Source organism: Melitaea cinxia, chromosome 14 (genome assembly GCF_905220565.1).
Source record: "Melitaea cinxia chromosome 14, ilMelCinx1.1, whole genome shotgun sequence".
NCBI classification, from domain to species: domain Eukaryota; kingdom Metazoa; phylum Arthropoda; class Insecta; order Lepidoptera; family Nymphalidae; genus Melitaea; species Melitaea cinxia.
The window spans coordinates 4,488,242-4,550,809 of record NC_059407.1 but is presented as its reverse complement, the minus strand read 5'-3'; the positions used below and the strand labels follow the sequence as shown (position 1 = coordinate 4,550,809).

The following is a 62,568-nucleotide window of genomic DNA, read 5'->3' as shown; positions in this document are numbered from 1 at the left end:
CCTTAAAAGCATTTTAATTAAATAGTCGTGAATACGTAATAGGCGGTTAAAGTTGATTCTGTTTTAAAAAAATGGTATAACGTAAAAATTAAAGGATAAACAAACTATTTCGCATCTTTTCCCAACATTTTGCGAAAAATTCGTTTCGGCAATAATTATAAACGCTCAGAAGAACAGTTACGCATGGCGAATACTGAATTATTCCCGTATCGCATTCGGAATTAAAGCGCACATTTAAATTTTCGATGAAATTACCTTTAATATGATTTCGCCATGCATCGACTAGCTGTTACAATGGTGCTCGTTGAATGCAATCATATTAATATTTTTTAATCGTAAAATTTAAGTATCTATTTTAAAGTATTGTTATATACTAAAAAAAAATTTATTACGCTATTATCAAAATATTTATGTCTTTTATAAACATTGCTTTTTATGTTCCAGATTTTACCTAAATTAAATAGAAAGGAAATGTCACTTAAGATGAATCAGTTGGCACGTATGAATAACATCTGTCTAGATGTTATTATATGACTAGCGACCCGGCCCGGCTTCGCACTGTAACAAAACTATCAGTATTCCTCTACTATATTATGCATGTAATATACAAATAAACCTTCCTCTGGAATCACTCTATTTAGTAAAGAAAACCGCATCAAAACCCGTTGCGTAGTTTTAAGGATCTAAGCATACAGACAGCGGGAAGCGACTTTGTTTTATACGGTGTAATGATTAGTTTGTTATTACGTCTTCATCATCGTATCAACTCTATACATAACAATTGTAACATTGTATAATAAGCGAGTTTACAAAAGTATGAATATCTTCGGATTAACGAACAAAGACATTTGATAAAAATACTTAAAATATTAATATTTCCAAGTTAATTGTTTTTATGTTGTGTATTTGTGTTTGGTATGCCACTTAATTGCCTATTACGACTATGCTACGATTCATAGAAATGTAGTAGTAGAAAAAGAAGTAAAAAAATTTCTGTTGAAAAAAGTCAAGCTATGATGTAAAAATAGTTTTATAACAATAGCCATTGCTACTTCTAATTATATTTTTTAAATGAAATGTAATGAATCACACACGTAATTATGCACGAAAGCACGACACTAAAACCATTATACAAACATTATTATTTTGATTCATATACCATTGTCGTCATGTACTTAAGGTTCATATTAAAGTTATCATCGCCATTTCATCTCGTTGTTAATTAAACTTTTGTAACACAACTTTTATCATATTAGTTTTGCGATGACGTTATAAAACCCTACTCTTGGGACACGTCGATAGGCTGACCTAACGATACTCAAAATCGATAGAAGCGCTTAAACTAGGTAGTAACATGCAAACACGTTAAAAGCCTCTCTCAGCTTACCCTAGTGGGTAATAAAATTTCAATTGTCAGTTTCTCCATCGATAAGTTTTGAAAAGTTTGACACGTCAGGGTACATATTTTGTGAGCCATCAAACTCAATACAGATGCAATATAATATAATATATTATAATACGGGGAGTAAGCTCATGAATGCGTGATGTGAGCGTTACGAAAAGTGTGATCGGACGAGGTAAAAGGAAGGTGAGAGGGAGACATAAGTTCGTGGGGACAGAAAGAGAAAGACTTCAGTCGTGTGGTCTAAAGCACATTCGTTTTTTTTTTTTCAAAAATGTTTGTAATCTTCTTTATTTAACGTCTTTTTACATTAAGTAGAAATATAGAAGTGGTTACGTCATATGAGAATTTCATTACAATATAAACATCCATATGCATCCTTATCCTCTTATATTTTTGAATATTAATTACAGCATAGCTTCGGTCCAATATTCATTCATTCAATATAAAAAATCATTATACAAAATGTTGCAAACAAAAGTTTTCTAACAGTTATGTAAATGAAGAGTCGTTGTTCGAAACCGATCAGAATTTAAGAGGTATGTAGGTTGTTAAAAAGGTTTAGAGCCCCACATGATGTGAAATGTTAAATGCCCGCGATCACGTGACGAAATGGGGTTTCAGTTATTTGCATACGTTATTTGATTGCTTTGTTTTTCGTGAAACATTGAATTTATAATTTATGCTATGGAAAAATGTAGTAGGTAATCAATCCTTTGGCCAACACATTTTAACAAATATAAATAGTAAGCATAATATTTCCAAGTATGTTTTAAATGCGTGTGTCTTAACTTACAATAGATTCAATAATTACCAAAATATTAGAAAGTTAATTCTGTGTACAAAAATTAAAAACAATTACAAAAGTGCCAAAAGATGCTACTAAGACTTCAAAGTGATAAACGATGCTTAAAGTGTTAATAAATCGAAAATGTTAAACGGCACCACGGAAAAGGGGGGACTGTCCCTCCAGTCATCCCCAGTCAAAGTATCTCCATCACCTGTAAGAGCCTCTCCGAGTCCAGTGAGGGCCTCCTCATCACCCTTGAAGTCATCCTTGTCTCCATTGGGAAAGCAGAGGTCGCCGAGGCGTTGCCAGTTCGCAGCACCAGCCGAAGATGGGAGGGATAAGTGTGGAGCTTCGTGGTTATGTCGAAGGGGGGCCGGGGCCGAGATAGGAGATGATTCCGGGGCTGAATCTCCTGGTCCCAGTGCCCCCATCACTCAGGCGTGCGAGGAATCAGCACCACCCCCTAAGAACTGCTTCAGACTGGTTATGTTAGGGTAAGTTAATTATTTACTTTCATGTTATAAATTAACTTAATGAATGATTTATAGGAGAGAAAAGGTAAATACTAAATAATACATATAAATTACATCAAAAATAATTGTGTAGATGTAGTTAAATCACAAATTTTTCATGCCACCTCAGCTTAAAATCTGAATTGGATTTATCATGGGCTACCGCACACCTTAATAATAAAAAAAAAACTCATTTAGCGGTATCAATTTAACATTAGTATTTTATTTATAACTCTTAATGGAATCGTTTTAACGTTAAAATGTAATTATTGCGTTTTTAGATCTTTTAGCCATCTGTTTTACGAAGAGAAGTGATCAATATGGTTCAATTTAAACGTAATAGTGTAGTAATGGGTAACAAATTAGAGTAGTCTCATCCTAGAATGCGAGACACATGAAAACTGGCATTTCATACGTCTAAAGCATTCGATTGGTAATAGGTCTAAACCAGTAATAAATCAGTGCTGATAATCCCCGACGAACCAAATTGCAAATTCCGCGTTGAACCGTTCACTCTGATTACCATCTCCATAGTCGAATATATCACCAACCCCTATCAACGATACATCTCGATCGTATATCACACGTTTTCGGATAGCGTGAAAAATTAGTAAAATTAATTTAGTATTTACCTAAAATTATGATTATTATTTGTTATTATTAATTTATTATTATTATTTTTTTATTTCTTCTTTATTATTTATATATAATATTATTTATCTACTCATACTTTTTAATACTGTGAGTATTGCGCATGTGCAGATATATGTATGTATTTATATGGATTGTATATATTACATAATTATAGATTATATTATATTCCTAAGCTGCACAAGCTCTTAAATTTAACAAGCTCCTTTCTGTGGGTAGTCTGGAAGAGATCACTATCTAGTGATAAGACCGCCCGTTGCATGCTACGTAATTTTTTCCCCTTAAGCTTTATTCTTATGTAATTGTTATATATTACTGTGTGCAATAAAGTTATTTATTATTATTATTATTAAAATGAAAGGATTTAATAATCTAATTGTACTATTTTCGTATATCTGTGATGAGTTGCTAAAAAGTTCTTACAGAAGTATTGTAAAATTTTGAACAACCGTTTAAACCTTTCGTAATAGTTATAAAATTATATAACAAATTTATTTACAATATTACAAGTTCGAATCAGTTGATATTTCGAGTTTTCACAGTAACGTTTTTACAGTTAAACAATGTAAGCGTTTGTGAAGCGAATGTTTACGCATCATTCGACAGGTCATAGCCGCAAGCAAAATATAAACCTATTTTCTTTACAGAAACAGTTACTCGAACTGAAAGTTTTAATCTAAATTAAAATGTAACAGTTTGTAAATTCCTTCCAAATAAGAAGGTACTAATATTAATAACAGCTTTTTTGTGTGTAACTTATAAACTGGATAGTGGTAATTATTATAAAGAACCTTAATTTAAACATTTTTTTAACAAAAAATGTTTAGAATTTCCTGATGTGTGGGTAACACAAAAATAAAATCGTACATACCTTAGTTTATTTACATCATCACCATTTCACAATTGAAACACAATACCTACTATTACTACGACCTTCAATAGTCTATTGATGCCGTATTCTCAACCGCGCCGATTAATCTCCTTCGTGTCTTTTCCATTCTACGTGACATTGTCGAAATCATTTGTGCTAGTTGGGCAATGTTGGAAACCATTAAGCTGAATGATTGAATGAATGATAGACTGACAGACATTTGATTATAATTTTAAGACAAAATAAGTCAAACCAAAGTAAACTGAAACAGTCTGTATATATCTCTACTTGTATGATGAAACCAAACAATTATAATAAGTAATTATAATTTTTGGTTAAATAATTTTAACTGAGGCAGGGCACAGCAGGAATTTCCTGCTCAAAATATGGAGTAGCCCGAATGGGGTAGTACCTCGACCTTACAGAAGATCACAGCAAATTAATACTGTTTTCAAGCAGTATTGTGTTCCTGTTGGTGAGTAAGGTGACCAGAGCTCCTGGGGGGACTGGGGATTGGGTCGGCAACGCGCTTGCGATGCTTCTGGTGTTGCAGGTGTCAATAAGCTACGGTAATCGCTTACCATCAGGTGAGCCGTACGCTTGTTTGCTGACCTAGTGACATAAAAATAATAATAATAATGATTGGTATTCAAAGCTTGAAAACATGTTTGTATTGCCGTTAACATTAACAATTTGTAGTCAGTGAGTCATAACCTTTTCAGAACTAGGTTTGCGAGCTCTGTTGTGTTGTATATTAGACTGAATTATTTATTTTAAAATTTAATCAACTATTAATTTTAACACAGCTAAATTGATAACGACCTTATTTTAAGAGTCATTATGGCATTTAAAAGTTATTATAATTAGGTATGATGACATCTTTTTTTTACTAATTTATACTAATTGTCAAAATTGAATAGCAACTGGTCAGCCTTTATTCAGCCAATTATGTAAATTATGTGAGGTCATATCAGGTTTTCTTTAGTTCTTCCACCTTTGATCATTCAGTCGAGAAATCAATGGATTACTGATGTTCTGCTTCAGTATAGTATTTGTGAATTTCGTTTTGAATGACCGACGCCGTGTACTATTTATAACACGATATCGTTGTTTAAAATCTGGTGAAGTAAAGTCTGCCGACGAATACAAATTTATTGAAATTTTTCTTCGATTGGAAACTTCCAATTTTAGATTGAGCAGAACACTTGAATACATTTTGAATATATTAATATACCTATTAATGTTTCATGATGGCATTGAATTAAGTTATCTTTATTGAGTGTGTGGTTAAAAAAAAATTGCTACTAATCTCTAAAACCCCACTAAATGAGTAGAATTTTGAAGCATACATTTTAAAAAGAAAAAGTAACTACTTTGAAATATAGGCTTTCTTAAAATTTCAAGAGAAATTATGGTATTGTAGAATGGCTTTCAAAATGTGTGCTACTGATGATGATGTATCGAATATTCAAATAAAATGAATGAAAACGTCTACTAAAATAATATAAACTCAGCTGTTTCCGTCGAGGCCCTTTATCCGTTGAAATATTTATTTAGTGTAGACGATATCCAAAACCGTTCAGCGCTGAGGTAAATATTCATATTTCGTACGTGAATCAGGACGCACGATCATGAGAAAAGAGTTATGACGTGTAAACACTGTTTGGGAACCTGAGACCAGACAATGTTATCTATAATGATTTTTTCAAAATATTGTCTATCTAGTTTACGGTTATGTTAGATATTCAGAAAAAATAACAATCTAGTTCAACTTTGTGATCAGTAAGGGTTTCAAAATCACCGAATTGTTCGATCGGTCGGTCACGATTTTATACGGTTCTGGGCTCAAAAAAAGAAGATATGTTCTATGGAATTATTTTTTATCAACCCAACCAGATTTGTATTGAGAAGGTCAGAAACCTCTTTTGACTATTCTAATCAGAATTTTATATATATATTCATTATTAAATTAAAATGTAAAAAAGACAATAATATTATTTCGTTATGAAATTAATAGATTTATATGAGAAATAGGAAATATCTATGTCAAAAGAAGACTAAAAAAAGTTTCGTATAAAAAGTTAAGACACAAAAATAAAAAAATATTTAAATCGGAAACTGTAAATTTAGTTAAATTATTATCATTTTAATGTTACCATTTAATGAGACAGTTGGCTACTTTAAATATAAAGACTCAAAAACACCACAACATAATTATGTAATTTGCATTTTACAGATATAAAATAAAAGATACAATCTGGGAAAATATTGATGAGATGTCGCGAGATTAAGATTAGATTATTCTAAACATTTTCATTACAGCCTATACAGTCCACTGCAGGACATAGGCCTCCACAAGTTTACGCCAAAAATTACGTGAAATCATGTGTTTTGCCCATAGTCACCACGCTGGGCAGGCGGGTTGGTGACCGCAGTACTGGCTTTGTCGTACCGAAGACGCTGCTGCCCGTCTTCGGCCTGTGTATTTCAAAGCCAAAAGTTGGATGGTTTTCCCGCCTCCAGTCGGCTTTTTAAGTTCCAAGCTGGTAGCGGAACTGTGTTATCCCTTAGTCGCCTCTTACGGCACCCACGGGAAGAGAGGGAGTGGTTATATTCTTTAGTACCGTAGCCACACACTAAACATTTAGAGTATTATAAATCCGTATTGACAAATTTCTTTTTGTCGAGATACCTTTATATTTCTTTTATAATAAAACATCATAATATAGTGTAGATTTACAGGGGTAAGTTATATTGTAATTCATGCTATTTTGTGATACGTGCTCAGAGATAGAACGTCGACAAAACAAAAAAAAAAGGCTTCTATATGCCCAACCATTAATCATTCCGAATAACATTTCATTTGCAGGTACGATATCGTTATTTTTATTACAAATAGGAAATTATTTTCTGATGTTTTTTATTTCTATTGAATCAAATATGTGTCTCATTTTTAGGGTATCTAAGATTAATACGTAGGTAGATAACAACTTATATTTAAAACTTGACGTTTCAACAATGCTTTAGATATTTTTGCTTAAGAGGATTCATTATTATGTTAATTGTACCTACAGCTTTTTACTATTGTTTTCAAGAAGCATTGTGTTTCTATGGTCAGTAGGGTAGCTAGAGCTACGGAAAATAATTTTATATTCGGGTTTAAGCGACCGTGGCGCCGTCTATTATGAGCAGTATTTTAATGTATGTTCGGGGATAACTCCGTCGTTTATGAACCGATTTTGATAATTCTTTTTTTGTTGGAAAGGAGATATCCCAAGTGTGGTACTATGATAAGAAAATCAGTATCTGATGATGGAATCCCAGAGAAATCGACGGAAACCCTCGAAAATTGTACTAGCGACCAGTGCATTTGTTAATTTTTTTCGTCTACTTACGTTGTATTACTTGTCGATTTAATTGAAGTCATTTTTTTTCGTTTGCGAGCTCATACAATTGTAATTTGAAATCACGACAGACAATTTATATCCTCAATACATTGGTTTATCTCGGTTTTTATAGTCTCTGAAATAACTATGATATACGACTGCGTAGACGGACGTAGCAATACTAAAAGCGTCACTGAGGGACTATAAAAGTCCAAGTCCTTAAACCTTCACAAATTGAACATAAGCACCCTTGATTGTATAACATCAACGTCTATAATAATCCTTCGTATTAAAAGCATTAATCCTTAATGGTTTTCCGTTATAATTATTTTCGTCACGGGCCTCTAACGACATTGATTAATTGTAATCGGTGATATTACCAAAGTTCCGTAATACCGAGCTGTTCACTCGTCCATCGAAAATATTTACAAATTACAGGCCATCGTAAAACTTGAAACATTAACGTTTCATCTTACGAGAAAATTTGCGCTTAGACCGTAAAACTTTGCTCATAGACGTTTTAATATTTAATATTCTCGGAGAAAAATGGGAATGGTATGATATCGGAACTTTTAGAATATTAGTGATGTGAAACTAGGGCTGGCGCGACGTTGAACCGAGATGGGGCGCATCTTAATTTTTTAATGCTAAACTTTTTTATCAGAAAGACTTAGTGAAGGTAAGTTTCTCTAGACATTATTCAAATTATTTTGTTTATGACTGTTCGAGTACTGTTTACGAGTGTTTCATTTATTTTGATTCTTTCTGTTGTTAAATATGTATTTTATTGGTATAAAATATTTTACAGAACATTTTAATTATTCACTGCTCGTCAAATATAAATATCAAGGGGTAAATATTATTATAAACTTTATATTATTATATATTTAATATACTTAATATTTATAACCTCTAAAATCACATCTCAGAAGTGCAGTTTTGTTAAAAAAAAATAATTGTATAATTATTATAAATTATACGTAATTTGCGTATTTCGTTGCTTTTACTAGTTGCGTCTGCCAATTTTATTTGTAATTATTATTATGAGACAAATTGTACCTTATATTGACTCGTGTATTTTCTCATAAAAGCGTATTTGATATTCATAGTCAGCCCTAATGTCGCCGACTCTTCAGCCGTTTTTAATGGAGACGGAGCTCGTACGAGGCGTCGATCCACTAATGAGAACATGTAAACATTATGTAGTACATACATAACATATGAATTTAAATGAGGGCTATCGCTAAGTGTTTAATAATTATGAAACATTTTGAGTAACGTTAAAATAATTTTATTTGTATAGAATGCTTTATACGTGTTCGGATTTTTTTTAAATATTATTGATGTGAACTAAACTAAAAAAAATTGTAAGCAGCTCACTGTTATACTTCATGAAAATTAATTGGATTCTAATTATTGTCCCTATTAGAAATCCTTATTACGATTTCTCTACCATAAGTACGATCCTAGTGAGATGTCTATAATAATTGATGTCTAAAAATTATTGTAGGCATTAATAAACTGTAGACAGACCAGTAAGACCCATACATAATCAAACACCCAAACCTGAAATAAATTTTGGTATAAATACGATAATATATCTGTCCCAAATTTTTGAATAACCTAAATCCATCGATGTTGACGCAACTTCTCCTACTAATACACTGAAAGGGTACATACAGAAAGGAAAAGGAAAGGTACTACATAAGAATGGTTGTCAAATTATATGAACGTTTTCTCATTACGTACTAACTAGGTATATGGTAGAAGATCCAAACCTAAGTCGATCTTCACCGCGCTGATAATAGAATGAAACATACTTTATAATGAATTTAGTATATTAGGTAATGTATAATGGCTGCCAAAACAATCCGAGACTGACTATTTTTAATTACTAAAAAAATATAATTGATACTTGCAACATCAATAACATCATTGCAATAACATATTTTAATATTTAAGTCAAATTAATTATAGTTTATTGCATATAAACGATTAATTGTTAACACGCTTCGCTTCAGCCAGTAATATCCCACTGCTGGGCATAGGCTTCTTTCCCCATGTAGGAGAAGGATCAGAGCTTAATCCACCAAGTTGCTCCATGCGGGCGCATAAATAAAATTGTTAACATGTTTTCGTTTATTTGAAAGAAATAATATAAATTAATTAAAGCCATTCGTTGGAAAATTGAATAAATAATTAAATTGAATTGTTTTCAAATTAAACGATAATAGAAAGTTTAAAATATTCCAATCAATTTTTCAATCGACCAGTAAATATTCAATACGTATTTTAACAGTGAAATATATATTCATGTTATGAAGAAAAAAAGGGTTTGTATTTTTAACCGACTTCGAAAAAGGAGGTGTTAACTCAATTCGACCGTGTATATATATATGCAATGTATATTCGGGGATAACTTCGTCGTTTATGAACCAAAGGAAGGAAAGGAGATATCCAAGGGGTGGTAGCATGATAAGGAAACCAGGACCTGATGATGGAATCTCAGAGAAATCGAGGGGAACCCTAGAGAATCGTAGTGACTAGCGCGTTTGTTATTTTTTTTTTCGTCTACTTACGTTGTATCACTTGTCGATGTAAGTGAAGTCGGTTTTTTCGTTTGCTAGCAAACACAATTATTGAATTAAAAGTTTAAAGTGTTTATTAAAAATAATAGATAAAGCTTATTATTCTGTGCAGGATTACATAGATGATAAAGATGTGTGGGCTTAGTGAATCTGTATTTCATGCAAGATATTACTAATTTTGTACTAAAACACAGTTTATATATCATTTTTGAAAGAGTAACTGCGGAAATTCTTGTCGATTCTTCTCTGCAGAATCTACATTCGGAATCAGTGGTAAAATAAAATAATATTTTATTTCATAAAATAACGATTTGAAAGTGCGTTTGAAGCCTATTTGAAAAAAGTTATTTTGATATGATTTGAACTGATCTGAATGTTTGTAATGGTTGATAAACTCAAAAAGCCAGTGGGATTGGTTTGCGATTTTTTAGAAATTCTGTCACGGGGAGGATGCTACGATATTACTGAGTGACATAGACTATAATTATTGTCGCATCATCATCATCACTTCAGCCTATCACAGTCCACTACTGGACATAGGCCTTCACAAGTTCTTGCCAAAAATGGCGTGAACTCATGTGAGTTGCCGATAGTCACCACGCTGGGCAGGCGCTCTAGGGCTGCGCGGCAGGGCTGGCTTTGTCGCACCGAAGGCGCTGCTGCCCGTCTTCGACCTGTGTATTTCAAAGCCAGCAGTTCGATGGTTATCTCGCCATCGGTCGGATTTATAAGTTTCGATGTAGTAGTGGAACTGTGTTATACCTTAGTCACCTCTTACGACACCCACGGGAAGAGAGGGGGTGGTTATATTCTTTACTGCTAACCTACCTACCTAAGTTCAAATAAAACAATTGGTCTCGAATACAATTTGTATTGTATGCTTCGATACGATTCAGTAAAATATATATTACGAGTACTGGCGTATATTCCTTTTTTAATTATCGAGAAAGAGAGACCTCATTAAAATCCGTACACCGATTCTTTCAACATGCACTTCAATTATAAGGACTGTTACTGAATAATAACGAGTCATACATTTTATCCATTATAAAAAAAATACGGCACTTGAAACTTTGTACGTTAACTTTGTATTAAAAAGCGTACAATATACTCTGGTCAACAAGTGTCATTAGTGTGCTAATGCTTGTTTTTGAACTCAAAACTGAGTGGTACTTTTCAAGCCACTCAACTTTATTACTGGTAGTGATTACGAAAAACGATAATTGTGTGAATGTTATATGTCTACTTTTAACTTTATCTTGCATTTAATAAAACTGCTTCCGTTTAACAAATACATACACACGGTCGTCTGATTTCTAAGTTGTATTAGGTAAGGTTTAAGGTAACAGTCAACTGATAAACTACACGTATTGTTTGATAAGTATTCACATAAATAATATATATCTAATTATCTATATATTAATACGTGACGCAAAAACTTTTTACCCCTTTTTACGAAAATTGTGAGGACGGAGGAGTCTGAAATTTCGCACACTTATGTAGAGTTTCGAACACTTTCGCACACTTATGTTCATTTTATATAGAGAAGGAGTGCAGATTGCTAATACTTTTTTTTTAATAATGCATAAAAATACATTAAATCAATAAAAAAAAAAAAAAAAACTATAAAGCCGCAGCACGCGGAACCAAGAGAAGTGTCATGTACGTATGCATGTGTTTGTATGTGTGTAAATACGTTGCCCGTTTCAAAATTCAAGCACCTCGCTATATTGTTATGGCTCACTTTCTTGCCATTGACGAGGGTCTGTAGATATATCAGAATTGCTATTGAACCTCCTTTAAGTAATACGTAATACTATCACGTCAAATTTGAAATCTAAATATCTATTGTAAAGCTTTTTGGTGTTATTTTCATTACTTTAAACGATTATTGAAAGAGTTTCTTATTTTTTTAGCATTGTTTGCGATAAATATCCAATCCTTCTCCTTAAAAGATATAGAGGTCTTCCTTTTACAATAAGTACATTAGTACTTTATCCACAAATATTTAAGTAGTAGAACAATACTTCTAGTATAGTTTTATGAAAGAAAATACAAATAGATATTTGAATCTTTTATATATAAATAACAATGAATGTTGCTAAGCGCATAACTCGAGAATGGCTCGACCTATTCGGCTAATTTATTTTTTTGTATGTTCCTTAAGGCCCACAGATTTTAATACTAAAAAAAATTAAAATTTTTTACTATTAACTTTTGACAGAACGAAGTCTGTCCGGGCAGCTAGTTGTTTTAATAAAAAATAGAATAAAGTTTATAAATTAAATTACAGTCGTTCAACTGTGAAATTCAACAGCAACTTAAAAGTTGACGATGTGGAAGAATAATTTACGTTTCAGAAATTTTCTAAGTAGTTTGATTCAAAAGTTTTCATATGAAATATTATTAACGCTTAGATACATTTCAAAGCTGAATGCGATAATTTAATAAAACTGAGAATTTATCTTTTATAATGTTTCTAATTTTTTTATTTTTTGGAGAAATCTAAAAATTGTTCTAAATACTATTTTACTTATTAGTGTTCATTTTTTCTAAGTTTATGAACCTATTTAATGGACGCGTTTTTTAAGGAGAATTTTTTTAACGACTACGTTAAAAGAAGTTTTTTTTCTTTAACGTTTTCCTAAAATTACACCCGCAACGTCTTTCTGCTCTACTTCTGAGTTACACTAACATTGTTAGTAGCTTTTTTAAGAAAAATATTAATGACTCCGGAGATATGTAAGAAAACTGAATTAAATAGTTTAAGCGAATTATGGTTCATTCTTTTCGCAATGCTTGAAGACAAAGTCTTTGAGCAATGCGTCCCGCTTGTTTATTGACATAATATGGTGCCAAGATGTGGAAACTGATGATAGGACAAGTGACAGAAAGTCCTATAATGCTACAAGTAGAAAGAACACGATGTGTCCTGGAGTGGAGATAGGTAGTGGTGTAGCGACGGGGGGCAAGGGGACATCATGCTTCGGGCGCTACTCATAAGGGGGTGTCAAATGATCCGCAAAACAAAAAATTGCTGGAAATATTATATGGTTTTCGAATGGGGGGTGGGGCACTAAAAAAGGTATTGTGCCCCAGGCGCGTGTGGACCGCTATCCGGGTCGCTGTACCGACGATCTACGCAAGATCGCCAGGAACCGGAAAGTTTCATGGGAACTTGGGAAGGTCTATGTCCAGCAGTGGACTGCAATAGGCTGAAGCGAGCGAGTGAGCGATGGTTTATTTATACACTCATAATAACACAGATATTGATAATTATGTAAAATTATTACGAGGTGTCTTAATTAAAAACTTTATTTACAATGTCAAAGGGACTTTATTAATTTTGATTTTGTATTAGTGTCGTTGTTTCCTGTTATTTTGGTTTTTAAACAATTTAAAGCTGATTTTAAATTTGTTTACTTATTTCGTACATTAACATTTATTCAATTTGACCTTTTCTTATCTCGAAGGAGATAAGTACTTGTACCTTCATTTATTTTTATTACATATAAAAGTTTTAAAAGTCTCCGAATATTACCGTTCCGTCAATCAGACCTACGCTGCTTCACCTTACTTTATATTATTGCACGTTATTAAATGTTTTAAATATTTTAGTGAAATATTAAGTTACTACCTCACACCTTATTATATATGCTGCATTTATTTTATAACACATATATAAAAACTATACAGACAAAATTATGTTTTGTCATTTCCCTTTTAAATCACGTAGTGTTTAGTTGCGCTTCTTGGCTAAATAGTCTAGAATTACTATTAGTGCTAAGAAAGCCCCTTTTGTTTATATGACATAGTGTTGGTTTGTTCCCCCTTCTCGTAAAGATATGTATAATTTATTATTATTAAAATAAGTACAGCACTGAGTATAGGTATGTATATTGAAAAGTACATGATATCTGCGTTACTAGATCAAATGAATTATAAATTTAAAAGGAATCTGAACACATGAAACTGGATATTAAAATTTATCTCTTCAATATAATTTTATACCCTTTTCTTTGATTATTATTAGTATTAGTATTGAACATAAATATTATAGAGTTTATATTTTAACGAAATATGTACAAGACATTTAAGTTCAGAAGAATGAGTTAGAGTTCAATTAAACACCTCGTAAAACAAGCAACATAAATATCAAATTGCATGATTCTTTTTTACGTGTCGGTAAAAATCAGATACGTTATTAAAATTATAATCACGTTCGTGATACAGACGAAGGTAAATTAAGTTCGATGATTTATTTAGTAAAGGCCTCAAGCGGCGGTTGGAGCCTAAATAAACAGGGGGATTTCTTAGACATTTCAAGGCTACAATAGGGTTACCAATTTCAAGAAGAACATGCAACAAGAACGATACCCATCCTTGATTTGTTATTACTTATCCCTGTTTAAATATTGGATGTAATAGAAGAAATCTGATTGATGTAAATCTGCCCAAAAATAATTCTATTCATTTTGAGATTTTTAATAAAAGCCAAAGTGACAGTGAAATCAAGTTAGTATTTTTGGTTGATTGCAACAGTCAGACAGTTAATGAAAAATTGTTAGTTTAAATCTGAATTTACTCATTACCGCTACATTTTGAACATAAATTGTTTGAAGCTAATGTCAACATTTTATCACTAATACGCAAAATCAGAGTAAAATTTTCATTTAGATCGAAATGTCTATAAATCATATGGTTGCGGCCATCGTGTTATGTTGCGTTTTAATATCGATTAGTAATTATATTTACTCTTAAGAAAAGTGAAGCTGCTCATTTAATAAACCAAAACTTTTCGCGTGATTTTCGACCCTTTCTAAATTTCTCAAATCTCTCAAACTCAATTCTCTGTACCAAATAAATATACATATTATATAATAATAAATATTACGTAATAAGAAAATGAAATGGAATAAAGGAAACGAAATTTTTTATCTTCCACGATGTACTAAATCGAGGTGTGATCTGACGAGAGGTACTTATGACAGCTCTAAATTCTACGGCCTTGTATAGTATTTCTTTTCACGATTATGAGTACCTACTTGGACTTGGATTATAATAAAAGCTTTTCTTAATTTATTTAATATGGTTTTCCATTGCTAACGTATAATATTTCATTTCAGCCGTCTATTATTATAATAATTATACCATAATATAGTAATATCTTAATTAATTAACATGTCAAAACGTATATAAGATTTATTTAAACATTTTTGAATATCATATCAAAAATTGACCGCTCCAGCCGGGTTCGAACCCGCGTCTCCGACTGACTATGTCGACGGTCTAGCCAATTAAGCTATGGAACAATGTACCCGCTAGAGCGAAATTTTTGATATGATGATTTTTATTTTCGGTTTAAGCGAACCGTGGCACCGTCTATAGTGAGTTCTTTACAGAGACCCGTAACTATTAAAAGTTTCATATTACAATGAAAATCTTTGACGGGAGACGACCCCATGCGGTCAATTTTAGATATGATATTCAAAAATGTTTAGAATTACTAATGTGTGGGTGACACAAAAATAAAATCGTATATATTAAGATTTATTTTTTACTTTTCGACGAAACATTTCACGCTTTTTAAGTAAAAAAGGTTTTAAACCATATATGGATAAATTGAAATCCTAATGAAACTAAATTCTTTATTCTAGATTTATTTAGCTGTTTTCCATTTGTTTCAATTTATGGAATCCAGCGAAACGTTCCGGGGATTTCCATTTCAAATTTGTATGCATAGAGAGCAGAAATTCTAGACTATTAGTACTTATATTCAGTTGAGTAACTACATTCCCTGTATAGCGTATTGGATACTTAATTTGGATAATAGGGGAATTCAGCATGTCAAAATTGTAAAATGCTAAAGTTAATATTAATGATACAAATAATAATGTATTAAATGTGATTGCTATTAAGAGCGTTTTAAAAAGGTAATTAATAATATTTTTATATTATTAATATACTATTAGTATACAGTATTAGATTTCAAATTCTATAATTTTCACATAAATCCATCATTTCATGTAAATATCCTTTCATTAATGTTTAATTTTATTGTGTGTTGTATAATATGTGTATTATGCGTGTATTTTTATATAAATATAAACGTAATATTTATGTGTATATTCTTATATAGGCAGTGGTGTGTATATGTATATAGTATGTATATGTATAATTGTATATGTATATTGTAGGATGCTACGAATATAATTTAATGAGTTTTTTTTTCAAGAATTTGTATATTTTCTACATTACTGCACTTTCTTAGGCTGCTATATACCATTAGTTCTCACTATCACAGGTTGGCTGAAAGAGATAAGTTCACCGTTCCTAACTAAATTTGTACATGAATAACTGTACAAAAATATTAAGTGCAATAAAGAATATATCTATAAATAAGTCCATGTTATTTTCAGAATTTCGAATTGTCGGTTTCTAATACTATACATATATCAATACCCAGCTATCTTGTGATTTTATTTACATAATTGGTAGCCATTTTGCAATGAGTAATAGTCTATGTACTTCAAAAATTATCAGCTCAAAACTTATAACGATAGCGAGATTCATCAATTAATGTAAACGAAAAACAACTGACAGATTTCCGATTGATAAATATCAGTTGGATTATTTGGTAAAATTGTCGAGAAAAAGAAGAAAACTAATAAGAGGCATTTTAGGGTGATGATTCGAAATTTAGGAGACAGTAATCACAATAAAAGAGATAAAGTTTAAAAAATGTTACGAAGAATAGAAAAAATAGATGGTTTCTTGTTTTTTGAGGACTATGTCACATAGTGGTCACGACTACTGACTATTACGGTTTAATGAAGGTTTCGATACCCGCTCACGACTCGTTAATAATAGCCTGGACACTTGAATTTGTGTTGTGTTAGGACTTCATACTACTGAGGATCATTTACTAAGGCTTTAATTATAAATAATTTCCACTTGGGTGTCACTTGTTACTAATATTCCATTATTTACGGTATACTTAGGCATTAATGATAACTAATTAACATGGCTTTATTATATCTTCTCCAATAACATCGATATTGTAATGAATGTCTTGGTAAAATTTTGACAAAAACATAATCTAGATGGAACATATATCTTTCACCAATAATAATAAATATAAGAGAAGCATTTTCTAGATCGTTGTGGTTCTGCGTGATAGGTTAAAGCGGAATCCTAATTAAGAAGAGGTTAAGAAGAAATAAAGCAGAAATAGTAAGATGATAAAAAAAATCAAAAAGACTTGAAAAAACTAGTAGGAGTAGCATTTATGGACTGTTACAGTAGTAAAGACTAAGGTGTACTAATAGTACTAATTAGTCAATCAGTTAGTATAATTTACTGTTATTGTAATCATTTGTTAGAATATCACTGCATTTTTGCAAGGCTTTTAAATTACGCGTATAACGCTTACATCGGATTATTTAATTTAAGTAAAGATGTCAACGTAATTATATTCATGAATGTTGTCATATTAGGGGTTTCATCTCAGAATGAGAGATAATAAGCTGTGAACTATAATTCCTATGATGTTAACACTTATTATATAAATTGTAGAGCATAAAATTCGTGACAAATTTTGTTTGAATTTTTTTTTTCATACGACTAACCGTTTTTGAGATGAAGGGCGGAGAGCCCGCAGCGCTCAGCCCTACTCACTGTAATGCAAGGTCCACCGTGAATCTCAGTGAATAATACCTTCGAACGAGTTGTTAAATTTATGAAACATTATTATATTAAAAATAAATATTTTTAACAAGTTTCAATTGTTGTTGCAATCCTTAACTATGTTTCTACTTTAAATCTACTTTACATAAATTTTAAGTATGTTTAAAATTTCAATTTTTCAACCTCTCCTCTTTGTTATCATCGTCATCACCAGTGTGGTTATTTTAAATATTGTCAACGTAATCATGTTCAAAATCGATTTTTATAAATATATCCTTTTATTAAGAAACGTAAAAAATATTATAAGCGTTTAAAACAGTTTCGAATAGAAGACGTTACGTAATAACAAGTAGATATAACGTTTGCCACAACCAGAAAATTATCCGAGCTAAACAATGCTTTATGTCCCACCTGATTTTCAGCCAGAGCCCTGCTTCAACGACATAGAATAATAACTACTTTAGTATTCATGAATTTTATATATGCAAATGCGTTAAATGACTCTTAAACATTGTTTAAAATCTGTTTAATATACTAATTAAATACATTACTGGATGATTATTAAGTCGAGTTTAGTCAAAAATGTACAAGCCATTTCAAATAATATTATTAGACAAACAGTTAAATAAGTTAAGGCATGTTACAAAAACTAAATTTTAACTGAATAGTTTAAGCGCGTAAATCACTTCTTGCTGATGGAAAGGCTTTCCTTAGGGATAAATAAAGTTTAGGGGCGAATAGTTAATTTATAGCTCTATAATAAACCTAAAGTTAGTATTTGCAAAATTCTAGAATAAGCTAAGTAGCGATAGGATGGAAAATATATATTTGGGATAGATAGCTCGTAAAATTAATTATAAACTTACAATGATCTGACTACCACGACTCTAAATGCCATGCCACATTATGAATGCCACATTATGAATAAATGCTTATACCAATTTAAGTATAAAAAACAGACTTATAACATTTCCATACCGCTCCATATTACTGGTTATCTGCTTGTAACTGTGTGTGTGTGTGTGTTAAGTATATATATATATATATATGTGTATTTTATATTACTAATTTTTAAATGTATATATTACAAAATAAGTTTATAGCTTTATTATTGTTTTTAACCATTTTTTCGTGTTTTTTTTTTACTTTATCACCTCTGCGCTACTTTGTTCCGCGGTAACTTCATTTCTCACCATCAAACTTGAAAAGTAATATCAGTAAACTTAAATAAAATATAAATAAATACATTTTATAGCATTACCTCAAAAATTATAGTATAAAAATAGCTGTAGCGATAAAGGAAAAATATTTTAAAACGAATATAATAATGTCTTAGATACTCGTGATTATATTATTATCTTGAAGAATAAAAGATTAGGGCTTAACCGTAGGCGTAAAATATAGCCCGCGATGATAAAACTGCTATAAAAGTAAGGGAACAAAGTTTTTTATGTAACTCTTTTATCGTTTTGTTCTCTCTTATTTATGATCACGTTATGATGAATATTGCAAGTTAAGGTTTTGATTTTAGATAACTTTTTATAGTAATAGATTAAGGAGGATTTTATTAAGCTTTTAAATTTTTTAATAAAAGTATTAATTAGATTTTATTATTATGACTTTTTACGTAATTATGTTTATATGATGAACTAATTATCGTTAAAGCCAAGCCAATACATTTATTACTGGTTCAACCTGGATAAAAATATTATATTATTAAACTAACTGTGCCTTCCACTTCGTCCGCGTTTTGGGTATTTACATATTCAAAATTATTCTTTAAATTGGCATAACTTTTTTTATTTATGAACCAATTGACATGATAGAGACACTAAATATTAAGTGAAGCTTACCACAATATGTTAGTGAAAACCACATCTAAATCGCACAAGCCGTTTTTGATATTACGTGCATGAACGCACAGACAAATAGATTTTTTTTAACAATTATTGTTTTGGGTACTACTTGCGTTGATAAAGGTCCCATTGATATTTTTTCTCATATATCTTCCATGGACTGACAGCAATCCGTTACATTTTTATTATATGTATTGATAACCAAATATAAATCGTTTGATTTCAGATGAAACCAAAATGCTAAAGATATAAACCAACTCGTAATTATAAACTAAACCGTTTTGTTTAAATAAAAATTCTAAACTCTACACTAAATTTTGGAACCATGAGAAATAGAGAAAATCTTAATTTGTGCCGTATAAACTACATACATAATTAGTATTATAAGTTTTTAGAGAAATCTAATTTATTTTCCACAAAAGAATAGTTTTAAACTGTCACTATTTCTGCACGTTAAACTAATAATAACTAATTTTATTGGTTCCAGGTCCGCTCGAGTTGGCAAGACGTCTCTAGTGGCTAGGTTTCTTGGCACAAAGTTTGAAGATAGTTATACGCCGACTATAGAGGACTTCCATCGAAAGTTATACAGGATTCGAGGTGAAGTTTACCAGCTGGATCTGCTGGATACTTCTGGAAATCATCCATTTCCTGCTATGAGGCGTCTCTCCTTCTTAACTGGTAAACTTTTTTGACTTCTTTCAATTTTTTTCATATATTATTTTGTAACAGTGCACTATTACAAAAATATACACATTAATTGAAACTTAGTATAAAAAGTGTGCATACTCATTACAAAAGATTTCTTCTAGCATACTTCGAAAGAAATAGGAGGAGTTGGATGTACAATTTCAAAAATAAAAATATTATAGTTAAAAAGTAATATACTGTACATGTACGTTATACAAATATACACCTAAATATACTTAGATATTCATTTAGGAACAAATTTGAACCTGTTTTTGAATGGCCAACCAAATAATTATACGAATATCTATTTGTTGTAGTAGCAGTAGTTAGTTATACTTTTTAACTGACTTCCAAAAAAGGACGGAGTTCTCAATTCGATTGTATTTTTTATGGAGCGATTTTGACTTTTTATCGAAAGGTGCGTGTCATGTGGTCCCATTTAAATTTATTTGAGATCTAACATGCACTTTTCGAGTTATATCTAATAATGCGTTTTTACTTGACTATTTTTTTTTCGACCTACGTTGTATTTATACCGCATAACTTTTTATTGGGTTTATTGATTTTGATGATTTTTAAATTAATTGAAAACTGATGCTTGTAATGTGGCCATATTTAAATTTGATCGAGACCTGACGACTACTTTTTGATTAATTTTGATAACGCGTATTTCACAGCATCATCATCATCACAGCAGCCTTTCGCAGTCCACTACTGGACTAGGCCTCCATAAGTTCACGCCAAAAATGGCGTGAACTCATGTGTAACGCGTATTTACTTGACAATTTTTTTTTGTTGTATTACTTGTCGATGTAATTGAATAAACCAGAAATTTGTTAAAGATCCAGAACTGAAATATCAAAGGCTTTATAAATGTCTGTTTTATTATGTATGTTCAGATGTGCGTTAAAATATGAGGCAATGTGTGAATTTAAAGTTTCGCAATTATAATGCTAAATAATTTTTCATAAGTCATTAGACTTGGAAAAAAAATAATTTGGGTTTTTATTCTTAAATCAATATTTTCAGCAAGATAGACACCGATCGCCGTTATAATAATTATATATATATATATATATATATAGACGCGGTAGAGAAAAATGATGAGAGCAAATATTTAAGATGCACGAGCATACCGTCACAATAAATCGACACCCTAAAGTTAGCTAGTCAACAAAGAAGAAGTAAGAAACGTGAAGTTAGCTAGCCAATGAATGCGGGCGCACACCGTCACAAAAAACCGACTACTGACCACTGAAGATGAAATACAAATTCTTACGTGCGTACTTAAGTAGACACACATTTTATGTTTTTTTTTTTAAGTTTGGCTGAAAAATGCAAACTTTTTTTTTGGGCCTTTTGACCGTGAATAACTTTTTGTAGATGGGGGAAGGGGGTTGATAGGGGGATAGGGAAGGACTTTTTACATTACAACAACACACAAGGTTCTTATGAAAGAAGAAAATTGCAAGTAAAATTAGAAAATTTAAGAATACTTAACCACTATATAAAATTATTTCTAATCTAACCTTAGCGCTTTGGATAATATAAACTTTTTTATTGTAACCTTATGATGTTTGACATAGAATTGACAGAAGATTGGTTAGAACACTTTTTTTGTCAATATTTTTTTCATTAATTATACTAATTCGAATTCAATATTCATAATTAAGACATGGCAACGTCGGTCGGGTCAGCTAGTAAATAAACAACATTCAGAACAAAAATATTAAAGTATTACACATAAAAGCTTACACTCCACGAAATAAAGTAGGTTAATGGTTTTGCAAGATGGTCAAAAAATATGAATGGATTAACTAAAAGAGGTGTGAAAGTATATTGCAAAGAAAATTATTATATGAAAAACTAAACAAGCTTTTAGTGTAAATATAGCCCGCTCGCGAGGTAGTGTTTATCCAAATGGCACCTTTTTCATACTTAGTGCTAACTCTTTAATTTTTTAACTGAAACACGTATATGTAGCATTCATTTCTTTAAGCATGTGTTGCGTTTAAGATTATAATTGGTGTATAAAAACGAATGGCGATGTCGTTTAAATTGAGTAAAAAATTATGTATGTTTATTTTATAGTACTCTGATAAAGGAAATTTTAAATTACTGAATGAATTAAAGAATTTAATTCATCCAGTAATTTAAAATAAAAATAGGTAAAAAAACTTTTTAAGTTAAACGGTTTTATGTTAAACATACATTGCAATGTTTAAGATAAATGTACTAAAAACCAAAAAATAATAAAATAGATACAGTCGTGGGAATTATAAACATATGCATAGACTAGACTAAAATAAAACCGTGGGGCACGTCAATTGTCTACAATCGTTGATTAAAATGTTTGTTTTGTAATGTTACACTATAATTAGGCAGTTGTTCAACCGACAACGATGGACGTGTGATAAGTAGGGCTAGATAATAATATTCTTTATTGTACACCAAAATATAAACAAACAGTAGTAATTACAAAATAAAAGATGTACAAAGGCGATCTTATCGCTGAAGAGCGATTTCTTCCAGATAACCTTTGGGCACAGGACATGATATAGTAGTGACGGATAGGAAGTGTACAATATTCTTAAGGATGAATAAAAATAGTGTATGATAGATTTATTAATTCATACAAATACACATATAAGTACAAATATCCATACATAAATAATCAAAATAGTATTAATATACGTGTATAAATGTAAAATATATATTGATAATATAAAATATGCATGTTAAAATTCTGAATATTATTATATGTTAAGGGACATATAGTACTTCTTTAGACGTTGCTTAAAACAGGCTGGAGTAGAAGCACGTCTTATTGAAAGCGGAAGAGAATTCCAAAGGCGGACAGCTTTAGCAGTGAAGGAATTAGAATAGAAGGAGGATTTATGGGAAGGAACTTTTAGAAGTAAATTGGAATCAGATCTGAGGGATCGCTCATGGGAATTGCAAAGATACGTGAACCGTTCTTTAAGATATTGAGGGGCATCAGGATTGAAAAGTACACAGTAAAGTAGGGAAAGTACATGAGTATTCCTGCGAAAACGAATCGGGAGCCACTTGAGTTTCTTGCGGAAATCGGAGACGTGGTCGTATTTGCGAAGCCCAAATACGAACCTTATACAAAGATTCTGGAGTCGCTCAAGCTTATTCAGTTGCTCCTCTGTAAGATCTAAGAAACATGCATCTGCATAGTCAAGAATCGGTAAAAGGAGTGATTGGGCTAGTGCAATTTTAGTAGGCAAAGGAAGAAAGAACTGAAGACGACGAAGTGACCCGACGGCTGCGAATAACTTTCTACTAAGTTCAGTTAGTTGAGGTGACCAGGAGAGAAACTGATCTAGAGTTACTCCCAAATTCTTGACATTCTTGCTGTAGTTCAGAATTGTATCGTTAAATTCTACAGGTGGTATAAGTGACCAGTGTATACAACTAATCATCTTTGGACTACCCACAATAATGACCTGGGACTTTAAAGGATTGACTTTTAACCCGAACGAGTTGCTCCATTTGTAAATGTTATTTAAGTCATTATTAAGTTGATTGATACCTGAGGGTAAGTCAGCCAGCTTAGAATGGGTATAAATTTGAAGATCGTCCGCATACAGGTGGTAGAGAGAAGAAATGTTTTTGCTGATTGAATTAATAAATAAAGAAAATAGGAGAGGAGACAACACGCCACCTTGCGGTACGCCGGCAACGACGTTAGCCCAGTCAGAGAAAGTATCTTGAACTCGCAACCATTGCCGGCGCCCATACAAGTAACTGTGAAACCAATCAATGACCGGTGGAGATATATTAAAGGAACGCAAGACAGAAAGCAAAATATCGAAATCCACAGTGTTGAAGGCATTACTGAAGTCAAGTAATGCCAACACTGTAAGACTTCGGTTATCCATAGCATGTCTAATGTCGTCAGAAATTTTGACAAGAGCAGTAACCGTGCTATGACCCCTCCGAAAGCCGGATTGGAAAGGATTTAAAAGGTTGTTCGAGGAAAGGAATGATGTAAGCTGTTGATGTACAAGACGCTCTAGAACCTTGGACAAGAAAGGTAGGATGGAGATGGGACGAAATTCGGAAAATTTAGATGGATTAGGTTTTTTGGGTAAGGGAATTACTAGAGCGTCTTTCCAGCAGGAAGGAAAAGTACTGGAAGAGAAGGATTCGTTAAATATGTGTGTTATGATGGGAATGATATGATCAATGATAGGGATAATCATTTTACGACTGATGGCGTCACAGCCCACTGCGCTAGAACAAACTGCTAGTACGTTCTCCTTAACACCACACTCGGATAATTGATAAAAATTAAAGGGAGAAAATTCAAATGGAGTTTGTATGGCTGAAAGGTGTGCAATAGTATTTGACTTGGTGGTACAATCGATAGTACACGAATTTGTGAAATGGTTATTAAGACCATTGAGGTCGAAGGAATAAAAAGGTACAGTCTCTTTGATTTTGCCAACCCCAAGTGATTTTAAAAATTTCCATACCTTAGCAGGGTCTGTTTCTTCGAGAACAGATTTATGAATATGGCGTCGTTGTGCGTCTCTACATGCCCTGTTGCAGCGATTACGAGCTATCTTATACCTTTCCCAATTTGATGAACTTGTATTGGACTTGTATTTCGCTTTGGCCCTGATTTTCTGGTCTTACAGAGCTTTAATATCAGCTGTAAGCCATGGAGCTGGAAGATGCTTAACACGCACGGGACGTACCGGGGCGTGAGCATCATAAAGATGGGTAAGTAGGGAATTAAAAATGGCAATTTTATCATCCACACTAGACGCACCGAGTACTGATGACCAGTCAATCTTAGCAGCATCTTCGCGTAGTCTGTTCATGTCCATACCACCAAAATTGCGTTGCAGGAGGATTCTCGACTTAGCTTTAGGTGGTTTTAATTTATAAGAAACAAAAATGAGATCATGGTATGAGAATGCATCCGCAGAACACTGGCCATGTTTTTCAACGTGGTCAAGTGAGGAGACAAGAATAAGGTCAAGAAGAGATGGAACACAGTTAGGAAAGGAGTGAGTGGCTTGAAGGGGGAGGATGTGCATATTGGCAGAATTAATGACGGAGCGTAGACGTGAAGATCTCCCGTCGAATTTTAGAAGGCACGTATTAAAATCCCCCATGATTACAGTATGACTATATAAGGGAGTAAACAACTCTAAAAGATTTTCAAAAGACGAGAAATAGTCAACAGTCAATGAGGGGTTGTAATACACGCCCAGAAGAATCTTGGTACGTGATAACGAAATTTCGAGGAAGAGATGATCTGGCCCGCAACCATCGTTAGAAAGAGATTTATGAACGACTGAATATGGGATGTGAGCACGGAGATAGATGGCAACGCCGCCGCCTGCCCGTCCAACACGATCGCTGCGAATGAGATGGAATCCAGGGAGGGAATAGGACGTGGACATTAAGCAAGGTTTAAGCCAAGATTCTGATACCATGATTGCATGAATATTCCCTATTTGAAAATTAGATAGAAGATCAGGATAATGACCAGGAATACTTTGTGCGTTTATGTGTACGACATTAAGATTGTTAGGAACATCGAGAAATTGAGAAACAAGATTATCGGAAAGAGATGGAATACTTTGAAAACTACAGTCTAGACTGTGTACCTCAGAGGAGGAAGAGAAGGAATAGAAAGAGTTGTTGCTGTCGCTATCCATTAACGATAAATGTAAATATAATAAATAAGAAAAATATGCTATATTTATCAAAATGAGACAATATGCAAGATAAATTAATATATGTGAGATCCTAGAGAAAAAATACTTATATATAAAATAAAAAATATATATGAATTATATATATGTGTTTATATATATACACGTCCAATTTAACGACCCGCCCGCCAGCTATTAGAAAAAGAAAAAGAAAAAAAAGTGTAAAAATTGACATGATTTTGGCACCAGACAACAATAATATACAAAATGTAATAAAAAAAAAAACAACACAATACAGTCATCATAGGGTAAGATAAAAAAAAAAACAATATAGTCATTAACAGGTAGGATAAAATAAAAAAAATTAACAACATTATTAAATATTAACGACACTTGTCATTTCTAAACGACTGACAGTAATAGTTAAAATGTCATTGTCAGAAGTCACTCTTGGAAACAAATAACATAACAAAACAAAAACAACAGAATAATAGTAAATTTACCTTACTGTTAAAAGAAATGTGTAAATATAAAGGAAATATAATGCAAAGTAGTTAAAGATAAAGTTTTATTTTTGTGTACCGACAGAAGTTTAGAATGAGAAATAAAAATAAACTTGCCAAAAGGTTACCCAACGACAAAATAAGAATACTTGAAGGTATTACTTCTGTTTTACAGTCCTTCTCGTGCGTGAAGCTGCCCGTTGTTTTTGATCAGCTGGTTTAGAAGCTGGACTCTTCTCCTGCAATGAAAAGCTCTCAGCTGTTGAGTGAGGAATGCCTTCAAGATCCGAGAGACACTCAGCCCTGTGATGCTCACCGTCCACCGCCACGATGTGGATTATTCCTTCTTCTTCCTAGGCTTTCTTGCCTCTAAAAACACTTGATGACGAGTCTTCGTTAAGAACTCAGATTGAGTAAACCCTGACCCCTTTAGTTTAGTTTTAGCAAACTACACTTTATCGCGCACCGCAGCATCGGTAAACTTTATGACAATAGGTCTAGGCTTTTTGTCAGATGGTCGACCCAGTCGGTAGGATGCCTTGATACTGCTGCTCGAGAAGTTAGGAAGTTTCAAATGGTCTGCTACGAGGGTGGTAATTTTTAGTGACGTGTCTTCAGACTTATCCTCCGGAACACCATGCATCAGAAGCATTTTGCGCCTCCTCCTCATCTCCAGGCGGTCAACCTCTCTGTCTAGTAATTCGACCTGACGTTGTAGTGGTTTAAGTGCTATGAGAATGAAAGATTTGAATGACTCGAACTCAGCAGCCAAGGATGATGTGGAAACTGGAGAGTGAGAATTTCCCTTCTGGAGATCTTTTTGTTGTTTTTGCTGGAATTCGTTCATCCTTTTGTTGAACATCTCAGACATAGCAATAATGGTATCCTTCAAAGACTCCATAGTTATTGATAATTTAGTAGATGTTGATTATTGGCAGTTAAAGAAATTAATAACGTAGGATAATAATAGCTGGCGAGTAACAGGGTGCAATCTTAAAGAATATGCATTAACCAAGCAGGAAAACTTATTAAAATTAATTTAAATTCAAAAAATAAAAATCACTATCCAAATTGTGTGTTGACACTTTCAAATCTACCCGCTGAAAAAAAGAAATGTGGAAACAAGCTAGCAAGCTCGATTATAAGCGAGTTTTAGGGTTTCATAGTGGTGAGCGAGTAGTACTTTTATCATATGTTTTGTCGATTAAAGACAAACTACGAGCAGTGAAACGATTCCTCGCCAGCCAGCAGTGTGAATGTCCAACGATAAACTAGTTGAAACATCTCTTTTATTTACTATATATATGTGTATAACTATTGGAATTTCCATGAGCAAGAAAATAGTAAGTAATTTCCTCACCGTCTGCGGGCCAACTGCCTATTTTAACGACGAATTAAACGATTCTTCTATCGCACATTAAGTCGATAATTTGTAGACAATTGACGTGCCCCACGGTTTTATTTTAGTCTAGTCTATGCATATGTTTATAATTCCCACGACTGTATCTATTTTATTATTTTTTGGTTTTTAGTACATTTATCTTAAACATTGCAATGTATGTTTAACATAAAACCGTTTAACTTAAAAAGCTTTTTTACCTATTTTTATTTTCTAGTTTTTAGTTTTTATTTCGCATTCTGTTTAATTCATTTAGTGCTTCATTATTGCAAGGCCCATCTTAAATATTGAGGTTGTATAGTGCACTGTATTCTTCTTGTCAAGCCCTTTTATTTGATACCCATATTGGTGGGATTGATAAAAAATTGTTATCAGACATTTGGTAGCGGCGGCCAGCTTAGATTTCAATTTTGCATAGTAAATTGTATTCTACTTGTTTAGACCTTTCATTTGATACCCATGTTGTTGGGATTGATAAAACCTAAGTTATCCGCCATTTTGTAGAGGCCGCCATCTTGGATTTTAATTTTATATAGTACATTGATTATACTGGTTGAGCACTTTCATTTGATACCCATATTGATGGGATCGATAAAACCTACGTTATCCGCCATTTTGTGGCGGCCGCCATCTTGTATTTCAATTTTTTATAGTATATTGTATTCTGCTTGTTGAGCCCTTTCATTTGATACCCATATTGATGGGATTGATAAAACCTACGTTATCCGCCATTTTGTAGCGGCCGCCATCTTGGATTTCAATTTTTTATAGTATATTGTATTCTGCTTGTTGAGCCCTTTCATTTGATACCCATATTGATGGGATTAATAAAACATAAATTATCCGCCATTTTGTAGCGGCGGCCATCTTGAATTTATAATGATAATGAATTAACATAATTGTATTGTCACCAAAATCCAAAGTGTATACAAAATTTCAGATTAATCGGTTGACAGGAAGAGGGTGAAATTTGAATTACTAAATTTGACCCAAGAATAAAAAATAAAACAAACGGGGTGAGCTAAATAAAACCGTTTAATTAACTGAGGTAGGACACAGCAGGAATTTCCTGCTCAAAATATGGAGCAGCCCGACTGGGGTAGTACCTCGACCTTACAGAACATCACTGCAAAATAATACTGTTTTCAAGCAGTATTGTGTTCCTGTTGGTGAGTAAGGTGACCAGAGCTCCTGTGAGGATTGGGGTTGGCAACGCGCTTGCGATGCTTCTGGTGTTGCAGACGTCTATAAGCTACGGTAATCGCTTACCATCAGGTGAGCCGTACGCTTGTTTGCCGACCTAGTGACATAAAAAAAAAAATTAAAATTACTTCATTTTTGTTTCAGCCTGTAATATCCCATTACTGTGCATAGGCCTCTTTCCCCATGTAGGAGAAGGATCAGAGCTTAATTCACCATGCTGCTCCAATGCGGGTTGGCGGCTATATTCCCTACTATCAGTAACGAACGCTATCAGGTGTACATGATAACAACCGGGACCGACGGCATAACGTGCTCTCCGAGGCACGGTGGGGAGACCAACAAGGTCTGTACAAACACTCAGACCACGGCAAACACCTGTATGGCCAATACAAATGTTTATCACGTGCGGGGATCGAACCCGCAACCGCCAGCGCAACATTTACAGTCCATGGCAACGCGGCGTCATTCATTAGATGTGATTTGCATTAATTATTATAAAACTATTATAATTGAACGCGTTGAGAAACTTAGTTCAACTGAATGGGCTTGTTTTACCTATAATTATTGACACAAATGTATACGTTTTATTTGAGATTTGTTGAAATTATAAATTCCATTAGGTTAGAGGCTAATTCAGTTTACTTTAGGTCATAGCCGTGTCTACATTACTATAAAGTATGATAGAAGAGCAAAGTTTAAAAGTGTTGTCTTCGACTTATTTTAGTTTCATCTGCGTATTTTCAGACATTACAGTCGTTACGTTATTTATTAAACGTTTAGATTTTATATAATACTAGCCGACCCGTGCCCACTTCGTTGGGCGTTAATTATTATTATATTAACCAAATAACATACTTTAAAGAACAAATTTTATAGCACTTAAATAAATAATATTTTGCTCCAACGCAATCTATCAAAAATCGAGAAAACGTCGTCGATAGACTAAAATTGGAATAAATTATTAACGTCGAAAGACTAATAAATTGTTTTCTAATAGCGATAGATGGCGCTAGTTTATTTACCTTTTTGATATTATATTTTAATATTTTTCTTATTTACTGAATTTTTTGTTCAATTACAATAAAATATAGCCGATGTCAGTCCTGAATAGTGTAGCTTTCTGTTAGTGAAAGAATTTTCATGATCGGATCAGTATTTGCAAAGATTACCCCCTACATACAAACAAAGTTTGTGTCAAAGCATCTCAATAGCATATGCGAGTGTCTGACTATGACGGACCACTGGGTTCGAGCCGTTCTAAATATTCGTAAATGTATTACAAACGATAGCATAAAAAAAGGTCACAAGACTTAGCATAACTTTCAGTTTTTAATAAAATTTTAAGTGCATAACTTGAGAATGGCTCGACTGATTCGGCTATTTTTTTTGTATGTTCCTTAAGGAAGGTTTTATACTTAAAAAAAAAATACTATTAACTTTTGACAGAACGAAGTTTGTCCGGACAGCTAGTTTAGCTACAAAGTAAATTTAGTTTGAATTAAAAGTTTTCCGACGATACAAAATGATTAAATAATATGCGTTATCAATAAGAGCGAGATAACAACGCTTATGCTATTCGCTATCCCGCTCAATCATGATAACTTTATATTCTTTTCCTCCTCAGAGCAAAATCTTTTTGATTTATAGTAGTTTGTTAAGTCTTTTATTCAAGCACATTCTAAATTCGTGTTCGGCTTCACAACTACTTAAAACTTTTATCTCATTAGTGAAGAGTGCTTTTATATTTTGTAGCGATTTTCATTTGTTAAGATGAAAAGGATTTTCATTATGTGCTTTAAATTTTCTACTATCACACCAGAAATCCTTTTGAGAATATATTCCGTAATGATGAAAATTTATACGCGCTAATACTCAGTATATTTAATTATTAATTGTGAAAGTTCTTATTTTAATTTAATAGTCATATACATATATTCACGCAATTTTTAATGCCTATTACGTGAATAATTCAAACGGCAATAAGTTATATATAACTAAAAAATATATACTATACCTGAAGAAATTACATGGGTAAAAGGCCCAGAATAAAACGAAACTTGGTAAGTAGATAGCTGGAGGTCCAGAATAAAACTTAGGCTACTTCTTATATAGCTACTCCACCGGGATCGAAAAATACTCGCCTGAAAGCGCGAAGTACAGTTAGCAATCGCTAAATTTAAAAGTCACCATTCGTTTACCGCTTATAAATTTCAATGTCTTGAACTATGTCTTAAACTAAACTATCTTCTATGTTAAAAATTAATGCAATAAAGATAAGTATAAAAAGGTAAGTGCCATTTGGACAAACCCTAAGTCGCGAGTGACCGATACACTAAAAGCCGGTTTGTTTAGTTTTTCATGCAGTGTTTTTCTTTGTAATATACTTTAAGTCCTCTTTTAGTTAATCCATTTATATTTTTTAACAATCTTGTAAAACCATAAGTCTACTTTATTTCGTGGAGTTTCAGCTTTTATGCGAGCCTAATACATTCGTATTTGCATCGAATTATTAAATTATTTAATATTAATATTTGATGAGCTGTCACAGTTTTTCGTTCAATATCAATAAATACATACAGTCGAATGGACAAAACACTTCATTTGTGCGGTCAAGGCTTCAATCTGGGTTAGTACCATGATGATTTAAAATTTAACGATTTTCAAATTATTTTGTTTGTTTGTTGTTGATTTTCAAGTTGTGCAAGTGTGTGTTTCTAAATCGAATATAATGTAAGGTAATTTCAATAAAAATGTTTGGTATACACCTCCATGAATTTGGTGAATATAGTCGTCCATAACTTGCGAACAATTGCAACCAATCCAATAATTCCTTTTTTTTGGTCGTTATTGTTATATAATAAGAAAAAAGACGGTACGAAGTTCGCCTGGTTCGCTTGGAGCAGAGTTGTGGGTTAAGTTGCAACCCTAATAATTGATTCCTCCTGTCCAAAGCTAACACGTGGTTCAATAAGCCCCGAGACTAAGTACTAAAAAAAGGTCTTTTTTATAAAATTAATTTTTATTCATCAACATAGTCTCCTCCAAGAGCGATACAGTCCCTCCAACGCTTTTCTAACTTTTCTATCTCATGTGTGTAGAACGATTTGTCTTTGGCTTCAAAATAAGCCTCCGTTGCTGCGATAACTTCACTATTTGAGTCAAATTTCTTACCCTGAAGCATTTTTTTTATGACTGCAAACAGCCAGTAATCGCTGGGGGCCAAGTCTGGCGAATAAGGGGGATGAGGAAGCAATTCGAAGCCCAATTCGTTAATTTTGGCCATCGTTCTCACGGACTTGTGACAAGGCGCGTTGTCCTGGTGAAACACCACTTTCTTTTTGTTCATGTGAGGCCGTTTATCCGCAATTTCGTACTTCAATCGTTCCAATAAGCACATGTAATAGTCACTATTTATATTTTGCCCCTTTTCAAGGTAGTCGATGAAAAGTATTCCATGCGCATCCCAAAATATAGACGCCATAACCTTACCGGCCGATTTCTGAGTCTTTGGACGCTTCGGGCGGCTTTCACCAGCCGCTCTCCACTCCGCTGCCAGCCGATTGGATTCCGGAGTGAAATGGTATGTCCAGGTTTCATCCATTGTTACATACCGACGTAAAAAATCCTTTTTATTATGATTCATCAGCGCCAAACATCGCTCTGAATCATTGATACGTTGTTTCTTTTGATTAGTTGTAAGCAAACGCGGCACCCACTTAGAAAAAAGCTTTTTCATGGCCAAATTTTTATGTAAAATAGTGAAAACACTACCAGCTGAAATCTTCACTATCTCGGCTATCTCTCGCACTTTTACCTTCCGATCTTCCAATACGATTTTGAGGACTTGGTTAATATTTTGTTGAGTCACTGCTTCATTTGGACGACCTGAGCGTTCCCCATCATTGGTGTCTATGCGACCGCGTTTGAAGTCGGCATACCACCGACAAATGGTTGCTTTAGAGGGAGCTGATCCTGCATAACATTATATAGTGCATTATAAAATTAATGGAGCATGTAGAAAAAAAAAAAAAAAACCATAGTCGTAAGTGATTATTCTAGTTATTGTTATTTAATTTAATTCTAATAATTATTCTAATTATTATTATTATATAATTATATATATCTCTCACGGTCGGTTTTGGACTCACTACGAACATTGCAATGTTGAAAATAATACGCCTCAATACTTGAAAATTAAAATTTAAATAAAAAAAGGCATGGGCACTCAAGAGCCTATGGATGTTAAAATTTAAAAAAAAAAAAAAAAAAAAAAACATTTTATAAGCCATTGCTGTGCTTCAACGGTATTTTTTCCCATTAAAAAACAATGTTTTATCAACACGCGAAACTCGTTTTTTCCATTGTATCGAAATTACAACCGTAGCGTCACTTAAATGTTTCAAAATCAATAATTTAATTGTTCCATTTTTAAAAATTTGACACATATTCTTGTATTGATAGCCAGTACTTTTTAAAAATCAAAAGGGTTTTTAATATATGCGCCATTTCCAGGTTAGTCTCGGGACTTATTGAACGATCTAGTAAAAGTAATATATTTAAAGTTAGTTACAGAACAATATAATGACTTTTGAAAAAAAAATGTATTCACGGGTATGGAGTAATATTAAACTAGACCGAGATAATAGAAAACTTTTAATTGAAAACTGTATAATGATTACTGTATAACATCTACCTCTGCGCCCACATTACTTTACGTGTCTTAAGATTTAATATTAAAGCAATATTATTTAAAATTGCATTTAATTTTAATTAATTATTTTGTAACTTACATTAAATTTAAGCGTTTATCCTCACAAAAATCCTTGGAAAAAAAACCGTTTTAGTAAAAATGATATTATATATTATATATTAAGTTTGAATTTTATCTACAAATTTCATTGCGATTAAATCATGTGACATTTTCCAAATTTATATTTCGTGCAACATCTGAGGAGGTATTATCCTGTTAAGTGTCAAGGATTCGTAATTTGCAATTTTCGAAGCGGCGTTGTATCTAATTACGTACAATTTACATTAAGCTTTTAAATTTATTGCTGGGTTTCAATTAGCAATTAGGGTATCTGTTTGTGTATAGAAACAAATCTCTGTTTATTTGTAAATGTTTACTCTGAATTTTAAGCAAGGTATTTCTTTCTATTTATAAGCTGTATCCTAAGCTTAAGATTAAGTATGACCTTATTATTAATAAACCAACGTTATTTAGGTAATAACCTAATCGAGTATTGAACTTTTAAATTATAGTTAATTTATTTATATAACTCTGTTATTTTGTGATATGGCTAATTCAAATTAATAAAAGAAATTATTTAGAGCTTAGTAATGATACAAAAATAAAAATCCAACAAATCAGATCTTGTCGTTAGCTGAGGTAACCAAATTTGTTGATTATTATATCTATTTGCAATTTGATAATACAGGTTATAAAATTAATTACATAACGTAGATGTATGGACAGCACATTTATAAATATTTAATAAAAACACATTATAACAAGAATCTATTCAGCTATGATTGTATTCAGATATGATTTACTCTGACGTCACACGTTTATTATAAAGGTTTTCTTAGTATTTTTTAAAATAATATATGACTATATACGACTATACGTATATAAGTGCTAAAGTATCTAATAGCTTTAGACCACAGAGATAGACGACTTCAATTAACATCGACAAGTGTAGTACAATAGAGATTATCATGGATAACTCAAAAACCACTCGTAAGATCTTGCTCAAATTGAAAAAAAAATGATACCAGACGTCAAGCGCTAGTTTTGTAATAAAAAAAAAATCATCAAAACCGCTACCACCAGTAAAAAGCTATGATACCTCATACACATATAAAAAATAGACGAATTAAGAACTTAATTCTTTGAAGTCAGTTTAAAAACGATTTTTGTGTGATTAAATTTCAAATGGCATGTAAAATTGTACATATATTCAATTGTGTACTGTAGCGGAATTTCCTAATCAATATACTTATATTCCTGTATTTACAGGAGGCTTTACAATTCAAATTTAATTGTGTTTACTCGTAATTTGTATTTAGAAAAGAAGAGTAGATGATTTTTAGGATAATTTTTATAAATAAAATTTAGTCCAGTTAAATTTCAGTGATTAAAAATACTACTGAAACTTAACTGGAAACTCATGTGTGAGTTCACGCCATTTTTGGCGCGAACTTGTGGAGGTGATTCTTCTATTTTCACGTGTAATTAGTGTTAGAATGAAAAACGCCGAAATAAAAATAAAAAATATCTTAATTCAAATAGATTTTAAAAGCACCTTCGAATCTTCATTACACAAATTAAATTTTAATTATTTTTAATTTTAAATCTACAATCGGTTCAGAATGCAAATTCTAAAAAGAAGAATTGGCAAGAAACTCTTAAAAAGATATAAACTGAGTTTTTATATAAATTTGGTAATATCTTGCATGAAATACAGCGTCACTAAGTCCACACATCTTTATCATCTATGTAACCCGGCACCGAATAAAAGCTTTAGCTATTCATTTCTTTTTAATACAAACTTTAGATTTATTAATGTTGAGATTTCATCGATTAATTTTGGTAAAGTACAGACAAAGCGAAGGCATTAATAAAACGTCTTTTGAAGTGTCAAAAAACGCTTTGAGATGTTATCATCTCAAATACAATATTTTTTACGCGGCTGTAGCTGTAAAAATAGTGCTATTAAGAAAAAGTTCCACGGAAGCGAGAAACGTCGGAGCGGAGTATTTGCATGCAATCTTGTGTTACATTTGCCTTTATGGAGAAATTTAGTGCTTAGATAAGTTACATATTAGTTTGCAAGGTAGTTTACGACGAAGTGATTACACTTTGGTGGGAAACAATTCGCTTTAGTTAAGATGTTATTAAAGTCCCTATTACTATGTTTAAGGTTGTTAAATTGAAAGATGTTACATAGACGTGATGAGTACATTAATCAAAATATATGATATATATATATATATATATATATATATATATATATATATATATATATATATATATAAAAGATCATATCATATATATATATATATAAGATCATCCCGAGCAGAAATTTTTTCGTGTTCCTTAGAAGGACCGGACCGGGCATGCCTGATCTGGACCGGATAAGGTATGTAACGCAGAAGATTGGTCTGGACCTGCCGGTTTGGTCCGGTCCTTTTAAAAAACACAAATGTATATTCTTGAAAAAATTGTTTAACAAAAAAAAGCGAATTGATATTATAAATATGTTACTTAACATAATTATAATGATATTCATTTCCGTTTATTTTTTCCAATGTATTATTTATTTATGGGTTTACTTTAAATATTAATTATTTTTATTAATTTTCATTAATTAATTATTTATATTAATTAAATTTTATTTATTAACTTCTAATAGTTAACTACTTCCTATTACTGACGACTGCTCCACTATGTAAAAATGGACGCCCTGCTAGACTGTCCTGATAACTGTATATACCTATACTAAGTGCGCTTAAAAACATTAATAGCGCGATTCAGGCTCAGTTTGCGTAATTTCTTTCAGGCTATCCTGCTCTGGACCGGACCGGATCCTGATCCAGTATGCCTTACCATACTTGATTATATTTTACATCAGGCTGTCCTTATCTGGACCGGACCGGGTCCTGATCCAGTATGCCTTACCATACTTTATTATGTTTTACATCAGGCTATCCTTGTCTGGACCAGACCGGGTCCTGATAGAGCTTGCCTGATCTGGCATGCCTCATTCGGTCCAGATACATGATCTGGTTGAGCCTGACCTTTTTTCTAGTCGGATTCATCATCATCATCACTTTAGCCTAATACAGTCCACTGCTGGACATAGGCCAACACAAGTTGGCGCCAAAAATGGCGTGTACTGATGTGTTTTGCCCATAGTCACCACGCTGGGCAGGCGGTTTGGTGACCGCAGGGCTGGCTTTGTCGCACCGAAGACGCTGCTGCCCGTCTTCGGCCTGTGTATGTCAAAGCCAGCAGTTGGATGGGTATTCTGCCATCGGTCGGCTTTTTAAGTTTCAAGGTGGTAACTGTGTTATCCCTTAGTCGCCTCTTACGACACCCACGGGAAGAAAGGAGTGGTTATATTCTATAATGCCGTAACCACACAGCATACAATATATAAGATATAGTTAATATTATTTAATTTATTTATTCGGTTAGTCTCACTCTCAGAATACCAAACCGCACCACAAATAATCCAATGTTTTTTTTTAAAGATAAACTGTAAACAAAATATCCCAATGCTATTTTTTTTATTTATCTTTAATTTGTACATAGTATTAAATAAACATTATTATTTACTATGCTCTCTTTGATGTTTAAGAAAATTTACTTTAGAATAATTTGTAAAAGTAACAGATGTTATATATTTCACGGCTGAACAAAGGCCTTTTATTTAGGAAAAGGATCAAACATAAACCAAAATACTAAAAATAAAAACATAATTTCAAAGAGAAACTGTCTAATCCAATTTTTTTATAATTAGGTGATCTATTTGTTTTGGTCTTCGCGATGGACTGTCGCGAATCCTTCGAAGAGGTGATTCGACTGCGTGAGCAAATCTTGGAGACGAAGGCTAGTGCTAGCAGCGGGAGTAGTCGCGGCAGAAAGCAAGCTCCCAGGGTACCTATGGCCATAGCTGGAAATAAATGCGACAGGGAACTAAAGTAAGTTTTCAAATTATTACTTTTTATTCATAAGGCTTAAAGTAGTGTTGTAATTTATATGTTATTAACATATATTATTTGGCGCAACGGTCACAGCTATGGATTGTGCCTGTTGCGCTGGCGGTTGCGGGTTCGATCCCCGCACATGACAAACATTTATATTGGCCATTATATTGGATATCACAGGCTGAAGCGTAACATATATTATTATAATTTCAAATTAAATATATAACCCCAGAGTCTTAATCTTTGAACATTACATCACTAATCAAAGTTTTTTAAGTGTTTTGATTTCACATAGTGGTTGTTTTATGAATGCTTAAATACAAGCAGCAGGTTGTGGAAATTTTACAGCCATATGTGTTTTACTTAAATAAATAAATAAATAATCAATAACTTATCATTAATACTGTAGACCTTACGTTTGTAACGGTTAGACGCCGCGTTGGCGCAGCGGTCACAGCCATGGATTGTACCCGTTGTGCTGGCGGTTGCGGGTTCGATCCCCGCACATGACAAACATTTGTATTGGCCATACAGGTGTTTGCCGTGGTCTGGGTGTTTGTGCAGTCCTTGTGGGTCTCCCCACCGTGCCTCGGAGAGCACGTTAAGCCGTCAGTCCCGGTTGTTATCATATACACCTGATAGCGATCGTTACTCATAGTAGGAAATATATCCGCCAACCCACATTGGAGCAGCGTGGTGGATTAAGCTCTGATCCTTCTCCTACATGGGGAAAGAGGCCTATGCCCAACAGTGGGATATTACAGGCTGAAGCGCTTACGTTTGTAACATAGTGAAATTAGCTTGTGAAATTCTCAATGATATGATGAACATGAAAAGTAATGGAAACTTCCAAAAGGCATGATTGTCTTGTTCTTTCAATTCTGTTTTGTTAAAATAAAATAAAATAAAATTAGGCTACACATCTTGATTATTAAGTTATTTTTTTTAATAATAGCTTATTTACAAAAATATATTTCATTATTTTAATTACGTATTTGAAAACCGAAATCCTTTTAACCATTACAAAGTGGCGCAACGTTAATAACCGCACACGAGTATAACGATGGTAATAACGAAGTTGCCTTACGTATGGCAAGTTTAATGAATTTAGTTACACTTTTAATTTAATAGTTTTCAGTCGCTCGAGTCCCACTAGTATCACGAAAGTCCCGACAAAGATGGATAGCTGTAATTTATTACAAAGTACAATAGAGATGAGATGATCGATGAACTCGCTAAGGCCTCAATAAATTATGTGCTGTGACTTATAAATACGATTAGTTGCTTGTAATAGGGATGAGGGATTTAAGAGATTTCTTTTACCGTTAGACGTCACTCGATGTCAGGGTATCAAGCTCTAGAGTCCAATACACATTTCTAGAGTGATTCTAGAGGAAGGTTTATATGTATAATGTATGTTTAATATAGTAGAGGAATACTGATAGTTCTTGTAGCCGTGTGAAGTCGGGGCGGGTCGCTAGTGTCAATATAAGAGCCGAATCTCTCGGTACAAATGCTTAAAAGGAGACTTCAATCATTAGTCCAGTTGTAGGAAATATATAAGAACAAAAGTAGAAATGGCAGTCCTGCTGTTCTAACCAGTAGGACATCTTAGTTCGTAATATATTTCGTCTAATCTCTTATTCGTGGCGGCATTGAGTTATTTATTATTCAATTGAATATTTCCAATAAATTGCCATATTGGTCTGATAATGAATATAATATAAAGTATATACGTTAAAACATAATTTAAGACATAATTAAAATGATATATTTTTATTTTCAGATAATTCAGATTAATGCAAATAATCAGACAACGTGTTTTGTTTTATGTTCAGGACTGTACAACCAGAAGAGGCGACCGCTTACTGCGCGACACAGGACTCCGCCTGCGTGTTCGTCGAGACATCAGCTAAGAGGAATTTTCACGTCGATGACCTTTTTTATGAACTTTTCGTTGTAGCTAATTTACCATTAGAAATGGCACCCAACCATCATAAGCGCGTTAGTACCGCGTTCGGTAGTCCATGTACTCTACCACCAACTAGCAGTCAAAGTAATAGAAGTAAGAAATGCACTTTATCTATTAAGCGACGACTTTCCGACGCGTGCGGAGTCGTAGCCCCCAACGTTAGAAGACCCAGTATCAGAACCGATCTCATGATTATGAGAACGAAAACTTGTGCCAAAGGTGACGGAGACAGTGTCAGTGGAAGTCCGAAGCTCAACTTAAATAGGTTAGTAAGATCGAACACGCAGAACGATAAACGTTCATGCGCGATCCAGTGATAATAAAATATATGAATGTAGGGTATAGATGTCGAAAGGAATATGGACCGGTGCTATTTGAAGTCGGTTAAGGCGATCTGATGTACTTCTAGATCGATTCGTTTGATACGCCGACTATGAAATAACCCCATCATTAGAAGTAGTCACTTCTTGAAATTATTTTGGAAATCGTCGATCGGATTCCTCAAATGTCTCTTCTTCCGCATTGTTGGATCGAACATATTAAATACAAATCTTTTGAACTAAATACTGTCACTGTTGTTGTAAAAACGTTAATTAATCGTATTGCTTTGTTGTACTTAAAAGCAGTGTTTAAAATATAAAAGTATAATGAGATTAAAATACTACAGCTAAGCTAAAATTATACCTTTACGAGTATACCCGTCGCCTACAACTGTATGTGTGAGAACTTTATTACTTTTTATTATTTGTAAATCTTTTGAAGTTACTTACGTATATTCTGTTTGTTACAAAAATATGTTTGCTATAATTTGAGATTTAAATTTATTATAAATCATTGAAAAGGGACCAAAATTGTTCTCGCTTTTGTGTGGGGTGTAAGCTTCTTCTAAATAAACATAATCAAATTGCATTTAAGACATTGATAATCCTTTTTATTTAATTTTATTGTTAAATATAATATATTATAAATAATTGGTATATTGTTATTAAATTAATGTTGAGAGTAAAATAATATTATATAGAATTTCCCATTAATATCAATATATCGTGTCCTTTATATCGTGTTATAACTTAGCGTTCTACTGTGTATCTTTTGTGATCTTTACCTATACCTTCTTGTCCGTGCTAAAATAAATATGTTTTTAAAAAGTCAATTGTATTATTTAATTTACCGTTCAAACCGTCAAGCTTGATTGAATATATTTTTATCCGAATAGTAGCACAAGTTACTGACAGTATTTTAGTAGCTAAATATTTTACTCTATAAGTGGATGTTATACACCGAATTTCAATTAAAATAAATTATGTATCACGTAAATATTTTAGTGAAATCGTAAAATCATCGAAAAATGCAGTACAAAATTACAATTTCAAAGTTCAATTACAATATCCCTTTTTAAATGTAGTTTCAAAATGGCAATTTTTTTTTCAAAACGAGGTCGGCAAACAAGCGTACGCCATCTGATGAGTGGTTGCCGTAGCGTATAGACGACTGCAACACCAGAAGCATCGCAAGCGTGTTGAGCTACCTCAATTCTGTCCAGAAGCTCTGGCCACCTTACTCACAGGAACACAACAGTACTTGAGACCAATATTATTTAGTTTAATTTTCTGTAAGGTTAAGGCACTTTCCCAGAAATAGCTTATTGGCTCCCCCTATAACTAATAAATTATACGGCGTTAAAATATAGAATTTGTATGTGTGAAAGGTAAACAAAAGATTTTTAAACATACATATATGAGATAAATGAAATAAAACCGTGCAAATGAAAACCTCAATTATGAGTCATAATTTTTACAATTATATAAAATGGATAAAAATATTTGAAAATATGTGGTGTCATGGGACACCAGGTAGGAACGAACTTCCTTCGGATAGTATAGAAGCAACACAAATTAAAAAAAATGTTGAATTTTATATATATTTTCAAGTTCTTGATTTTTTTTTTTAATTTTGTTGATTGGTTTTTAATTAAGTACATACAAGTATTTAGGAAATTTAGTATTTTAGAAAATAACAAATACCGTAAAATAAAATAATTCAAACTATTAAGTGAAATAAAAAAAAAACGTGTGTATTTATTTTTGTCGACAGTATAAAATTACATATATATTTAAAAAAAAAAGTTTACTAGTAATATTTTAGTTTTACAAACGTCATACTATACAGTCGTGTGACTGATATTACGTCACTTCCGTTATATATTTTTCTTACGGTTTTAGTATCACTTTTTTTCAGTTCGGTCGCCCAGCCAAATGTCAAGCCTGCCGTAAGGAAGTTCGTTACAAAAATTAAACAGCCTTAATAATATTAATGATATATGATAATATTTCTACATCCAGTAAGATGAAATCTTATCCACTAACTAACAAGTAATTTCTTTGTTGTTTATCATACAATGTATTTCAGTAAGTGAATTAATTGTAGATCTTTTGAGAAATAAAGCTCTTAAACCGTATAACAATTTATCAATTTTGAAATTTAAACGAAAAAGAGATATTTAAAGCGACCGAGCAATTTAGAACTGTCAAAGATAAATCACAAAATTCTAATATAAATCGACGCATTTCAAATGAATAAAAAAGAGAGAAATGGAACTGACAAGTTAATCTTATTTTAGGATTTTAGACAAAATACATTAAAAACCTTTTAAGGGGCTTTATGGTTCAATAAATAAGACTAGAGATAAATGAGGTTCAATAAATAGACGGCTTTAGGATTTGTATCTGCATTTACAAGGGGCTTTTTTGGCATGTATGCAATTAGATATTAAATAACATAACAGACGTATAAAAAGATAAAAATAGACCCATTAAACATAGATTAAGCGATAACTATATAACGTAAAATAAATTTTCCAAGTTTCAACTTTTATGATATTAAAAGTAAGCTCTAGACGAACCTAACCATATTTATAATTTATCTGTATGAGTCTGTCAATGAACTTTTCCTAAACGGCTATATTGATGACAAATTTTTAAATTAATTTGGCATGACTTTGATTAACAACTGTTAGAGTTAAATAATTAATTTGCAATCTTTACTTTTTCTAGTTTAATGCATAACAAATGATATGTATAAATATATATATTTACAACATACACACACGGTCGTCTGTTCCTAAAGTAAGCAACTTAATGCTTGTGTTATAGCTAACCGCCGTAAAAATGTAGCTATAGCAGCCGACTGGTATAGCTACATTTTTTTTTTCGATAAACATACATATAAATAATACTTATACATAAAAATATATATATTACACCCAGACTCGGGGTAGAAATCGAACCCACAACACCCGGAGTAGAAAGCAGGATATAAATATAAAGTAAGTTTTTCTTTATTATTATGATGATATACTTAAACAAACTGTTCTTATTTTAATTAACTAATATCTGGGCAAGGATTTGGTTGAAAAAAAAAACCTTTTTTTTTTTAAATAAAAAAAACGAAGTAACCATAATTTTCTTTGTATATGACTTAACATTATTACAATTACGATACGTATTTGGCGTCAATCATGATTTATTATCAAGATTCTTTAACAATAAGTTGATTAGCCGCTTTTGTAAACGGTTTGACTCGTTTGTAGACGGCGCGTGTTGTGTTATTTTGTCATAATTTGTTTTTATATCGTCTATTAACATCATCACTTTGATTTTAAACATTCTTGATTGCTCTTCCGTCATAGTTTCAAATTCAGGTAGAAGACTCATGAGGAAGTACCTCATCGATTCTGAGCTTGATCTTGGAGGATCAGGTATGGGGTTAAAGATTTGTTCTTCGCTTATTTTAATTTCCTGTTGTTCTGATCTCCTTGCTTTACGATTTGGGATCGTATCATTTCGTTTCCTCTTACGGACTGGCGAACTTGGTTGAGATAATAGTGGATCAAGTTGTATCTCTTCATCGGTTACTTCCGGGTTGATTGTATCAACTATTGTCTGTGCGTCGTCTTCAGATTTTACTGCACAAATTAGAATGTCCGCATCTTTTCGACTATTTCTTACAGCTCCAGGACTGTGAATGTCTTCTTTATAATCGAAATTATTAAGTGGTTTCATAAACGGCAAGATGAAATGTAGATAAGGGGCTAAATAGTAAGGCTTCTTCGTTTTTTCACTAGGTTTTAGTGATCTCAGAAGAGAACTACGTATATTCCGCCATTTTTCTTTGCATTCAGTGACTGAAAAAAGAAAAAATATATTATTTAGAATGATAAAACAAGTTTTGATAAATTGAATGATTTTAATATGTGCCGATTAGATATGACATATTTACAGATGTATATCCCTACTAAGTATATAAGTATAAAATAATATATTATAGTTTTTTACTATTGCGTGATATGTTCACGTGACCCGAACACTATAATTTAAGAACAATATCGCGTGGTTACAAAATGAAAACTTCAGTTTAATTTATTACATTCATGTACTACATGTACTATTACGTTTTCATTAATCAGTCTTTTAAAAATACATTATTTTCCATCACAAAACAATAATTTAAATATAATTATCAACTCATTTCAAATTGAAATCTTTTAACAGAACTCAATTTAGATTCATTAGGTATCATCTCAATAACGAATGCTGTAAGTCCATAATCGCCTGGCTATCATAGAATGCAATCTAGCGCCTTAATTGATAATACCGTATGAATGCAATGCCGTTTGATTACCTACCTGTTAAATCTGTACTTTTAGAAACTCGCGTCCACGCTTCCTCGGCTAAATCTTTACGATTATACTCCGGTAGATAGTTGTTGTAAAGGCAGTCGTACTTTTCTATTTCTTGTACGAGGCGGATTTCCGACGCCATGTTGATTACGTCATGCGGCGCGACACGGTTAAGGCGCGCGGTTGGCACGCAACGTGCGGGGCGACTATTGACCGTGCCGCCGTCGTGCCGCACCCTCCCCGCGCCGCATCTGGGCCGCGTCTCAGTCGATTACCGTTCGTTTACCGAGCACAGCCGAGGAATCGAGAACGAGCCGAACGTATGAGGTCGGTAGTTCGTTGACACTGTCAAGGTGAATATGATTCAATTGCGCATTTAATATTATGAACCCCCAATTTTACAATGAGATTTACATTTCAGAAGGAATTTGATTTGTATATAAATATAATATTTATATTTATTTCGATTCGTTTAATGAGTAGTTGAGTACTTAACAATTCTAAAATAAGTATTAGTCAACAAATAGAATGTATCTCACATATGTATCCATTTAAAGTATTTTATATCTGTTTACTTACGTTTTAGGAGCTATAATCCTAAAAAAAAGTCTAAAGTAGTAGGGTAACATTTTATTTCCTTGAGCCTGACCCTAATGAAATACGGACAAACACATTTTATTTACACGATCGAATATTGCTTTCGACGTAAACATTTTACTCTTCCACGCGCTTGTCCGCACTGATGTAACATTTTTAGTTGGACAAGTATGTAGTAGATATACACTTTCCATACTATTGACATTTTATTTATAATCACGTTATGGTTTTAATTTTTCGATGAAATTTGCGATGTACTGGTGGGAGAAAAATCGGTATAGTCAGATATTATAATATCTAAGCTCATTTTTTTTTAGGGTTCCGTACCCAAAGGGTAAAACAAGACCCTATTACCAAGACTCCGCTGTCCGTCCGTCCGTCTGTTTGTCACCAAGTTGTATCTCCTGAACCGTGATAGTTAGTTTAAATTTTCACAGATGATGTATTTCTGTTGCTGCTATAACAAAAAATACTAAAAAACATAATAAAATAAATATTTAATGGGGCTACCGTACAACAAAGAAATATTTTGTTCGTTTTTGCTCGATATTGATAGCGGCAACAGGTAGACGTTTGAAATATTCACAAAATATTTAGTTAGGTATATATAGTTTTTTATAGATAGTACAAAACCCTTCGTGCGCGAGTTCGACTCGCTTGGTGGTTTTTTTTTTCTATTTTCATCCAAGCAGGGCTCGGTCAGCCATTCATCAGATATTGTACAAATAGTATCACGTCATTACGGCAATGCGCTACGATTACTGATAAAATACAGATAATGGTTATAATTATTTAGTTTATTATGATAAGTATCTTATGCATGTTTTTTTATGTTAAACTTTGAAACTGCAACTATAATTAGTCAGTGTGTTGTTGTGTTGGAAATGTTTTATAGTCAATAATCTTTCGTAAACAGCGTATATATCGTCTTTTTAAAAGTATGAGCTACGAGTAAGTGCTGTGTGTAATGTATTAAGCAAAGTTAACCAAACGCAAGATAATATATATAACTGTCCTTAAGTTTTAGAAATACACTTTTCAATATTATAATATTTTTTAACTTCCTTGCGCACGCTTGACTTGGGAGTAAGCTGGTCAATGCGTGACGAGAGCGTTACAAAGTTAAAATAGAAAAATAAAACCAGTATAAAATTTAAATTAGAAGAAATGAAATCCATAATCTATCGTAATTTTATTTTTATTTTACTACAATTAATAAACACAAAATATAGAATGTTCAATTATTGATATTTGTTACAATGATTATTATCATTCAGAAATAATTATCACTAAAATAAGGGTACAAAAACAGATGGACGTTCTGGTGTAGTGGTTTTGTTCTTTGTTTTAACGAAAAGGCAACCAGGTAACAAAATGTAGATACCTAGTCAAATTTAATAATAATTAGGCAAGTTACTGCGACAGCTGCGTGCTGTATTTGTGAGAAATGGTCGAGCTGTTAGGCCGTTAAGCAACTCTAGAGGCTGAAAAAAGGCACTTTTGTATTTTTAGTCTCAGTATAAAATAAATCAAGAAAACAAATGTAAAAAAAAGTAGAATGAAAAGAAGTTAACACAATTATTTAAAAAAAAATTGTTCTCTAAAAAAGCGTCCTTCGAGAATATTTTGTGTACGAAACTGACTGAAACAAGTCTAAACACATGACCACGTCATAGTAAATATATTATGTATACCTTAGTCCCCTAAAGTACCGACCTTCAGTACGGTTATAATAAAGGGCTTGCGCCTACCTCCTACCTGGCGCCCCTATCCTCCTGCCTACCAGAAATACTTTTTATGTTTTTGTGGAGCATTTTTTTCAAACTTTAGTATTATATTTCTAATATGTTAATATGTATAGGAAAAATAGTAAAAAATTCCTAGGTTCAGAAAATAAGTTTTTCATTATGTCCTTTGTATAGGACAAAGTGACGTTATTACTATGTGATTTATGTAGGACATTAAATAGTTTAGGGTATTTATCGTTATATAAATTGGGTTTGAAGCTAAAAGCAACAAATATATTTTATATTTTATGTTAAATTTATTATAAAATTTAAAAAAGAAACGAACATAAAACGTTTTTCTTAACAAAACTATCAAAATTAAACATTTTTTTTATAACTCATCAAAAATCAACACTTAATTAACAATATCAACGTTATTTACTAATCAGTTATATCAGTATAAACAAGGAACATAATTAATCAATGTAGTTTACAAAAAGCATATAATCTAGACTACTATCTGGTGGAAATCGGAATAACAATTTCATTTTCAATTTCTTTTTAAACTTCACTCTTTTTGCAAAAACCGGTGTTTTTTTAGCACTTCCACTTTTCCTACAACGCGATTGTTTGTGCCATACTCGGGTAAGTGTGCAGCAGATTTCGTACGGTTTTCTTTTGAAGGTATGGGTTTTATAAGAATCTTACGCTTTTTATGTTTCGGTTAAAGGTCTTCATATTCTTCACCTCCATCTACATCATCACTTCCTTCTTCATTATCTGTAATAAGTTTTGTGCCCAAATTAAGTTTATACTCGCGCTACTGCACAATAGGTTTTCGTGCAGTTCCTTTTTCTGCTTCGATAACTTTGTATTCCAGCCATGCGTTTACTACTCGAATATAACTCGAATTGTCCATTTTTTTGTTCGATTGCGCGATGGGCAGACGGAGAGCATGCGGTCAGTAAGATCTACTCCGCCCATATTCTGATTGTACGTTTTAATAACTTCAGGTCTTCTGCCTTTCTCATACTGTTTGTTTTTTTTTTTTTTGGACCATCGCTCACATTCATCAAGGTTTTGATCACAGTAACAAGTGGACATCATCAAAACTGGTTTATTGTCCAACCATATTGTAATAGCGAGTTTTTTCCTTGCTTCCTCTTTCTTTTTTTCGAAACATTTTTTCTTCTGTTAAAATGCAACTCCCGGGAACTCTATTTTTCATTATTGTGCCCGTGCCGTGGAATTCTTTCCTCAATAGTTCATCACATAATTTTGTGGAAGTAAAAAATCGGTCAAAGAACAACAAATGCCCGGGAAGATTACTTCAGGATCATAAACACACTTCATACGTTATCTTATTAAAAAAATTCGTTTCTTGTCATAGCAACTACAACGATGGAAATTTTTCATTTTTCTGACCAGTACATATCAATTTGAGAATACTGTAATGCTGACATAATTATATTCTTTATTACACTTTAAAAAAAATATTTATATAAAATACATACATATTATATGTATAATATGTATGTATTTTATACATATTATGTGTATACAATACACAGTAAAAGTAAACATTAATGACAAAATATTTACAGATTATTTTGAGCGAGGAAATGTTGATTCAGCTTTTTTTAAAGGTATAGATAGAAGGACTAAGTTGGATATATTTTAGGAAGTTTGTTCCAGAGCGATGCACCATATACCGAAAAAGAGTGCAAGCGGAACCTGTTGTTGCTCTTCGGTACGTCGAGCATCGTAGTGATGCAAGACCGCCTAGAACGTGAGGGAGAAGGGAGAATTTGGAAACGAGAACGTACCTACGTTCTCGTTTCCAAATTCTCCCTTTGTTAAACTCCATTTGTTAATTATATAGAGCGTATAGAAATGTAATAATAATAATAATAAAACAACTATTAACGTCGCCAACATGATGAAATTTAAATTATTTATATCCAAAAAGGGACTGATGATGATGTTTTTGAAATCATATAGATGGCGCTGCTTTTAAATTGTCTTGATACTACTTATATTCATTTAATTATGTTTATCAGCCTAAGTTACTTATATTGCGTAATTTTTATAGTGTGAAGCTAGCTAATGGCATGGTAATTAACATGATAACAACAACATTCAAATATGCGTCGTTAGATTACACGTTGTTATAGAATGCGTTGAAGAAATAAAGGTTCACTGCTCGTTCCCCGTAAGTGATAGCGTGATAATATATAGCCTATATGTTGACCCGACTTCTTAATAATATTCGTGCCAAATTTGAAGTAAACCCATGCAGTACTTTTTGTATTTATCCCGGACATACCTACAGACAAACAGACAAAAATTCATTTTTGGCTTCGGTATCGATTGTAGATCACACCCCAAGTATTCTTTTAAAAAACTATTCAATATATCGTTTTGACATTCCTACCATTTTATTATATGTATAGATTGTAGGAAAAAATTCAACTCTCAGTAGTATTGCACACATTTATATAACAAGCTACGCAGACGATGTCGCAAGTATCAGCTAGTTTTCATTAAAATGTGATTAACTAATTAGGAATTATATTATTACTTGAATTTCTACCAATTTCGCTATTTATTTGGCGGAAGTAATAAAATAGCTTCAACCCTGCAACCCTTCGCCACATCTGCGACAAATAAAATGATTAATTTATTCTTAAGCCTTGTTCGTTTTGAGGCCTGTAATATTTGAAGTATAAATATACTGTGAGATGAAATTGTATTATAACCTTGGCTATAACAGTAATGTCTTTCTTGTATTCTGACAAAATTAAAAAAATAAAAACATAGTTTAATAAAATTTACATCTTTTTAGATATGAATATTTTATGGGATACCGTCTAAGAGAAAAATCAAAATATTTTCAATTGACAGATGACTATCCAATATTTAAAAATAAAATGCCATTAAAATAATCAATCAATCAGAAAATAAAATTAATAGATACATATGTATAAAAAAAGGATGGACCGAAATTTTTGTTTTTTTTAATACAATGATAGACTTGCGTTTGACCACTATTTCACCTGACGATAAGTGAAAATGCGGTCTAAGATGGAGCATGCTTACCTAGAAGTAACCTATTCACTCGCGACTTAAAGATCCCCAGGTTATTGTTTTCCGGAAACACAGACGGTAGTAGAGAGTTCCATTCTTTGGCGGTACGGATCAAGAATGTACTAGCGAATCGCTTAGTTTAAAATGTTTGAAATGTCGGCTTCGGTTTTAGATACTAGAATATTTAATAAATTATAGTCATCATAACTTGGAAACCACCTTGGAACTTAAGAAGCCGACCGATGGCGGGATAACCATCCAACTGCTGGCTTTGAAATACACAGGCCGAAGACGGGCAGCAGCGTCTTCGGTGCGACAAAGCCAGTACTGCGGTCACCAACCCGCCTGCCCAGCGTGGTGACTATGGGCAAAACACATGAGTTCACGTTATTTTTGGCGTGAACTTGTGTAGGCCTATGTCCAGCAGTGGACTGTATAGGCTGTAATGATGATGATGATCATAAATTTAACTGTGTAATTTCTCCTAACTTCTTTATTTTCATCTTTTATAAATAAAAACACATCTTTAAAGTATATGTACGCGTATATCTGTTATACTACTTAATCAAATTGAACAATTCCTTTTGCATTCGTTATGATCATGAAAACATTGGTATAAAAGGAAATTTTGAAATTCGACGTACATATTTACAAAAAAAAAAAAAAAAATGATGGTGGTATGGATTTTGCCAAGTCATCTATTTTATAATAATTTGCAATGACATTGTCAATTTGTCGTCCTTAAAATATTGAAATTGTAGTTTCTAATTTAAGTGTACTATAATTTTTGAAATGACACATAAATATCTTGTAGTCAAATTCAAGCAGTTACTGTAATATAAATCCTACAGTCTAGGTTGAAGGAAGTTTTTTGTTTGTCACGTGCAAAAGTTGTCTCGCGCCCGCTGTGAAAACAATGACTGTAAATTGAATTATCGTTTGAACTGTTTGCGAAAGCGGGAAATATTTGATATTGGTTGGTTGATGTGAGATGGTGAGTCTGAAAGTGGAACTTTACATATCATAATAGAGTTAAAAAGTATAAAATAACAAAGAAAAAGTTAACTTTTTTATATAATTAGGTCGGCAAATAAGCGTACGGCTCACATGATGGTAAGCGATTACCGTAGCTTATAGATTTCTGCAACACCAGAAGTATTGCAAGCGTATTACCGAACCTATTAACCTCCCCCCAGGAGCTCTGGTCACCTTACTCATCAACAGGAACACAATACTGCTTGAAAGATGATAATTATAACATAATATATATATATTTATGGAGCTGATAATTATCATTATCAGCTCCATAAATATATATATTATGTAGCATTTGTTTATGTAGTATATATGTATATATTTATTTGTATATATGTATGTGTATGTATATTGTGTGTATATGTATGTGTATATGTATATTTACTTCTATTAATATCGTACTGCTTGTTAACTATATGCCAATTCTTTATCAACTGTTTGTACACTTCCCTACCGCTTCTCTTTTTCTTCGCTATGTCCTATGCCCAAAGGTTGTCTGGAAGAAATCGCTCTTAGCGATAAGACCGCCTTTGTACATCTTTCTTTTCATGTATCACTTTTGTTGTAATGTTTCTTTGTGGTGTACAATAAAGAGTATTTATTATTATTATTTATTATAAAGCAGTATTATTTAGCTGTGTTCTTCTGTAAGTTCTAGGTACTATCCCAGTTGGGCTGCTCCATATTTTGAGCAGGAACTTTCCAGCTTTGCCCAACCTCAGTGAAAATTGATTGAACTAAAAGAAACTTTGCTATTAAATTTAAAATAAAGATATTAAGTTTATTAAATTTTTAAATAAGGCATTATTTCATGTGTTTTGCTATACTACGCATTTTTGAGAAATAGTCCGATAAGGTTCACATTATAGAACATTTTCCTACATATTTAATTGTATAATTCACAAGAATAACGGAAAAAGCATTTTTAGTATATTTAGTATCTTTGTAAAGGAAATCTTAAACCTGAATTTATATCATAATGAGTGATGTGCATTTGCGGCGCTGTGGTGGAAAAGTCATTCCAGTAACTCTGTCAGTTGTAGAGATTAAAGCTTGAATTGACTGAATACGTGCCCTATTAGGCACGAGACGGATAATATAGGCAACGTCAATTTCATCATATTTTGTCACCAAACGGCTTAGACTAGATTTTGTTCAGTTTTAGGAACACAGTGATATACTTCATCGGAGAGAGGAAATAAGATTTTGATTTTATTAAGAATTTACATATCCACTACACGAAGTACATGTAATCACAGTTTAAGACAGCATTTTGATGTTCGTTATTCGAAAAGTTTGGTTTTAATTAATCAATTCGCGTAAGAAAATTCGTTTGTTCTTAATATTAGTAATACGACTAGGTAATGCTAATAAGTTATTATTAAAGAAAGCTAGGTTTATAATGAGTTTTTCATTTGATAAATTTTTAATAATACTTTGGTTGCCCAGAGGTCGAAATTCAACCACAATTTAAATTTTAAATTAAAAACAACCAAAAAAAAAATTAAAATAAAGAACCTTTTTTAAAAAATTTCAATTTGACTACAGACTTTGACAATCAACAAAAGAGTATAATTATGCGTGTGTGCGTCAAATATATGGTATTGTGTGTAATTTTTTTTATTGGTTTAATATACTTTTTATACATAATTAGAAAAAAATATGAACATTCTACACTCCTTCTCTATATAAACTATTAGCTGTGCCCACGACGTCATTTTTAGGTTATATTAGTCGTCTAATAATTTTTAATGATATGTTATTGTAATTATTAAGATGTTTCATAAAGTTATTAACAGCTTGTGATTTATTTTTCTGAATATTTATAAGTTTAATATTAGGTTGGTTAAAATATACCAGTTGTTAATTTTTTAACATATTACGACATGTGACATTCTCTGATGAAAATAAACTACTTCCTGTTTCAAATTGAAACTAAAATTTTACTGAAGAGTAGGCGGAGGTAGTGGTGGCGTACTACTAGCTTTCGATAGAATAATTGATAGCCGTTACGTGATCGTTTTATTTAAGAACAACGTTTTGATTATCGGAATAAGTTATACTTATTTAATTTTTTTCTCTTTACTTTTTCAAAATATTGTTTATTTAACTTATTTAATTAAGCTGGAGAAAAATTATTTAAAAAAATTCTAGTCAAAGGAAATATAAATTTTTATCAATAGTCAAAACTAAAACTGCAAAATGTATAACAATTTTTAAATGTTATAACAGTTATGTCTTTCAGCCTGTTTGTTACGGTTGTGTATTTACGGTCAGGTACGGTAAAAAAACGAGTGTGCTTTAGACCACTGAAGTACAACTTCTTTAGCTATAGGCCTGCACAAAAGGCCTTCACTGTCTTAGATATACGAAACGTAACCGGCTATGAGAAAAAGAAAGAAAGAAAGAAAATGTCGGCTCGCACCTCTCTCTTGCTCCGGTCGTCTTGCGCGATCACACTTTTCGTAATACCCTCGTCACGTATTCACCAGCTTACTTCCCAAGACAAACGTGCGTAAAGAAGCTGTACTTCAAAAAATGTAATAAATAAGCACATACAGTTCACCCAAGGTCCTCCAATATTAAATATCTTGTATGATGCCTTTACAACGACATACTTCTGTATGGCTTGGATAAAAATTTATCACGCAAGGTGTAAGCGAATCTGCGACCGCTAGCACAACATCCGGTTACTGCGACCATTGCACCAAATCGGTATCACATGAATGAATGTGGACGGTATCAGATTGAATGTGGACTCAATGAAAAAAGGATTCTAATAAAAGAGGCTGTAAGAGATTAGAGAGGGAAAAACGAAGCTTAGAAATGAAATATGCGAAAAAGATAAAATTCTACGCGTGCAAAGTTACGCGTAGATTTTAGTATAAAAAGAATATTAGGACAAGCAGCTAGTATTAAAAATAATCAATTTTCAACCTAAATAGCTTTTCACTCAGTTTAATCAAGGAAACGCAAATAAGGTTTTCGTGAGGCTTCCCAAGTATATTTCGATGTGAATGTTACTGTTATCATTACAGTTATCTTAATTTATTCGTATGCTAACGTGAGTTTTGGGTACGTGATTCTTCTGAACGAAATGAGAAAATAAAATATACCTATGTATTTGCACTTTTAACTTAGAGCTACAAAAAATATTTTTTCTTCGAAGCCACTACTACTTCCTTTTTCCTTTAAGGATTTAGAAGATTTATTTTTGTGTTAGGTAAATGTTTGTTGAGGCAACTGTGATTAGCTTTTAATTTATTTTTCTAATCTTAGACGTTTTAAAAACAAAACCTAAATAATAATACCTTTCAAGGTTTAAATAATTTTATCCAAATTCATTTATTAACAAAAGTTCCGCGCAGCTTTGCTCAGCCTTTTAGATTAATCATGCTGTAATGATAAGTAGTTAAGTTTGCTATTTTTTTAAAGCAGACTGTCTAATATGACAGTTAACAAACTGTCCAATATCTAACCATTACATACTATAAAACAAAGTCGTTCCTCGCTGTTGCGTAGTTTAGCTGTAAGTTAAAACTACGCAACGGATTTCGATGCGGTTTTTTTTTAGTAAATAGAGTGATTCCAGAGAAAGGTTTATATGTATAATACATGCATAATATAATAGAAAAACACTGATAGTTTTTGCAACCGTGCGAAGCCGGGGCAGGTCGCTAGTATACATATAATGTAACACGTGACTTAAAGAAATAAACAAACGAATACAGAAATAGACCGAACTTATTCTAAAATAAAAGCGTGAACTGAATTCACAAGAAAGTCAAAAACAGGTAACAACTAAAAAACTTTAAAATCACAATACTTAACAAACGTAATTAGGAGCTTGGAAACAAAAAAATGTCAGTTACGTTCGTAAGAGTCATAGTACAGTCATCACAGAACTGGGTTAAGACTCTTGTACAGTTTCCACAGCGTTGGTCTCGGATAATGATGAAATTTGGTCAGTTTTACCCGGTTATGATGTCGAAACGGACGAAGGGACACCATGCTTATGTTTATTTTTTATTATAGAAAAATCGTTTATTACACAGGATTCTTGACGTAATTAATGCATAAATAAGAATATTACTGTAAATGTTCGAAGCGTGATGTATTAACTACGCTAGGCTACAGTCTGTAATATTCTCAGATCAGAGCTTAATCCAACACGTTGCTCCAATAGGGGTTTGCGGATATATTCCTACTATGAGTAATGATCGTTATTATGTGTATATGATAACAACTGGGACCGGCAGCTTAACGTGCTCTCCGAAGCACGGTGGCGAGACTGACAAGGACTTACAATCAAATCGGTAATAATTATGTGCAAAAACACAAATATCCACTCTGAGCGGTAATAAACCTGCGACCGTCGGTGTGGTGTCGGCACATGCACCATTACACCAGAGCAGTCGTCGAATGGGTCATCGGTCGTCACTGTTGAGATGTATTAGCTACAATACTATTACTAAAATACAACAAGGTAAAATTTCGGCGGATGTCGAATGGGTCATCGGTCGTCACTGTTGAGATGTATTAGCTACAATACTATTACTAAAATACAACAAGGTAAAATTTCGGCGGATGTCGAATGGGTCATCGGTCGTCACTGTTGAGATGTATTAGCTACAATACTATTACTAAAATACAACAAGGTAAAATTTCGGCGGATGTCGAATGGGTCATCGGTCGTCACTGTTGAGATGTATTAGCTATAATACTATTACTAAAATACAACAAGGTAAAATTTCAGCGGATGTCGAATGGGTCATCGGTCGTCACTGTTGAGATGTATTAGGTACAATACTATTACTAAAATACAACAAGGTAAAATTTCGGCGGATGTCAAAAATTAAGGGCCTTTTGTTAACAAGTTGTTGATAAATCTTTTTTAGCACATAAGTTACTGATAGAGTGGACCAGTAAGTTACACTCTTAAGGCCTCTTACTTATACATTGTATTTTATGAGGAAGAATGGGAATCAGCTAATAGCTTCAACTAAATGGGTTGAAGAAGAACCGTAGCCACTTCTGTGCAAATTTTAGTTACTTTATGAGTCCTCTCGACCACAGTTGTAAAATAGCTAAAGAAATTATAACCAATGTGCACCTTTACACTTACCGGTGCCCGATCGAAATTGTTGAATGTTCGCTGGAGCATTTCAGTATTCACAAATTTTGGGTTACGCCAGCTACATGTGTATTTATACTACACCATACTATCAATATAGTACTTTAATTTAGAATTATTGTATTAATTAATTTACGTTGATCATGCGAGCGGTATACCAATTAGCCTATCCAAACATTAGACTATAATTTATAGCTTTATTTATGGTGTAATCGTCACGTTTATCATACTAAATGTCCGTCTGTATACGAGACATATGTGAGCAATATTTTTAACTTAACCGAATTTTTTATCTATAAATTTTTTTTTTATAGCAAAATGTCGTCAGGATAATGTTCGTCGAGTTTGTTGAGTTAGTTTTTAAAAAATATAAATAAAAATTAACGAATATTCCTATTTTAAATATAGGAACAATAATAATTGATTCAACGTTCTATTTATGTCAACATAAGGGAGGGAACATTTGTATTGGTCATACAGGTGTTTGCCGTGGTCTGGGTGTTTGTGCAGTCCTTGTGGGTCTCCCCACCGTGCCTCGGAGAGCACGTTAAGCCGTTTGTCGCGGTTGTTATCATGTACACCTGATAGCGATCGTTACTCATAGTAGGGAATATATCCGCCAACCCGCATTGGAGCAGCGTGATGGATTAAGCTCGGATCCTTCTCCTACATGGGGAAAGAGGCCTATGCCCAGTAGTGGGATATTACAGGCTGAAGCGTAAGGGAGGTAGAGAAGTAAGTGGACGATCTGACTGTAAGTGGGTACTTTTGTTTTGTTTTATTGGATTTTGTAGCGGCTTTCGCTATTACTGAGTCGAATTATTAATTCGCCGCAAAAAGATGTTCTGAGAAAAATTTGTTAGCATTTAATGACAGAAACAAAGACTACATTACTATTAAGTGTCTTAATGAAATTATCAAAATTTTGATAGAAATTTTGTTAATTAAATAAACTAATTGCTTGATATTATGTAGGCGTTTAATTTTCAATATGCTAACTTCAAAATCAAATCATTAATATTATTTTTTTTTTAATTAAATAAATAAATAAAAAAACACTTTCCCGGTCACCATTCGAACGTAAGTTTTTATTTGCTTTAGAAATGACTTACTATTTATCAACATCAATTTCGCTTCTTAATAATTTTTAATTCTTTGAAAGAGTGAAAAAGAATTCCATTTATTGAAAATTATATTATATTAATTACTCTATTATCACGACTTCTAACTCGGTCTAGCACAGCTTCCTTTTGAGCTACTGATTCTCAAAAAAATACTGAAAAAGAAGATAAAGTCAATATAAGTCATTATTTTAGTAAGTCGTGGCTTGTAGCTGTTGCGCTGGCGGTTACGCGTCCCCCGCACAGGGCATACATTTGTATTAGCCATACAGATATGAGTCGTGGTCTAGGTGCGTGTGTGATTAGGTGTTTTGTGTGTTTCCGGGCCGCAGATTTAGTCCTAGTGAGAGCGTTGAGTGAGGCGCATTTATTTATTTATTTTATTCTTATAATTTAATTTACTTTGATATACGTGTGCAAAATGATGTTTATGTACAGTTAAATAAATATTTGTGATATCGAATTTAATTGAAACTTATTTTTTTATAGGGATTTTTAGAATATCTAATTTATAAATCCAACCTTAACTGTTATCAAACCATTTATTAGACAGATCTATTTGTTGCACTACCACTGCTTATCATATTTTTTAGTATTTAAATAAGCCTTTATTAATGTAATCAACGTAATACATGAATCATAATCCAACTCGATTTATTAAAAACGGCTAAAACCTCATCAGAAAGTTCATAATTAATTTATCTCCTGAGGCCACCCACGTGTCCGTTTTGATAACGAGGGCAACTTCCTGACCCTCTCAATTGAGTTTCATAATTTAACGTTTAATGAAATCGCACCGTTATGAATTGTTTCATTTAATGCTCTTTATGGCTGTTGCATTTAAATTGGTAATTGAGTCTATCATCATCACTTGATTCTATTGATGAGTCTATATACATAAGGTTATACAAATATGGTAATACATAAAGAATTTTTGTATTACTACTTTGTTCTCAATTCATAGATTTCATTTTGTATATATTCTTTATTGCACTAAGTAATATTACAATTGTCATTATAATATAGGAAGTTGTCAAGGGCGGACTTATCTCTAAACGAGATCCTTTCCAGTCAACCCATGGCAGTGAGAGATAATGTGATCGCGGGGCAAAGTAGTGCAGGAATAGAAGAATAAGAAAAACATATACAGATAAATCTACATACATAGATACATACATAAAAACATAAATATACTACATATATACATTTCATACATCTGTACTGATTTTCTGAGTTCTTAAGATTGTTTATTATAATTGTGTTTGCTCGCAAACGAAAAAAAACCGACTTCAATTACATCGACGAGTAATACATTATACAACGTAGATCGACGAAAAAATAGTCAAGTAACTACGCGTTGTCAAAGATTACCTGAAAAAGTAGCTATCAGATCTCAATAAAATTTATATGTGACCACAAGACAAACATCAGCTTTCGATTAAATTAAAAATTATTAAAATCGGTACACCCAGTAAAAAGTTATTGCGGATTTTCAAGAGTTTCCCTCGATTTCTCTGGAATCTCATCATTAGATCCTAGTTTCCTTATCATGGTACTAAACTAGGGATATCTTCTTTCCAAAAAAAAAAGAATTATCAAAATCGGTACACCCAGTAAAAAGTTATTGCGGATTTTCAAGAGATTCCCTCGATTTCTCCGGGATCCCATCATCAGATCCTAGTTTCCTTATCGTGATACTAAACAAGGAATATCTCCTTTCCAACCAAAAAAGAATTATCAAAATCGGTACATCCAGTAGAAAGTTATGCGGTATAATACAACGTAGGTCGACGAAAAAAGCGTCAAGTAAAAACGCATTATTAGATATAACTCGAAAAGTAGTTGTTAGATCTCAAATAAATTTAAATGAGACCAAATGACACACACCGCTTTTCGATTAAAAAAAAAAAATTGTCGAAATCGGTCCACAAGGTCAAAGGTTCTGATGTAACATACATAAAAAAAAATACAGTCGAATTGAGAACCTCCTCCTTTTTTGGCAGTCGGTTAAAAAGTGGACAGCGATGAGCTTTCTTAAATGAAATTTTGGGAGATAATTACAAAGGATAACAGCAAAGTTGTGTTGGAGCTTAGACAAGCTGTTCTGGGTAATGCGGTTTTAAATAAATCCTAATCTGGGTCTAATATTTTTGGTTCTCCCCACTGTAGACCGCTCTTCTGCATAAGAGTGATATCATGATATTTATAGCATATAACTTTTCGCAATAAAAAGGACTCTGATGCGAAATAATAGAATATAGAATATCTTTAATCGGACAAACCATTTTGTCTGCCCATATAAATATAAAATGAACTGTGTTTAAATGTTTCGCTTAGCTAAGCGCAAAATTCAAGAACGTCTGGACCAATTCAGCTATTTTTTATGTTTATTAATACATTGTAGAAGTTTCTTACTCAATGAAAAATTATGTAAATTGTATGGATTTTTTTTAAATTTTAGATAACAATGAATAATATAGATTACATTTTGTAGCACAAAATCCTGTGCCACAGGACCTGAAGTACTCATAATACAAACACAAACGCCCAGACAACGGCAAATATCCACATGACCTAGACAAATATTTGTCATTTCAAAGTAATGATTGCAATGGCTGTTTGACTTAACAATAGATTCTCGTTTGTAGCAAATATTACTACGGAGTGTTTGTTTGTTTGTTCTGGTCTTGTATTGGATGCATTGGTGTTGGCGTTTTGTAAGTAAGCTTAACTCTAATACTGGTTTTAACTTTGGGCCCTTTAACGAATCAATTGTTGTTATGATACCTACTGTTATTTAAAATGTACTTTTGTTATATAATAAACGTAACTTTTTGTAAAAAAAATAACAATAACCAAAAATAAATTGATTGGGTTGAAAAAACTTTATTCGATTAATATTTTTTATTACTCGCAAGACTTTACTTTTACTTCACTTCACTTATATCAAATATGTATTTGTTTAAGAAAATGTTTTGATTATGAAATAATTTGTAATTGTGAAATTCAAATGAACAAAAAATCTTACGTAAGTTTTCATAATTATATTTTTCCATACTAACCAGAAAATCTATCTCTCATCATCATCATCATCACAGCAGCCTTTCGCGCATACAGCGAAAGACAATCTATAATTAGGAATAATATTAAATATTCAGGAAGAAAATATATAGTCAGGAAATTTTGATGTCAAAGATGCAATTCACTCTGGTCGTCCAGTTACGGATAGAGTTGAAGATCTGAGAATTGGTTACACACACAAATGGTGGCTATACAAAGAAGCTAGATATATGGGTGCCACATGAATCCACTTAAAACCTAATAGACTATGTACTAATTTGCGATATTCTTTTAAAACGGTATGGTGAAGAAGGGCATCATTCATTATGAGCTTTTACCGCAGGGCAAAACCATCGATTTGGATTTCTACTGTCAACAGCTGATGAGACTTAAGTAAGAAATTGAGAAGAAGCGGCCAGGATTGATCAATAGAAAAGGTATAATATTTCATCACGACAACGTCCGACTACATACGTCTTTAGCCACTCAACAAAAATTGAGAGAGTTTGACTGAGAAATTTTAAAGTATCCACCATATAGCAAATATATTGCACCCTCAGATTTCCATCTGTTTCAGTCTCTTCAGAATTCTTTAGATAGTATAAAGTTAATATCAAGAGAGGACTGTCGAAACTGCTCTACGCGGTTTTTTAATGAAATATTCTAAAATTTCTACAGAAACGAAATCCTGTCACTAACTACGATATGGCGGCAAGTTATCTACCAAAAGTAGTACATATGTATTATAATTAATGTCAATAAATTTTGTAAAACTTGAATTTCTATATAAAATACGAAGAAACTATTTCCACGACCCCATATGTTTCATGACATTCTAAGTTTCCAATTACAGTCAGATAAGTATAAAATCGAGAATTTTCTATAAAGTTAAACCAGACGTAATCTACTATGTAACTGAAGCAACTAAAGATTTCCCGGTTCTCAGGTGGAGAATTCGCAACGCTCATTTCATTTAAGCGGGAGCCTTATACAAAATAAATTAAAATTGCATTCACGTGCTATGCAATTTGTCTTTACTCTGTTGGGAGGTTACCGTTTGTGACATTGCACGAAGTTTGTCGAGGTATTAACAAACTTTGAGCTATAAATGTCGCAGTAAAACTAAAAAATATGGTCTGCTTGATAATAGACGATCGACGTGTTTTTATTCAAATAGGTACTATACAATTTGGTTCCACCATCACCTTTCTACCACCGAACCGCAAGGCATCGCATGAATCTGCACCGCTATGTGGTTGAAATCCCACGATCTCGCACTAAACGATTTGCTTCCTCGTTCCTAATTCGCACCGCTAAAATTTGGAATGCCCTTCCGGCTTCCGTTTTTCCAACGAACTATAACTTAGGTATCTTTAAATCAAGAGTGAATAGGCATCTTCTAGGCAAGCGCGCACCACCTTAGGCTGCATCTTCACTTGACTTCAGGTGAGATCGCAGTCAAGCGCTAGTCTATATATTTAAAAAAAAAAAAAAAAAAAAAAGGTACATAACATTCATGAAAAAATGGGCTTTTAAAAGAAAAAGTTGTTTGAATTAAGCAAAAATTACTTTATACAATTCTTTTATACTTCTTATACATTTATTAATGAATAAGATGTACCGTGAATTTAACGCCGCGTTGGCGCAACGGTCACAGCCATGGATTGTGCCTGTTGCGCTGGCGGTTGCGAGTTCGATCCCCGCACATTTAAAATATTTGTATTGGTCATACAAGTATTTGACGTGGTTTGGGTGTTTGTGCAGTTCTTGTGGGTCTCCCCACCGTGCCTCGGAGAGCACGTTAAGCCGTCGGTCTCGGTTGTTATCATGTACACCTGATAGCGATCGTTACTCATAGTAAGGAATACATCCACCAGCCCGCATTGGAGTAGCGTGGTGGATTAAGCTCTGATCCTTCTCCTACATGGGGAAAGAGGCCTATGCCCAGTAGTGGGATATGCAAGCTGAAGCGTGAATTTAAAAATTGGTCTAATTTACGTAAAAAAAAAAATTGTTGAATTTTCTAATATTAGCAACGAAAATATTTAGTTAAATAAATGTTTAAAAATCAAGCTAATAGAAGTAAATTAAATAAAATACAATGAGAGTTTAAGCCTTTAAACTGATTGTGGTTTTAGGCCCATAGAGATTTAGATAGAGACTCAGATCAGACTTATTAACACTCCATGAACCCGCACATAATTGAGCT

At 32.6% G+C, this 62,568-nt stretch overlaps 2 protein-coding genes across 2 annotated transcripts; one reads left to right on the top strand and one right to left on the bottom strand.

Moving 5' to 3' along the window:
* The first annotated feature begins 2,333 nt into the window (after window positions 1-2,333).
* Window positions 2,334-40,237, top strand: LOC123659629 (GTP-binding protein Rhes). Its single transcript, XM_045594829.1, has 4 exons — window positions 2,334-2,686; window positions 20,230-20,423; window positions 37,762-37,942; window positions 39,787-40,237. Exons 1-4 carry the CDS (start codon window positions 2,334-2,336, stop codon window positions 40,235-40,237), a joined length of 1,179 nt encoding a protein of 392 aa, XP_045450785.1.
* Window positions 40,238-43,359: 3,122 nt separating this feature from the next.
* Window positions 43,360-44,802, bottom strand: LOC123659630. The gene is made up of 2 exons (XM_045594830.1): window positions 44,605-44,802; window positions 43,360-44,103 (listed from the first exon to the last, which is right to left on the bottom strand). The coding sequence occupies exons 1-2, from the start codon at window positions 44,738-44,740 to the stop codon at window positions 43,436-43,438; spliced, it is 804 nt and encodes a 267-aa protein (XP_045450786.1). The 5' UTR covers window positions 44,741-44,802; the 3' UTR covers window positions 43,360-43,435.
* Window positions 44,803-62,568: the final 17,766 nt, after the last annotated feature.

Excerpts from the sequence above, each read along its gene's own strand:
- LOC123659629 (XM_045594829.1), top strand. The coding sequence starts at position 2,334 with ATGTTAAACGGCACCACGGAAAAGGGGGGACTGTCCCTCCAGTCATCC. Across the intron at positions 20,424-37,761 it reads GCGTCTCTCCTTCTTAACTG|GTGATCTATTTGTTTTGGTC; the intron begins GTAAACTTTTTT and ends TTTTATAATTAG. Across the intron at positions 37,943-39,786 it reads AAATGCGACAGGGAACTAAA|GACTGTACAACCAGAAGAGG; the intron begins GTAAGTTTTCAA and ends TTTTATGTTCAG.
- LOC123659630 (XM_045594830.1), bottom strand. The coding sequence starts at position 44,740 with ATGGCGTCGGAAATCCGCCTCGTACAAGAAATAGAAAAGTACGACTGC. Across the intron at positions 44,104-44,604 it reads TAAAAGTACAGATTTAACAG|TCACTGAATGCAAAGAAAAA; the intron begins GTAGGTAATCAA and ends TTCTTTTTTCAG.